Source organism: Pseudopodoces humilis, chromosome 10, assembly GCF_049639895.1.
Source record: "Pseudopodoces humilis isolate 2021_Gansu_Grassland_sample_001 chromosome 10, ASM4963989v1, whole genome shotgun sequence".
NCBI classification, from domain to species: domain Eukaryota; kingdom Metazoa; phylum Chordata; class Aves; order Passeriformes; family Paridae; genus Pseudopodoces; species Pseudopodoces humilis.
In genome coordinates this window covers 16,395,484-16,467,572 of record NC_142209.1, presented here as the reverse complement: position 1 = coordinate 16,467,572, position 72,089 = coordinate 16,395,484, and the positions used below count along the sequence as shown (strand labels likewise).

Here is a 72,089-nt window from a genome sequence, read left to right as displayed (position 1 = left end):
CCACTGAATGCTTTCCACTCTCTCAAAATAGTTTTGGAAAGCAGGTTCCATCAATTTTTCTGCTTTACTGATTAAGGAAGCTTGTTCTATTTACAGAAATAACATCAAATCAACGTAAGCAAGACTGAGGGGCCCAACTTCCTGTTAAGAACAGAAAGGTATGAAAAATACACAGCAGATGATATTTTGGACATGTGTCTTCACAATAATGGTTAAAAAAAACAGACCTGGATAAGGTGAACTGCCCAATAAAGAAGGGAAGATTGTTCCCTCGTTGGAGAGCTATCAACATGGTCTAGACAAAGTTTCTAATTAATCCCAAAAAAGTTTGGCATTTTTGAATTTAAATTAGTGGACTTCGGTGAACTCACTACAAGGACAAAAGTATTATCTTTTTAATCTCTCTCCATAAAGTGAAACAAAAAACCACCACTCCTGTTATTGCAATTGTCTTCTACAAATGAACTTTCTTGAAATACAAACCCAATTTTGCTTTTACTTATGTGATGCTAATGAGCTGCTCCTGAACTTTCTCAAGTAGGTAAACAGGTTATTTCCTATTGACTTTCTGTGGAATAACAATTCATTGATGCTGAACAGCAATATATTATGACTGAAGTCCTTTTTTTATATAGGATTCCATGCTCTGGCTTACAATATTCTACAGCCTTTAGGCATCTGGGAATCTCAGAACAAACAGAAAAGTTTTCTGCAACTCTACTTTCAAAGATAACTTATTGGATAAAATAAGTAATTGGCAGACCACACAAGAATGCCATAAGATAGTCCCATCTTTTAAGCATATGCACATGGGGACAGACCTCAAAAAACAACATTAGCATTACTATACTTAAATTAGTCAGATAATCTGTGTATACTCAGTCCAATAAATTGGATTTACTCAACTCAAACAGGATTTTGCAGTTGTGAGACCACAGTCACTATTTGCATTCTGCAGTGCAGTCATACAGTGCTGTATGCTGTTGTTAAATCTTTCTGAAAAGCAGAGTCCCTACTGCACTCTCTGAATTAAATGGAACAGAAATTATAAAGGTATACAGCCCTTTAATACTAAATTAGTTATCCAGTCAAGGAGTGAAACCAAGCAAGAAGATATGCTGATGATATGACTGATCTATTTGGATTGTTATTTGTCACATTATTCTTCTCCAAGTGACCACAGAGACTTAACACAATTAATGAGGAGAGCTATTCTTTGGTTGCTTAGAATCAAAGTTTAACACATTTGCTGGTGATTTTTCTAGCTTCTCCTGCCAGCCCTGCCAAATTTCTTCTCAGCAGACTAATACTCAGTTATTTTTGCCAAGTTTTCAAGCTTTTACTAAGTTAGAAAAGCATGATATATCTGTTTTCAGAGGCTGAGTATCCACAATTTTGCATATCCTCACATGAGTGGCAGACCCTGCTATTTGAGCACCACAACCCAAGTGTTCTTCCATAACTGCCACACACAGTAAAACAATTGTTTTAGGTCATTTCAAAGTCACCTCTTCTGTGGAAGAAAATAGACATAAGATCAGATATGCAATCTGCATCCTTGTGAGGAGGGCAGGTTAAATGGTGACAAGGAGGGTGAGCTGTACAATTAGGTCTGTAACTGCAAAGCATTTCCAATAGCCCTAGAAGCAGCAGTAAATAATAAATGTGATGGTGCACAGGAAATTCATGACGCAGACCTGTTTGCAGGAGAACATGCAGAGAAGTATGTGATTACTGTCTTACAGCAAACAAACATGACATAACATTATGTTTAAAGGAGGCAAATTTAAAACTAAGTTCAACATAATCTATCCTTCTTAGCAAAACATCCTATCAGCCTCAGGAAACTATCTCATCACTAGAAAGCCACAGGTGGCGTTTCTGTTTCTCAGTAAGTCAAGTGCATTTCCTATAGCCTGGTGGGACACTGCATCCTCCTACAGTTTTGTAATCTAACACAGACCTATTACCTCTTAACAGACATGAAATCCTATGATCCAGATGCAACAGCCTTCCACACTCTTCAATTGCTCAAATACAATAGCTACCAACTTTTAACTTTGGTTTGCACAAGACATTCCGATACATATAGCAGCTGCATCTGCACATAATATCTCAGTTCAATTACCACAAAGACTTTTTTGGGGCCTTTAATTTGAGGTTGAATTCCTTGTCTTGCTTTTGTGGGCACAATATATAGATTTTTTTCCAGAAAAGCCTTATAATAAGACCTAAATAAAGCCTTAAATAAGACCTATGTGCTTCAGAAGGACACCTGTCTTTCTGTTGGAGCTTTCTGCAATGTCCAGTTCTACACTCCAACACAAATCTAATGCTAAACCCAGAAAGTAGACTGAAAAATGCTACTTCTAAGGAATGTTTGCCGCCATTGTGATCCCTTGTTCTTTTCCAAATCACCTTGTGTACCATAACCCAGTTTTTACTCACAGGAGAGGAGGGAAAACTTAAACCCCACAATTCTACTCTATAACAAGATAAAATTCAGTTTAGAAAAACAGACAGAAAGGAAAAAAAAAAACCCACAAAAAAAAACAGTGGGAAGTTCACATTAGCAATAAACACAGGAAGTGTCAGAAGTCCTGGCAAAAGCCAAATACAGTATCACTTCTCTGCTCTGTACTTAAGTGGTCTTTTTTACTGGTTCTCTTTACAACAGAGCAGAGACATTCAGGACTTCTACATAAGGATTCTTAGGCATGCTGATGAAATATCACATGATTCCACCTGTCCAGAATAAGACTGCCTAATGCTGCTTCAGACGTTCTGCTTCTAAAGCTGTGATTCACAATTTCACGGAAGCACGAATGCAGATATGGAGAGCTTGACAGACTGAAAAAATGCCTCTCAACTTGGACTTCTGCTTTGGTAGCAGTAAATCTAGAAAGCAGCACCAAAATAGTCCATTATCTATTCTGCAGTCATGGAAGAGAAATAATTAAAATAATTTCAGATGAGCTACAATATTAGGACTGAAATTATGCCTGAAGACCACATGGTAGCAAAAGATAAAAGCCCAAAACAAACCTGAGTAGAACAACTGAGTAGAATGCTTTTTTTATCTGTCAGCATGGAAATATGTAAAGACAAGAAGTCACATGCTGGTTTACTTTTTCACAGTACACACCACTAAAATGGACACTTTTTGGTTAGAGGTGGATGTGAAAATCAGGTTTTTTTCAATTAGCTAAGAGAAGAAGAGAATTAGCTACTATGGAAACACCACAGAAGTTAGAATATGATAATCAATAAGAATCATATGAAAGAAAGTGTAAGAAGGAGTTAAACCTGACTGAACTTGAAAAAATAATCAATGGCAAGAATGTACTGAAAACAAACAAAAAATGAAAACAAAAATGAAAAAAAACATGGCATTTATTTCTTTCAGGGAGGTAACATATATAACCAAAAAGGTTAATAATCAGTAAGATTAGATTTTATTACAATCCAAAATGAAAGAGGTTAGCAATGCTTGGAGATCTAGAATCACTTTTTGATGAAAGAGAATAATTGTTATTTGCCCAATTAAGTCACACAATCCAGCATTAAGCTTATGAAATAAGCAACCTGATACAGTAAACAATGTAAAATTCAAAATGCCACAGGACAAATTGACAGAATTAAAACTTCATGGCACTGGTTGAAGAAGGTGCATGAGACCAAAATTTTCAGAAATTTGGAAGAAAAGCAAGCTCTTCAAGTCCAGAATAATGCCAAAAAAACCCAACAACTCTGCAGGTCCTGAACTGTCCTATGGAAGTTGTTCAGAGAAAAGGTTCAGATCAGATGGATCAGCATTGGTACTCTCAGCAGCCTGCAAAAAGATAAACATGCTCACCATTTTTGTATCCACCCGTAACATTTTTAAAAGACATACTCTGCTAGAACCCAAGGAAGTATTACAGAAGCAAAGATGAAACCTAAAGAAAAAAAGTGGTCAATGCCAAATATTAATTTACGCTGCATGTGGGTAACAGCCAGGTTCTCAAGAGCATGTCTTGAAAAATATGCATCAAATATTGTCTCCCCCAGTGCACATGCTGTTTCCTGGGACTGCTGCTGTTTGGCTCAGGCTTGAAACAATTATATTTCATTGCAAAAATAAGGCATTTTTGATGGCATGAGAAGTAAAATAGTAAAGATATTTTCCAATATCAAAATCACTATGAAGACACAACAAAGCAACCCCAGAGAGAAGCAGAACTGAACCAGTACAAATCACCATAAGACATCCCCTGACAACAGATCTGCCTCAGCAAACAAGGAAAATTTCATATATGTATGTTTAATTAACTCAAAGGAAATTTCTACTGTTTTAAGATAAAGCACCATTCCATTTCACAGCAATTAATTATTTCTTCATGCACTAGTATCAGGATGTGCTACCTTGTATTTCAGACTTTGCAAGTTAAGCCAAAAGTACAACAGCTGAGGTTAAAATGCACACTGCAAGGAAACTTCCCTTAGCATGTAGGGAAGTTACACAATTGTGATATTTGGTGGCCTGGGAAAGGAAGATAGGAATAGCAATCTGCAGATTTAAGTGACCAAACTAATTGGGAAGAGGAAGTCTGGAAAAGTGCACTGCAATGACTGTGTTCCATTATTCAAGTGAATAATAAAAACAACAGTCTTGGAATACAATGCAGCTCTTCTAGCTTATAGAGCATATTCTTAATATTAAAGGAGTATTTAGACATGAAATGAGGAGAGAATTAGTCTACCAGGAAATTAAAGGTAGCGGATTAACCAAAACTGAAAAATTAATGACAAAAATAAAGGACAGGGGAGTAAGCAAGTCCAATCCACCTGTTATATTTTTCAAGAACAGTCATCTTTCTTTTTTAAAAATCTAATACTTAGAATTTGGATTTAGACTATTTCAGTTAGTCCTTTTTCTTGCTTTTCATTTTTAAATGTTTTTTGTGTTCTGCAGGACTTCAGCTGCTGGTTGCACAATTTTGGGCTCTATTCAGAAACTAAAAAACAATACCAAACAATCACCCTGAAAGTGATCTATTGTTCTATGATTTTGTATTCTTAAGCACCTCAGTTCCCTTTAAAGCCAGCTGCACAAGGAATCACAGCAATCTCCTCAAGTCAAGAAGTCTCTCTGCAAGTCTCCTCAAGAGCTCCTTCTTTTTTTTGTCTTTTCAAGGTGTTCAAAGGAAGAAAGCATCAGAGATGTCTGGATTGAATTTCTTGAACATTTTTCTTTTTTATTTTCTTACTATTTTCATACAGCTAGGAAAAACAGATGTTTTCTCCTTGATTGGAATAAGAATTCCAATTACTTACAAAGTACACTGACATTACCGAATCGTTCAATGATTCATTATTATTATGAAAAGTACAGCATCAGTGCCAGTTAAGGCATTTGGATGAAACAATTTGCAAACTGGTATTTCTCTCATGTTAGGACACAAGATGCATCTCACTATGCTGGACTCAGTACTGATTCACTGTGTATTTTAACTCTCTGACAAAGAATCAGAGACTTCATCCTTACTGTACTATTTATGCAATCCAGCTTCTCTACTTTCCCTCCCAGGCCTAAGAAGAACCCAAAGCAGACAGTAAGGCACTAAAACTAAGATCTCAAAAGTAGTTGAAACAGTTGGACACGTAAGGCTTGCTTCCATTGAAGTAAATTGTAAAAATCCTTGAAGGATCTTTTTCCTGGAAAGAAAATCGAAGTTTGTACTTTGTCACATGTGCAATTCCCTTGGTAGAGAGCTTCCTATGTAAAAGAAGAATTCAATCTCAAATTGTTAAAAGGAATTATCATTACTACAGGAAAAGAATCACTAAAGAAAAATGTCAGTTTTAGAAGATAGCCACTAGATGGAGCAATTTAATATTAAGATTCCATTTATAAAGATTCTTTCACCTATCCCATTACCAATTTATTTTTTCCTTTTTATGCTAAGGATACTTAGAAAGACTGTGTCCTTGTATATTATGCAAGTAAAAGGAAAATTCCATATGAACAAGCACTAATGTTTCTGTATTTTGTCTGTAATGAAGCAAAGACTGGAAACAATGTAAGGTAAACTGCAATTCTAAACCACTTTGGTTAAACTGTTAATTTAATTAATCCATGAATATACACTCCCTAATCTTCAGAAACATTAAGCATTAAGAAATATTAAGCAGTTTATCAGAATACTATGCTCTCTATTCACCAGACACAAGAATTTTTTGCCAGTAGAGATTATTCTATCCTACGCTGAACCTTAGCCTACTATATAGTTAGAATTCTCTATATTTTACTATCAAACTGAGAATTAAGAATATTTTGTACTGACACAAAAGGAAAAGAGACTTGACCTCATTAGTTTGAGTCCCAATTTACATCAATTGTATCTAAGATGGCTGTAGAACTACAGTGCCTTCTGTCAGTGTAAGACCAAAAGTTGAACCTACATCTACTTATATTTCTAATGTTAATTTCAAGCAACAATTTATAGTTGTTATTATCCAAACTACCGCCTGATAACATCCATCTGTACCTTGTGTAGGTGATACAAAACAATGGTGCTGTTGCTGAATACAGCTCTTAAGGCACCAAGAAAGTAAATCCTCAATGATTACATGGGTCTTAAAATCCTTCTTAAATACTGGATTTGCTGGGAAAAGGGGAAGCAATAAACAGAGTTAAGGACAGCCTGTGAACAGCAATCCCCAAATGGCCTCTGCTTCACCTTTTTCTTTTAAAATACTTCTGTTGTACCATACTTATGAAATACTCATATTTCTGATTGTATGTATGATAATATAAGCATCATGAAAACAAGTTATACTTTCTACTATATCTAAAGTCCGCAAACATCCTAATACAGTATACATTTTATTATCCTTCCTACTATTGCGCTTTTCTAAAGTTAAATCAACTTCTACCTGCATAGCAGGTATAAATAGCAACTGGATTTCCTGTTGTGTTTAGGTCCATGGTGAAAATCCATGCTTTTAATGTCTAGATGTGGTGCTTTCTTCTAACAACTGTTACTATTATCTGTCATGATTAATGATAAACAAAACCCAAACATTAGGCTGTTTATACAACTATTAAGTACTTGTGCATTTCTCTCTTACAGAACTCAGCCATGGTTCTAAAGATTTTGAAGACGTATCATTGATATATCCCCACCACGTCCATCACTATCATGACCACATTTAGCCCAGGTTCAATTAATCTAAACTCTCTTATCTCAATCAAATAGTCATTACGGGCATTGCAGTTCAATGGCTTATTAGATGGACCTCAGAATGAAGAGAAAGCATATAGGACAGGAGGAGGGTAAACCTTATCATTTTGAGATTATTACACTTCATTTTTATGCCTTGCTCCATCACTGCACTACTTCTGGGGGGAAGAGGGGTGTATGCAAGTAAAAGAAGAAAGCAAAGAACAAGCCAAGAATGAGAGCATGCTGCATTAGCTGGAGACATTTCTGGCACTTGTGTAAAAGCTGCCTTCATTAACATGGTAACACTGCAGCAAGCAAAGACAAATGAATGTAAAGAACATCCACATTATCACACTTCAAATATCAAACCAGTATACTTCAGACCTTTCCTCCATTAACTCCACCTCAGCAATTGCCTCTGGCTGACTGCTCCTTGACATGGTAGCTACAGAAAACAGATCAAGGCTCCAAAGCATTTTCCCCCACATTTTTCAGTGGCTTCTAGCCTCATTTTTCTTATAAAGAACAAACAAGCTCACTAACTGCAAACTACCTGCTAGACAAATCAACTTGAAAGTGTTTTAGGTTTCATTACATGATGATAAAAAGCAATTCAAAGCCAAGGCCAGACTGACAGTGTGAGATTTCAGTGAATCCATTTCAAGAAACTTAACCCAAACTGATTCAGCTTAGTCCTTGAGACCTCCAGTGTTTGCCCTAGAACATAAAACCCATGACATTAAGTCCTTACAAGAAAGCACCTTACTTTTTTTTTATTTAAAACAATCACTGGCATCTATGTATCTAAGCAAATTAAGAGAAGCACAAGAAGTTAATTAATCTCTCAGATGCCAAATGCAGTCAGAAGAGTCAGTCCACAAGTAATTTTGCAACTAGGCTTCATTATAGAAATCTCACCTAAGCCTTTTTATGTTGTGGTCTTTTTCAAAAAACATGAAAACAACAGCAGATTCATTCACACAAGACAAAATGCCTTTGAAGAACCTGAGATGTGTGGAAGTTACAGCTAGTAAAAAGGTATATCCCAAATGTGATGGGTGTGATTAACTTCCCTGCTTGCTCATGTTACGACCACCCCTCTTCAGGAATGAGGGAGAAAGAAAAGAAGGAAAAAAAAAGAAAGGAAAAAGAAGGGAAGAAGGGAGAGAGATACTAGTCTTACTTCCCCTTGTGCTTAACACTTAATTAAGGGGAATACACTGTAATAAGCCATCTCAGAACCACAGGGTTCATAAGCAGCAGAACATAAATAAAAGCAACATAAAGTTGCGCTAAATTACATGACAGCAAGTTTGCCACAGCCTAAAAATAAAAAAATTGAAGGTGAGGGAGTTAAGACAAGGAAGAGTGAGGGGGAAATACTAACATATTTGGTATCAGAACTTTTTTGAATGTTTTTCTCTTTATATTGTTTGATGCAATTGTCATTTTCTCAGAAAGTTTTTAAGCTTTCTTCCTCCTGGGGATGTCAGTCTCAGCAGAGCAAGAAGAATGCAATTAGAGCTAGCTACAAACCTGCCAGGTAACTCTTGTTCTAAGTGTTCATTAGATGAAGATGGAGCTGCCCTTTTAATTCAGACATTGCCTACTAAGTACAAGTTAATAACTACTTAGGACTTCAATCCCTGACAGAGCTACATATGCGGGCTACTGTCTCTGAGAAGAGATAAAGGCATGGACAGAAAAAACAGCCATCAAGTTAATCATGACCAGAAATCATTACCATCTAAGACTGAGTGTCTGATGAAGTCTGTTTCAGGACTATTCGACATAGTTATTTGTGTGTCCACAAACAGAGCTAAGAAAACACTGATGTATAGATGCTGTATCACCAGACACATCATACAAAGGACTTACTTCCTGGTTTTGTCAGTCTTAGCTGCAGATTTCAAAACAAAAAGTTAAAATTGGTTGAGGACGACCAGAAGTTCACAAGTTACACATACCAACTTCCACAACACAAGGTGAGACAAATCTGTCCATAGCATGATGCAGAGGAGAATGGACACAATCTTCTGACTTCTGTGCACCCTGCTGTGAGCTGCTAGCAAATCCATAGTCCAGTATTTCTGGAAGCAACAGACTGCCCATAGGCAGCTCAAACCCCACATTACAAGCATGCAAGAGACATCCCTGCTGCAGCCTCTCAAGCACAGATCTCTTTTGCAAAGATTTCTCTGGGTAAGCCATGTCTGACTCATCCTTTGCAATACATTTCCCTTTCCTTCAAATGCAGACTGGCATTTTAGCTGAAGTTGTAAAACTGTTTTATATTTGAAAAGCCTTTTGGAGGAACTTGATTTTCCTAGAATCATAGGAAGTTGCACACCTTACTGCTGCACAAGCAAGTCCTTCAATTATCTCCCGAGCCTGAATTTTCTGATGTTTATTCATAGCAACTTTAGGTCACAGCCAACCACCTACATTCCTTCAGGAAATCGGCCTTCTTTATAACAGGATGACATATTTGTCATCTTGCCTTGTTTTTGTAACAAACTAAGATATTTTCCCCTAGTCACCATTTGAAGTAATGTGCTTGCAATTTACAGAAATAAAGCAATGAGACCAGGAATGATCCAGAGGTATCTACCTTGCTTGGACTGATCTCTTACCTACATTGCTGGAAAACAAGGTCTTGATGTTACTAGTGCTGCACCAGGCCCTATTCACTTCAGTGGATTCAATGAAAGCACAAGAGTCCATCTGGGCAGTTCATCTGCAGAAACAACATCAAGTATAATAAGCTGGATCCTACAATCAAGATTAATTAGAATCACTGGGACTTAGCATAGGTGTAAAGATCGATAGTGTTGATCCACTTGTGGGCTCATATCCTTAATGTAAAGACATAATACATTTTGTTATTACTTCAAATAATCCAAGTTGATCTCCTCTAGGGAAATGAGGTCTGATCTTAACAGCTGGTTCTGCACAGGTAGGGCTTTCCTCTCCTCAAGGTATCACTGACATTAACTGGCATAAGGCAGACTTTTCCTCAGAAGAGAAGGATGGAAAAGAAAAACAGGAGGCCATAATGAACAGGAATGAACCTCCTTCCCCTGGAGCAGTCTTTTGTCACTGACTGCAAGTCTTACCAGGGTCCAGAATTAATAAAACAGATAGTAAGATAAAGTTTGTTGCACTCCATGCCTCATAACATCTGCCTACACTTAGCCCTGGGTAATAGTATATAAACATAGAAAACAAATTTTAAGAAGAAAGTGTGCAGCAATTGCTAGGAGGGTTATGATTACATCACAGTAATCCACATAGAAGTTTTAAAATTAGTTGTGTAATTGAAAGAGTTATAAAGAAATAGTTTAAGTATACATGAAATTTGCAAGCACCACAAGAGCTAAATAAACTTCCGTACTCATTTTAGTTTTCTGTTTATGACATGCCATAAACTCGTCCCCTTCACTGCCACTGGTACATCAGTAAGAGCCTCAGAGCTCTCATGCTCTCAGGAGCCTTTTCTTAAATGGAACGCCCTTTGAGTAATCTGAATGAAAGGCAGGTAACTAACTCCTTAGAAGTGCTATAAAAGAAGTGAGTTTTCAAAAAAAGGAAAAATTATCCACACTTTTGATTTTTAAAATTTTTTTATTTTCTCCTTTTTGGCATTTTCTTTAATAAACACCAGCAAGCTGTTGGTCTAAGAATGATTATTATATAAATTTATTTTTTGTCTCAAGTTTTAACCTGACCTAGACATATTTATTCCTAAATCTACTGGAAGATGTAGTATTGGAAGCTTTATAAAGCAAAGATTTCTCCTATTCCCACAATTATTTCCAAAGCAAAACAGGAATATGGAAATTATTATTAATACACTATTTTTTCAAAACCATCGTGCTGAAGTAAACGAAGAAAGAAGGCAAAGATACATACATTCTCCATCTCATTTCTCTGCGCCTCATAGTTCCAGAATTTTCTAAGGTTTTTAAAGGATCCAACTTAGAGGGTCAACTATGCAAGAGTAACATTGCTTTGTCTAGAAGTCAGGGACAATTAATGGTTACATTACTGAAAATCTGTTATGGTGGTAGTAGTGGTTTGGGGTTTTGTTTTTTTTTTAACTAATGTTGGGGCTACATTTTCTTTTATATAGTTAGTTGTCTTTATCCCTAAGTGAAAGAACTTAAATTCTATCCCAAAGTAGACTTGAAGTGTGAATTTAAGCATTCCTGCTTTATGAGACAAGGATTTCCTTTAACAGGTAACAATATTATTTTCAAAATCAAATACCCACCCCATTAACAAGGTCACTAATTCTTAGAGCTTGTTTTGTGCTTAAAAAGGTGGTAAGTTGGCCTATTATTGCTCTGCTCCACTCATCTATTAGGAACATATGTAGAAGTCAAATTTCTTCTTTCCAAGAGGTTCATTTGTCCCATACCCAGACACATTTCGATATTGTTGTCCCTCTAGATCAACATCACTAATTTATACAAGATTAACCAGCAGCCTAAACTAGAAATTACATTTTTTCCTGGTAGAGTTTTGCCAGTAGTTAAGTATAATAATACAATTAATATCTATCTGGTGCTCTTCACATGTGAATCCTCATTTCTATATGCATCACTAAGTGAAAGTAAGCTCATTTTTAGGTGATATATTGGACTAGTTAAAACTATTCTAAAAAATACCTTTGGATTTTGCTTACAGTATCCTGAACACTTGTGTAGAGTTCTGTATTGTGCTTAAGGGTTCACAAGGTGTGTTTGGTACCAGGAACATTGAAAGTCTCAGCCATTCACTTTTCCAGGACTTTGTGACAAAAGACTTCAATAACACAACCTGAAGAAACAATTAAAGGCCTTAGCCAGTAGTAGTGACACCCTTTTCATTCAGTTTGCTTTTCTAGCTTGCTAATTGACTACAGAGATGAGCTAACAGAATAATGGCTGAAGAAATTGCATCCAGATATTTTAAGGCACAAGCTAGCTCAGGATTCCATAGAACACTAAATTCTCGGACTTACATACTTAACTGGCTTCTATTTTGGGACTCATTCGGTATGTTCCCTCTTGCTCAGAAATTCACTGTCACAGTACTTAAACGCAGAGCTACAGTTGTCCAGCACTGCCTTGTGCTTTCCAGACAGGAAGAATTATTAAGTATCAGAGCTTTAGCTAAGTTAATATTGTTTTACCAAACCAGTTTCCCTTTATATTCCTGTGCCACCACACTTCCATCAAAGAATCTAGGACTGTGTCTGTCCAAGCTGTGTAAATAACATTTGGAATACAAAAAATTATTATAGGCCTAGACTTGACAGGGGTGATAATATGCTCTAGTCTACACTCAATAAGCAGGCTAGATTGAGCATGAACCAAAGCCTGAAAAGCATGAACCTGTTTTAGAAAGAATCTCAAAGCTTCACTAACTTTGTTGACACCCACTCATACATCTATGAATTTTCTCTGAGGCACAATCTGTGTTTCCCTCTGACTGTATCTTGTAAACTAGACATGCAAGCACATTGATTCTTCCCCTTTGCAATGGGACTAGGCAAGGAGATGAGCTGCAGTAATGGACCACATACATGCAAACAAGTATATGAAGTCACTAAGTCACAGTAATCCAGTCATTTCTGATTACTTCTTTATATCCTTCAATATCTGTTCTCAAAACCAGTTCAAATGAAGTTTAAACATTTGGAATCATTCTATCACAGTCAAAATGAGAAATTACTGTATAAAAGTCTTTTTTCCCCCCATCCCCCCATCCTGTTTGTACACACCATGCCCAAAACCGCACTGTGAGTCACAAGCCATTTCACGGCTGTTGACATGGGACCGCTAAAATAACACCAATTGATACCACTGACACTGAAGCTGTGCTAGCACAGATTTCATTGGACATGAGTCTTTCTAAAATAGTGATTTTTAGACAATCAGCAAGTAAAGTTTTCCTCTGAGCCTTTAATTGCCTGGCCAGATAGCACAGAAATTAAGCCACTGGATTCACATGGACCAAGTCTAGACATAAATTTTTATATGTGAAATATTATGAACTGTATCAAACGGCTATTTATAAGTAAGTCAGTGAAACTGTAATTTCAGTAAAAATATTCATTTATACTGTAGAATTATCTTAGTATTTCTTTTATGGGAAACTAACTGTGTGCATATGTTCATAAACTTCTGCTGCATGATAGTACCTCAGATTGTTTGGTGCTCAACAGTGGGAGTATAGGCACACTAAAAATGCTTCAAATTTGCTAGGAATGGTAGTGATAATTTAATGTTGACTTCTGCCATTCCTATTTCCTAAAAAAAACAAAACCACCCAATTCTCCAAAGTTTAACTTACATTCCTAGAGCAAACAGACTACTGTTCGTATGTAGGTATACAGAGATGCAGTAGCATATACAGAACAAATGCTGACGATGTTCACATGAAGTTGAATCTGTCAAAAGTGCCCCAGCTTATGAATTTGACATGAACTGCATAGAGTAAAAAATAAAACAAAACAAAAAATCCCAAACGAACACCTATAATTCCTTCCACAGAGCATCTTGCATTGGTCCAATTAGCCGAACGTAACATCCAGTAATAGGGTGGAATGAGAATGCACGTGGGTATAGAGTCGACAACAGAAAGCACACGTTTATGGATAGGTGAAGAAACACACCAAGTCTTGACACAGGCAGGAAGCTGAAAAGAAACGGTCTTGTCACATGGAGCCACGAGGAAAGAGAAACCATTTCCTCCCAGACACTCAAATCGATATTGAAGCTCTGAGTTGCTTATTACTCTGCAGATTAAGTGAACAGTGCCAACCCCAAAAAAAACTCACCAAGCATCCCAAGTACAAATGTTTAGCCCTTTAAACTGTTAAAAACGACATTTACAGCCCCCACTCACCACAACCTCCTGGGCCACTGCTCCAGGTCCCCAGGGCGGCATGAGACAAGCGTGAACTCTCCTTCCTGAGCTACCTGCCTTCGCTACCCAACAAACTGAGGGCTTAACCTGTCTCCTGGGCCCGGGAGAGCCGAGCCCCTGCAGCCCCCAACACCAGGAATGTGCCACACCCCCCGCAAGCCCCACCAGCACAGAAGGAAACGACAGGATTCCCAGCGCCGGAGCCTAACGGGTGGGGAAGCGCCACCAGCGGAGTGTGTAGGTAGGGAGGGAGGGTGGTGGCGAGGGGGCCGCGGGGCTGTGGGGATGAGGGGGCTCGCGCCCGCCATCCCGCGCTCGGCGCCTCGCGCCGCTCCGCCCGCGCGGGGCAGCTGGGGCCGGGGGCACGCGCCGCTCTCCGCCTCCGAGGCAGCCCGCTCTTACTCCCGCACGGTCACGTGCTCCGGGAGCCGCAAAGCAGCGACGCCTTTGCGACAGGGTGACAGCCAAATGGTGCGACATCGGCGGCGGCCGCAGGCGCAGCAGCCGCGGCGGCCCGCGCGCTGCCAGGGCCGCGCGCCGCGCCCGGGCGGGGAGCGCACCGCGGGCACCGCACGGCGGAGAACTCAGCGCGCCGCTCCTCGCCGCTCCGAACGCGCCGCTCCGCACCGCGGGGAGAGCGCCGCTCCGCAGCGCACCGCGGGGAACGCGCCGCACCGCGCATCACAGCCCACCGCGACCCCCATGATAGTAGAGGGGCCGGCGGCGGCCCCCCCGCGCACCCCCGCCCGCCTGCCTCAGCACGGAGCGCTCCCCCCGCCCCCGATGCGCCCTTAGTCCCGGCCCCGGACCCGCCTCCCTCGCTCCCCTCCCCGCCGGCGGCGGCGGCAGCGGCAGCGGCAGCAGCAGCGCCCAGGTGCGGACTTCAAACCCCGGCGAAATGGCGTCCAACGCAGCCGAGAGAGAGATCCTCTTCACCGAGCTACAGGTAAGCGGCGAGGGGCGCCGCCCCAGCCCCGCTCCCCTCCCTTCCTGGCCGGGAGGACGGAGGAACCGCCGCGCCCCGCCGCCCCCTGCCCGCCGTTCGGCGCGGGACGCCCACCCCACCCCAGCCCGGGCCGGGGGCCGGCGGAAGCCCGTGCCCACCCCAGGCCTCTTCCCGCTGCTCTCCCCCGGGAGCGGAGGCGCCGCCGCCCGGTCACGGCCCCACCCCGCCGCCGGCCGCGGCCCGCTTTTGTCTGCGCTCGGCTCCCTCCTTCCCCTGCCGAGCGGCCGCGTCCCTCCGGCGGGGCCTGCCCGGGCCGCGCCCCCGGCCCCGCCGCCCCGGGATCTCCCTCCGCCCGCCTCAAGGCTGCCCGCGCCCAGAGCCGCTACGGGGGCCGGAGCTGTCGCCCTCCCCCCAGCTCGGGGCACGGCTCTCGTCCGGGCCGGGCCCGGAGGGTTCCCGGTGGCCACTCCACGCCCGCGTCAGGGGTCAGGCAAAGAGCTTCTCTCTCCTTTCTCTCTCCTCTGGACACGGCACCGCGCAGCAGCCGGAGTAGCTTCCTTCTTGTAGGCCTTGAACGCCGAGCTTGGGAAGAGGAGAAAATGGTGTGATCAACGTTATTTGTCTCACGGCAAGGGTTCTTGTCACTACAAAAGAACAATCCTAAAAGACCCCTCAACACTGTTAAAGGTTGAAAGCTCAAGGCTTAGAGGTTTCCACACGTGTAATTTGACCGGTTTTGGTTGCCTGTGCGACTGTTACTTTTCTGCTTGTCAGCTGCAACGTTAGATGCAATTCTGGAGCTTCACTTTTGTGCTCTTATCTTTAGATGTCAGCACAACCTGCTACCTCTTCAGCTTCCTTGTTCCGAAGAAAGCTTGCTTTTCTTTTTCTTTTTTTTTTCTTTTTTTTATTATCATCACTAAATCCATGCAAGTTGTTACGTTTACTCAGGCAAAGAATGGGTCTCTGAATTTATTAGTTGGACAAGGAACCCAAAGTAAGAAGTCCATAAATGGAAAGTGTTGAATTTAATGGTCAAAAATTAGAAGGGAAGGTTTAACAAAAATTAATTTTATTTCCTTAATGCTGTTAAGTTCTCCTGTAATTCTCAATGGTGGAGGTGTGCTCACTTGAATAGCAAAGGAAAAGAAGGCACAACAGATATAGGAGTCTACTTAATATTGTAGCACATGAGGTGGCTGAAGGCTAAGAATCCATCTAAAATGTTGAACTTTAATCAGTGGTTCGTAAGTGCCTAGGAAGAATCAGTATGTTAATACAAACTTGATACGATGATACATAAGCTGGTAAACCTGTTTGAAGTGGAGAGCTGTGTGAATAACTAACTGTAGTAGTGTTTCAAGTAAGTTCAATGGAAGCAGCATTTCTGTAGAAGCACCCAAAGCCAGGGTTCTGATTACTTTAAACAGAAATGAGTGGAGATTTTTATTTGGGGGGATTGGAAAGGTTGGTTTCAGTTTGGTTTTGTTACTTTTTTTCTTGAAAGATGAGACTGACAGTGATACTAATTAAAATAACTAACAAAAAAAAACCCAAAACAAAAAACCCACCAACCAACCAAAACTAGGATGGATTAGATTCTTTGGTTGCACTGTCTCTTCTATTATATATGGTAACTTCTGTATCAGTAAATACAGTTACTTGCACAAGACAGAGAGGTTAAGTTAACATGGGAAGGCCAGTGGAGTTTAAGCTTTGTGAACTGCTGACTTTTAGATATTTTTAAGAGGAACTTTAATATGAGAAAGAACTGCTGTAAAGGTGGTGTCTCATTTGCCATGCCATATATTAGCAGTGAAATACAAAGGCATCAATATAGTTCTGCTTGGGAATACAAGTTGCTCAAAACAAATTGCTCTTCATATAGTTGTACATAAAAGTTGCTTTAGTGGTGTGGTCTGGAAGTAAAGGGAACTACGGTGAAGTGTGAGATACGCCATTTGACTCATGTTTCTTCAGGAGGGAACTTCCTCAATTGTAAGGACTCTAACTTAAAAAGTGCTTATATGTGAAACGGATTTTTGCTTGCATATTGCAATCCTGCACAGAAAGATGAGGAAGTTGTAGAATTCATGGCTACAGTAAAGGTTTAAAGCGTCAAGTATATGGGCTGATCTAGATCGTGGGTGATGTGTGGTTGAGATGTTTTGCTAATAGATGTGAAAACCTACTGAAAACAAGCTAAACCCAGTGTAAATGCCAAGCTTGTTCCTGACATGGACTCTAAAGTATCAGTTAGTGATCAGTGTAGCACATTGCTTTGTGCTGTGGTATGTGCTGTGTGCACCTGATTAAGACAGCCCTGTGTACTCCAGTGTGTTGTAAGAAAACTGTTAGGTTGGGGTAAAGTTGATAGAAGTGGATCAGTAGTTATGAATCAATTGAACTCTCCTGACAGAAAGATTGGCAGACTGTCACAACTACTGACTAACAGGATGTGAAGTGGATTCTGAGAAAATATGAAAAACAAAAGAGCAAAGATGTCATACGTGTACTTGTTTCAAAGGCTTAATTAAACAGGCCTTAAATAGACCGTAGATCTCATTTCTCACAATGAAAGTTTTGTATTTTAAATAAGTGATGCCGTATTGGGTAGAGCAATTTCTAACAAACCCTGTTAGCAAACATCCACCTGATATATCTGTCCTGCTTTTTCTACAAAATATTGTATACATTCTTCTAGGGTTCATTTTACTTTAAACATTTTTACAGACTGATAGTGGGATGTGGAAAGTATATCTTGCTACTTAGCAAATTTTAAACTAAGTTTGTTCAAGGTGCAAAATGCAACATTTATTTCTCAGTAGTTAGCAAATGCAAAGTACAAGGTAAACTTGGCAATAAGCAAATCCTCTTTTTAGTTTGTTCTGGTAGCTTCACCAGCGAAATTGCCTGATTACTAAAGATTGAAAGATTACATAAAGCCAGATTACCCTTTTTTACCTCCTTTTATCTCCAGTACAGGTTCTTTAGTAGAAGGAGGAATGAGCTTGGGTAAGAACCAGTATTGCTGATGTTGCCTTCCCTTCCAAAATTCTGCTGTCCTTCTCTGGGCTTGCATCCCTTAGAACTTTGTACACCAGGTAAACTAGCCTCTCCAGTGCTTGCTCTCAGGTTAATTGCAAAGTCTTTAACTCTTTGCTTCCTGGTGGAAGTGGCAACTGTGTTTCTTCAAATAAATTAAACTCTAACATACTGTGCTGTAGTTTCTTAAATAAGGCATTGGTGAAATAAAATATTTTAAAGTTTTATATGGAAAAAAAGGTTGGATTTTTTTCAAAACATTTTTAAAAAGAAGGGTTTTTTGTGAAGTGTTTATGCTTTCTTGGCAGAGATGGTAGATGTCAGCATAGTAAATTGGTATGGCTGGGTTAACAGAAATTATTGCTAGGAGTATTTAAATGAAACCATTGTGTATGCACAGTGATTACACTTGTGTACTTCTAAGTGTTCACTACCACTTCTTTTCTAGACAGTACTGTAAATCTTCTAAACTTGGGGCTTTTATGGTTAATGTTACAGGATTTATTTTACAAAAATTTTCACTTCACTTGAAGTTGTGTTTTGCAAAGCAATACTTGTTTAATATCAGGCAAAAAGAGTATCTTACTTGGGTGTATTTGCTTAAATTAAACTTGGACTATACCCTGAAATGAATAAGCATGTAACAAACCCTCCATTACTTCAAATGGAAATATTGAAGGCTCTACCTGGAATTAATTCTTCAAACTCAACTATCATACATATTTTTAATATTGCAGAACATTGTGAAAAATTTCTTTATACTGCTCAGCATAAAGGGATTTTTTTAATGGATTTTTTTTTTAATACCCTGATTACCTAATTTCCTAAGGTGCTGTATTTAGGGATCGTAAAGCATAAATTTCCTGACAGAATCATATTTTAAAGGCCATGGTAATTTTTTTTTTGAAATAGTGATGAACAGTACCACAACTGAAATACATGTAAATTATGATTATATGATGGCACATCCGGTATAGTTTTTGGTTTTATTTTTCCATTTCATATCTAGGGCAAGAATATTTGTCAAATTAATGTGACTGAACAATGCTTGGCATTTTGTTGGTCTGCATGATACAAATTGGACAGTTGAGTCTGAGGTTATACACCTATATTTTCTATATAAGTGTATATAAAATTGGGCACTTGTACTTGTTAAACTACTAGCTGGGACTCTGAAAACCTGTATTTCATTCCTGGCTTCTCTGCTCTCAGCTAGGTGACATTAGGCAGATGACTTTGCTTACTCATGTCTCAGTTTCCTCATCTTTAGAATAGAGGTAACGATGCCTGCATTTTTGGAGTTAGAAAGTACTGTGTATTTATTATTAGCTGTGGTCAAGTGCCTAAGGACACCATAAAAAGGTACAAGTAACCTAATTAATCTGTTTTTAAGAGACATTTTAATTGGGCTGAACACTCAGCAATAGGGCTGCCTTCAAATAATATACAGCTAGGACAGATTAGCTTTAAATAATATTGAATGACTCTTGTTTCTCCAGGAGGAAATAATTTCATATTCAGGTGAAAATACCCTGAACTAGTCAATTGCAGTTTAGAAATTAAACTGTGTGTACAGCTGCTTGGGTCCCTGCAGGTCCCTACAATTGCAGTTTAGAAATGAAAATGTATGTACAGCTGCTTAGGTCCCTACAAATGCTTTCACAATTGGTGGATTTAGAGAAGCACTTCAGGGTTTTTTTTCCATTTGGGGATGTATATTACTCTTCAAACAGTGCTCTGTTCAAATCTTGTATTAACAAAATATTCATCCTGTTCTCAGTGGAACATAAACAGTCCTTAAAATACCTTTTGGTAGGTGCATGGGTGGAGTTTTTGGTTTTGTTTTGGGGAGATTTTTTTCCATTTTTTGAATTCTGTTAGTCTTCCTGTTAACACAGGAACTTGTATATGATGTAGACTTCTATACATTTGACTGAATTTTCTTTATCAGAACAGATGTCTTTTTAGGACCCAGATCTGTTACTTTAACTCAAGATAAATTATTAGTGATGGCTAGTAGCAAAGTATTTAGTTACAATATATGTAATAGCTCTTCTGGAACAGTTTCATACATTGTGAAGGTCATTTGTTACAATGTAACCTAAAATCTGCAGTAGAATAAGTAGATTAATGTGTCCTTTGCATTGAGAAACAGTAGTTTGAGGATTTCATGCTGGGATTAAGAATATTTTCATCAGTGCCTCAGTGCTGAATTAGAGACTAAGACTTCTACATAGATTCAGAGTAACAAAGTCTTACATGTCTTATGTGCAGTGGAGGGCTCAGTCTGCTTGCTTTTTCTTTTTTTTTTTTTTTTTGTGCAACAGGTACAAATCGGTTGATGCTAGGCTTTTTGTTTGTTTTATTTTTTCACTACATGGGTCCAGTAAGTGAATGGGTTCAGGAACAGACTGAGCTGAAGCATATCTTACGAGACTGCACTGTAGCATGGGCAAAGCATTTATATGGTACTTTGAAGCTTTAATTATTAATGCTTGGTCTGCAGTTCCTGGCACGAGCAAAAGAGCATGTTTGCTAGTGTTTGATCGGGGGGGGGAGGTTCTTTTTAAGGAAATGAGATTCATATTGTAGAACCAAATCCATGGCTTCTATTACTTTGAGATATGACTGAGAAGTACTACATCGACCCAGAAACTGATATTGCCATTAGCTAACAACATGCTTTAGGCCTGTCCTTACAAGTAAGGGTAGATCTGATATGTTTGTTTATTTGAACTGCAGCAATGCAATTATGTCACAGTGACACAAACCAACACCATTTTTGTTACTGCCATTTTACAGCTACTGGTTACTTACTCTTTGACACCTCACCAGTGAATTGAACTACTTGCATAGCAGTCTGGGGATACATCCTTTGGAACAAAGTACTTCTCTCTAGGTTTTTTCACGATTTTGTGGGATGATTTTCCAAACTTTCAGGAATTCTGTGACTGCATGTCAAACTAAGGAAGTTTTGTGGCATCCATCAGGTTTGCTGGTGCAAATTCTGGTAGCTGGTGAGGATAAGATGGCTGAGATGTGGTGAGGAGACACATGAGCAGGAGTGTAGTGCACATTTGCAGGCTTATGTTCAGCTAAATAGGCCAGCTTTGCTGGGAATTCTGCTGTTCTACTCTGGTTAATAGAAGAGGCTGAAATGAAGCTATGCGAGGTAGTGCGTTGAACTTCCTGAGCAGGGTGAGCTGGGAGGGTTCATGTGATCTGTTACTATGGCTCAGTTGTGGGACCACCAGCTGGGTAGTGGTGAGCTGATTGTTTTTTAAGAGCAGGCCACGCCTTAAGTTTCTCTTGATGATAGGTATAGATACAGTTTCCTATACTTCATATCAACATTATGCCCGCTCTGGCTGTACTTCCTGTTTACTGCAGCTGCGGTGTGTAGAGCACTTCTGGAGTGGATGCACGGAGATGACAGGACTGTGCTCTCAGTAGTGGAGTTTGTTGCTTCCACTGGGCAGCCAGGGGAAAAATAGGAATATTAGTAGAAGTGTATTTTCTTAGGCCAAGTATATCTGTACTAAAAGCTTTTGTTATTTTACTGTAGATATATAGCTGGCTATCAGATACGTACCCAATAAGAAATGGTGACTGGAAAGGGCTGGGCTATGAACGTTTAATGTGGCATTTCCCTGTTCTTTTTTTATGCCATGAAGAAAGGTTGATATGAGGCAAGACCCAGGGACTGTGTGCTCTGGCCCAACATACAAATCCGGGTTAGTAAAAACCTTAATGTGGACGTGACTAAATTAGCTTGCTTTTTCAACCTCCAATTCGTATGGATTCCTTTAAGTCTTGTTTTCTTTGCTCGAAATGTATTGGTTTTTCAATGATAGAGAGTTTCTGACTTCTCTAAATAAGTGCAGATCAGAGAGCTTGAATCAGAAGCCTCTAATATCTGGTTCCTGTCTGTGGTGTTCTGTATGGAAGTCTGGTGTTGAAGCAAAATGTTTTTCTTTTGAGGTTTTTCTGACATTTGTTACCTTGCAATGTGATAGCAGGGTTCATAGATTTTATGTTTCCTTTAAACACAAGAATAAGTTAGCCTGAAAGTGAAAGTAACAGAATCAGTTATAGTTCTCTTGAGAAGAACCAGGAGGACATTAACTTTCCGCACTTATTACTTGGATGTAAACAAAATGCAATAGGCAGCAGATCTGTGGCCAGGAGAAGGCATAGTTAAGTCTGAAATACCAAGGTACTAATAAATTGTACTAAAGCTCTAAGATAAATCTCAGGAATATTGTGGGGCTCTGTTTGTTACTCTGATAAAACACTTCCAAGCAAATCAAGTCAGAAAGGGGAACTTTTCTTGTGGGTAAATACAATAGTAGTTTTCTGGGCCTCCATTCTTGGAGTGTGGGGGCTGATACACCTTGTGGTTGTTTGGGTTTTTTTAGCTTTTAGTACTCAAAGTACTTGAACATCACTACCACATACATTTTCTCTAATGAAATTTAAAAAGTAAATACATGTTCGTGAACTTCATAAATACATCTGCAATATCCTATATAGTCATATTTGTTAGACTATTGAAATAAACAGGTTATTAAAATTAATAAGAAGTAATAGCAAGTTTAATTGTTATTTACCTGAAATAATACTTGTAAATAATTGCAGTACCTAGGTGTTCTGAAATGATTCTTCTATTCAGCTGAGGAGAAGTTGAGAGCTGATATATAAAACATCAGAAAAAAAGTATCTTTTTTTTTTTTTCCCATTTCAAAGTCCCAAACACAAACTGTCTAATTAACCTGGTAATAGTGATATGTTTAGTGTATCACTGATGCCACAGTTGGCATGTGAACTTGGGAACTTTAACATATGTATTTTTTGAAAACTGTCAAAAGGATATTCAGTTTGGTTTTCTTTGTTGCAGTAAGATGTAAGGCAGGTCTGTGACATAAATTTAGGATGGAAAAGTTCTGGTTGGTTCATCAATGATGTCATGTGCTGGAATTGGAATTTGCCCATACAGACTTGAGTGTGTTGCTCAAAGGAAGTGTCAGACTTTGTCAGCTGGTAGTACTGCTGAAAGTGTTTATATGCCATATTGTGTTGCTTTACATTTGCTCAGGCAGCTATATGGTGAACAGATTTTGTTGTTTTGTTTTGGTGGGTTTTCTTCACCCTTAGATTAGTTTTCAGCCGGATCAGGTTCATAATTACAGTTCACTCTGTAGCCATATAAAGGTTTGTACTGGCATGTATCAGTAGATGGTCTGGGCAGGAACAAACTGTTAGGGAAGGTCAGGACTGCTGGTTCTTTATGATTTTTTTTTTTGACTGCAGAGGTAGTTCATGCAGTAAAATGTTTATCAGATTACAGATTCACAGCTAAGGACTGTGAAGCGTCCAATTCTGCTGCAGGTGGATATGCAGATAATGAACAGTCCAAGCGCTGTCTGTGAAAATTCTTTTCTAGCTTTATATTCTTCAAGCAGAAAGTCTCACAATGTGCATGTGACAGTGAAAACCTGTTTGTCTGAAAAAGCATTAAAAATAGAATATTTTTATTAGTTGTTTGGACATCATGCATGGATGGAAGATGTAGTTACATTTAGTTTGATGTTGAAGTCTGAGAACAGTGGTAAGGTTTTGTAGCAGTACCTGAGATTAGTGTAGGGATATAACCCCAAGTTTATTAGCTAACTTTCAGAAGTGGTAAGCCTTTGCTGTTAAACCTTTTATGCACTCAATACAGGCAGTCATTTTGAAAAATCTTGAGTCTTTTTGTTATTTCTCTAACTGAAATGGGAGAGAAAATGAGTGTACAATTGAAATGGATGGGATTGAATTTTGGAGTGAAGGCCAAGTACTGTGGAAGTAATACTATAGATGTACTGCCCATGAAGATAATGAAGAGGCTGAGGTATTACATACAGCTTGGTATGAATACATTTGTCAGTTAATGAGTAGTTTGATAACTGTGGGACATTTGAATATTCAGTAGGGGAAAAAACCCCATACAATGATGAGTTGAATGTTTGTGATGAGAAAATATCTCTGAATGGTCACGTGAGCATCAATTAAAGCACTACTTAGAGGACTTTGAACTACTGTGTACAAGATTGATGCTGTGTTTCAGAGGTCTAGCCAAATTTTGGGGAGAAAATCTGGTGTAGAAGTAAGAAGTTTGAGGTAACAAAGTGATTAAATATTTTCAATGTTCTTGTGTTGAATTAATTTCAGAATTATCAATTCTTTCTCATTCTTCATGTACTTACAAACCCTGAATGAATTCTTTTATATTTGTGTTGTTGAGGTGAAAGATTATGTTTAAAATAAACAAGAAGATTGTTTTTGGTGATTCCAGGTATTCCAAAGCTCCCTGGCAACAACAGGCTCATTTCTGTAATGTGGACTAGAAACTTTGTGCCAGTCCTTAGAACAATGGAAAATACTTGCTTGGTTCTGTTTTTCTACCTTTCTTATTTCTCTTCTGCAGGAAGAGGAACATAACCTCTTCCTTTTATGATAGATTTGAGGACTTCCCTATTTACATCACTGAGCTTACTAGATACGAGATTGAAGTTTCTTTTTTATCATTGTGATACATGTTATCACTTGGATTTTTGAGTAACATAGGCCCAAAAGCATTCAAAGCTATTGCTGATAATTTAGAAGGAATGGTAATTGACTGTGTGGCCTGTTGCTTTTTACAAGCACAATATGTAACACCATCCATTGCTTTTCAACTTTATATGTTTATTTATATGGAAAGACACTGCAAAACAATCAAGTTGAATGTATTTTAAGAGGATGTTTCCTTTATAGATAAATCTGCATATGACATGACAAGATTCTTTCTTTCTTAATACTCAGGTTGGGGAAGCTAAAATTATAAGATAGATGATGACAAAGTATCAGCTTTTCTGACAAGTGTTATTAACCTTGGAGTTGTAAGGGTGTGTGCTGCCTGCAGCCTGTCCAGAGCATGTAGGGAATTCCATGGGCAAAATCAGATGGGGAGACCCAACACGGTAAACCAGATTCTAGCAGAAGCTTACAGAAGACAAAGTTTCAAAGACTTGTATTGAAAAATACAAAAACAAGCATACAGATCTACAGAACATTTTAAAATCAGCAAGGCCTTTTTGTAGACATGTTCTAAACTTAGTGACAGCAGTAGAAAAGTAAAAGTACTGTAAATCTTACATGCCTGACTACTCATGTAGCATTCTTGAACTGCTGCCCATTTGGGACTCAGCTATCTCCTTTAATGGAAGCATGTTTTCTGCAATATTTGAGTTTGTTTGTTGCTTATTTATAAGCTCATATGAAGCCGTTGTTTTAGGCTGAGAATGCCTGGATGTCAAAAGTTACGATTTGCAAATTATAATATCCATAACTAGGGGTCCTCAGAAAGATTATTTAAATTTTGTTATTGAAACTTAATTCATTATTGGGGAGTTTTCTTCAAGTTGCTATGGTTTGTATCTTTGGTTTCTCCTCTGCTGAAGAGATGGGAACATAACATTTTGAAAATTAAAACAGACAGTGCTTCAACATTAGAACAACATCATTTCTTTCAGAGGATTTTTTAATTGTACTCTACTTCTTTATTCATGCAAGTTAGTGTGAGTCAAACTAAAAATTTTTCTGTTGGGTGAAAAATTTAGTGTTAACTGTTCATTTTTATTAAGCTGGTTCAAACATGATTCCTCAACATATAAGCAAGCTATTTCACAAAGGAACATCTCGATCCAACTTTTTTCCTTTTCATTTTGTATGTGCATTTTTCAAATAAAATATTAATCTATGGCAAAGCACATGGCATTTGTCAGCAGTTAATTTTTGTTTGGGGGAAAACTCCTTTTTTGAATTCTGCCTTTACCTGTAACATTCTACATAATGCAGAAACAATTTACAGTTTAAAATTTACCTACTTTAGTAATTGGTCTTTATCTCTATTAGGATTCTGTACAAGAGAGCAAGTGAATATATTCTCGAGTTTTAATTAAACTAATTCTAACAGATTTTTTTTAAATCCTTAGAAGTTTCTTAAGTGCAGGAGGAAAAGGAATGATGGCCTGCTGTAGGGGACTATCCAGTATCATCATGTATTTTTCAGGTTAGCAGCCAGCACTAATTTGAAGTGTTTCTTTTTGATGGGAGTAACTCCCTGATGGGGGTGACACAGTCAGGGCAGCAGTTTCTGTGCACGTGGTAATTGATTTCTTGAACTCTAGTGGTATTCCTGAACTAGATGACCTTGGGTATGAAAGAAAAGGGAGATCCAAGTTCTGCTAATGGTCTCCCATTTTTGCAATTTTTTTCCTTTCTACAATAGACTATACTGTTTTATGAGCTCAAAAGTAGCATTTCCTTTCTTTAGCATTTGCCTCCCCTCCTCTCTGTTGCATGTACTTTAATTAATTCACTGTCAATTTAAGGTGTATACTTCAAGTAAACAGATTTTTAAAACTTAACTACAGCCATCCATATTCTGAATTGATTCACATACACTTTCTGAACTATGGAGCTGAATTATTTTCTTCTTCATTTCTATCTGCAGTTTTTTCTGCAAATTCTTCCACAAATTTCAGTCTTGCACTTTACCGACAATGTACATTGAAAATGTCAGGTGTTTCTAATTACTTCTCTTAATTTCTCCACTGTTATAAAAGAATCTTTTTACTGTCCTGAAATATATATTTCTTTATTGCAATGAATATACTTAGTACATAATGAAGTAGAACTGCTGGGAATTCCTGTAAACCTGAGATACAAAGGCAGTGAGCATTTTGGTGGCATACAGTGGGAATGAACAGAGCTGCCTCTTCCTCACTCAGGGTTAGCTGGCTGGGGTTCTGGCATCTTCAGAAAATGGGGAGGACCTGTGCCTAGGCAAAAGCATTGGCTGTACCCCAGAATGCTCATAATAATGTTAGTTCATTGTGTCCTGGCTGGGTAAAACAGTGCAAAGGGCATGAAAAAGAAACCAGTAATGCTCAGAGAGGTCAGAGATGTTTGGAGTTGAGAGGATGGTAGCCTGAGCTAAATATAGTATCTCAGCTTAATTTGGAAAACAGTGTAGACAGATTGGGACTGTACTTTATTTTTGTCATTTAATTTATTTTTTTATTATAGAAGCTGATTTTTATTTTTCTCCTTTGACTCCTGACATTTTTAATACAATACTTGAGAGACCATCAAAAAAATACACCCCATCATAATCAGCCTCTTCCGAGTGCAGTTAGGAAATAGCCACAACCCTCTAACACTTAAATTTCAGAATATGCAAGTCTCTTTCAAGTAGGAGTCATCTTCCTGCTGGTATTTTTCAGTCAGAAGTTAATTTGTGTATTTTTGTCTCCTTAAGATTACATGCTTTAGATTAGACAGGTCATTATAGAGGAATACATTGTAGATACTCTGGGGAATGCAGCAGGTTAAACTTCAACCATAAATAGCTTCTGATTGAAGTACTTTCCTTCTTTAGCTTAAGGCACTTCTTCATGAAGGTTTTGCTCAATGTCATATCTAGAGTATTTTTGGTCATTCTTAGTTATTAATAAAGCAGAATATTCTACTTTTGCTTAATATATTTTTCATAATTCAGTTTCTAGTATTACCTGAAGCATTTTCCAGTAGTACCAAAGCATTTTTCTCAGGCTGCTAGCTGAAATGCTCCTGAACTGGAATGAAGTGGAAAACTTTTAGTCTTGAAGAAAAATGCCTCAAAAGTTATGAGCATACCAAAATCAGATTCACATTGGCAGCAAGTATTTCTAGGATGCTTTTTGAAATTCTGTATATGAAAACTGCTCTTTATATGTGCCCTGTAAAATAGGGTGAGGCTTTTAGTATTAAAAAATGGATCAATTTAGGATAAGCAGGTTACATACTACATTTACCACATTCAAGGTTCCATTCACATATGATTGCCACTGGAAAACACATAGAATGCATATGTAACCTTGCCCTCTCTGAAAAAGGAAGAGTATTGAGATCACTAACAAGTATGTCTTGCTGTGGGTTTTCTGAATGCTCAGCAGTATAAAAAACAACATAATTCCCCTAATTTCATACAGTTGTGAGAACTTTTTGCTATTGTTATTTATACATAGGTGTGTATATATATATATATATATATATTCATATATATATATGAAATCCTTTAAGGTTTAGTTTTATGTCTCTGTCTATACATGATGCACTGAAAAACTGTTGGTTTTTTCTGCTTTATTTCTATTATGTTACAGGTTACCAGGTGTGGTGCATTGCTGATTTTGAAACTGATGCTTCCAGTTTCTATTTAACTGGTACTGAACTGTGCTGGTAACAAGAGCTAGATGGAGGATAGTCCTATGGAAGTATGTGTGCAAGACAGGAAGCAGCTTACTTGGGAGATGGTGCTGAGACTGAACATAAAGAGTAAAATTTGTTCAATATGCATTAGGAAATTCTTTGCTAAAATCCTAGTCTTTTATTCTACACTTTTCACTGCAAACTTCATATGTAAGTCATATGTTCATTTTAGGTCATAAAAAAGTAGATTTACTTAGAGTACTGTATTGCAGTCAGTGGGGAATCAGAGCTCCTAAAAACTAAGAAAATGTAGGAAGGTTTTAAAACAAAAGCTTTAGGCAGATTTGTATTTAGAAATGTAATAAGAATTTTTTGTAATCCATGTAGTAAGTGAAATAACTTGCCTCTTTTTCATTGCTGTTGAATATAAAGCAGTTAAGTCAGGCAATTTTCTTTTGGCTTCTGTTGTAGGTTAAGACAGGATTCTATTTCTTCATTATTCTATAATGCCTAGGGAATTCTTAAATAGAAAATGGACATTAAGAGCCAGTGAGAATCTTTCTATCATATTTTAAGGGTCAGAGAAAGAAGGATTGCAAAAACACTATTCAAATGTATCACAATGTGCATCAGTGATGCTCTGTAGAAGTCCCAGACAAATGGGATGTGAAGTAATGCTTCTATAAATAGCCCTGTGTTCATACCTAAACTTTTACTGGAAGAGCATGGAATGAGATGCCTGCATCTCTACAAGTGGAATTTTGGGTGTGGCAGTCCCAATAGGGAAAAGTGATCTTTTCTACTGACCACCTGTAAAAGATGAGGAAAGGATTTAAGGAGACTTTCCCATCATTCTTTTACTGCAGGAGGTGAAAGCAGGAGCAGGATTTCCAGCTGGTTGGGGTGTAGGCTGTGAACTTCAGTAACTTCAGATATAACAACCCAAGCTACTGTGAAAGAGTTCTTAATCCTAGAGTGTGAAGACACAGATCCTTAGTATAAATGCATACCTTAGTATAAATACATCCCTTTCCTGTAATAATAGATTCAGCTAACAAGCTGGGAAACCCATAAGCTCTGGTGAAGCCACTGTTGCAGAGAGTCCTAGAAAGCAAAAAATCTGGTTCCTTCACCAGGATCTAGTATTTAGCCACTTGGCCTCTTGCCTTATAAAACAGATGTTAGTATTATCTCTGATATGTATTGCTGCATTTATAATGTACAAAATAGTTGGCTGCTAAAGATGATGGCTTAATTAGAGTGGAATGTAGACTCTCAATTCTTCCATTCGTTTTGAAATGGCTAAAAATAGCTCCTGTAAAGCATAGTAAAGTAAAATGGACTAACATGTCAATTGTCTGTACTGAAAGTTGGAATTGCCAGAAAGAAAGAAATTGGAGGGTTTTTCTTTTCAACTGCTATTTATCCATCTCAGAAATGGAGATTTACATCCAGGGACCCCTTTATTTTACTTTTCAGATTAAAGAAATTCAGTGTATTGGTCTTTCAATGTCCTGATACTTGTATGTGTTATTGAGATTCCTATTTATTCTGAGGATTTCTTTTGCGTCATTTCAATGTTTAAGATTTTTAACCTGCACTGGAAGAGCAGAGAAGTTCCAGTTGTAATGAATGTTTGTACTAAGGCATTTTAACATTCTTCTCTTGCATTTTAGTTAGTGTGTTACACGGAAGTACCACCACATAACAAATGTGGTAAACAGCTGATATTGTGATTTGTGGATGAGCAGAATGGTCAATCTGTTGCATTACCCAAGATAGATCATAATACATTTTTAGTGATAGCTATTATCTAATTCATTTTTATCATAAAACAAGAAAAATACCTTTCCACTGGTATTGGCCCTGATTGTAATTGTCTATTAATACATTGGGTTCCTTGAGATTTTATTTTTTTATTTTTGCATAGTAACTAAAACTCCTTCAGAAGCAGAAATTTACCCACATATGTTTATCTTAATGTTGACATTACAGCTGTTGAAAATGTATGTCTGCAATGGTAACTTCCCTTTAATGTAAGTATATTTTTGGATGCATGCCCACCAAATTATCACCTTTGTACAGTGTGCGTTGAGTTTGAGGAGGAGTTACCAAAGTCATAAGACATGATTGTGACTCATGTTTGTTGACTTGACCTTTTTACCTTTGAAAATCTCTCCTACCAAATTAAATACCGCATCCTGTAGTTTGGATAACATACTGACATTGTTTTTTCAAACATCTTGAGCTACATGTATAATATTACTCTGCTCTGAACGTTAGACAAAAACAGATAAATGTTTTATATGAAAAAAAACCCAGTAAATATCACATAAACATATTGGGGTGACATAGAACAAAATTAACATACTAACTTTCAGTAGCAGGAGAAATTCTTGATTTTAGGTGTTTGCTTTAACATGCACTTAAGCAGGTATCTTAGTGGTTATGGTGGAAGCAATATGGGGAAGGGGGAGAGAGTTTCTCCCTGGTGGACAGGTTAGTTTCTGTATTACTTGTACTTAGAGGCAAATGCGCCACACAACATTTGCATGACCTTACCTTTATCTGAAATAGTTCTGTTTCCTGAGTAACTTATACTTCAATCACTTCAAAGCATTATAACAACTGCTTGCACCAAACTTGAACTTAATGTAACTACAGAGAAATCAGTCAAGTCAAACTGAGACATGTCTTGTGATAAGAATTTCTCTCAAGTCCCCCTTCCTTGTTTCAGTCTCTGGCATTAATTCGAAATGAGTGTATGAACTTCTAAAAGAAATGGATACCATGGATACCCGTATGTAGGATTTGACAAGTGTATAAAAATACACTGTATTTTAAAAGTACATGCTGTATATATTTAAGAGATAATTATAAGCCATTAGGATGATGCTGTTTATATATTTATATGGTACAGAAAATTGCAGGTGTTCTCATTAAAAAAAAAACAGTAATTCCTATGGGGTTTTTTAAGTGTTTAAAGTAACAGGCAAAAAATCCAAAGAAGTCCCTCACAATACATAGTTTTGCTATCAGTTTTAAAATTTAAGATTTTTTTTATTTTAAAGAAGTTTCAAACTGTCAAACACACACAAAAATGCTCATATCTATGCTATTTACCAGTCTTCATATTTTTATAGGGTCTTAAATTTTTTTCACCACAACATTTCTCAAAAGAAGACTATATTTTTTGGTTCAAATTTAGAAAATGCAGAACAAGTTTGTGCTTGAAATTCCTGTGTTGGCAGTAGGAGGTAGGACACAGGTACGTGTCTGTTTCCACTGCCCAGTACAGTAAGTGTACAACTCCAGGTTCTGTGGCTGAGGGTCTTGAAATATTTTGTGTTTCTTTGAACTTGCTTCTCGTTCATTTGTTGAACTGCCACTTAATCCAGTTGTTTTCCTCATCTTTTAAAGGGGAGTGTGTGTATTTATCACATTATTAATATATGTAATGATAATGTTACAGGCATTAGATGAGCAATTTTCATTTCAGTGCTTTGATTGCAAAGCACTGGTGAGGCTGCATCTTGGTGAGGCTGCGTTTTAGAGGAATTACTTCAGTCTTCTTGGCACAGTTCTATGATACATCATTATTGGCAATATCTTCAGCATGCACTGTGGTATTAATATTTCATAAAATCTTTTTCCCTGTATCTTGAAAGGGATTGTTTATATTTTGGCTTCACCTACCATGTGTGGTCTGCTTGAAACCATACTATTTACATAAAATGCAGTTTTCTTCTGAGTATGTTATTATACGTGATGAGAAGCTAAATGAAAACTAAGCAAAGTCTCACAGAGAATGGAGAAGTGGCATTATTATAGGCATAATTTCATATACTGTTTTTCTTGGGCTAATTAATAAAGGTTGTGACAGCAGTCCCTATTAATGGGAACTAGGATTTTGCTATTTCTTTAGCATGTGTGGAACTAGAGAGCGGAAGTTTTGTTTCCGCTGTACTGGGCTCTATTGGAAGTTTTTGGCTTGGATTCAGAACTTCAAGTTATTGATAAAAGTTTGGAAACTGCTGAAGTGTTTGTACCACACCTGTTGCCAGAACATGTAGTCATGCTTCTGGGATACTGTAGCCATTTGCTGATCTCGCATTTGAGTGCTCATCACCTGTGTTGCGCCACAGCCTCCATCAAGTTTTTGTGATAGTGAGAAAGGTCAGTGTGAAGATTTTCTTTCAATGTCATGTTTCTTTGCAAGCCTCCTTGCAGGTTCTTCTCCTAGTGTAAAACCATCAAGAGCTGCTACAACGAGAAGCAGCTGAAAGCAACATTTCTTAAAATATTTTCTTTCTCTTCTGTAGCAAAGAAATCTCTCTCTTATGCCCCTTTCTCTCATTAGTGTTGGCACAGCACTGCATGGGCACAACTTCTAGTTCTGTAAGCAAGTCTTCACTGCAGTTGGAGCACCTTTTGGAGGCCATGCTCTTTGTGTTAGAAAATTCTGGCTGAATCAGGGATTCTCAGAGCCTGGAAGCTAGATGGAAGCAAGGACTCCCCAGGGAATTTTGTTACCTGTTTAGATGAGGTATTTTGGCTGTCAGGTCACACAGGTTTTCATACCGAAGCTGTAGGACCGACTGCTGAAGCCCAGCAGCTATTGTGTGAGTAAAAGCAAACATTCCTCCTAAAGTATTCATCAGGACAACAGCTCAAACTGGAGAGAATAGCAGAGGTGACCAGCTGATGGAGGACCTCCCTATTTAAAGAATACGTTTTTCCTTTTTTTGAAATCTATTTCATCTCACACAGATGCACTTGGGCGCTTGCTGTTTGTACACAGGAATTGAGCCCCATTTAATCAGTGTCCTACTTGAATTCATCCATGGATAATGTAGTGGACTATGGATATTTCTGCCTTAAACAGCCACTTGTAACAAAGCAGAAAGCTGTGACTTAGATTAAATTTAAATCCTGATTTGTGACATGTTAGCACAGCAAACTAATGCCAAAATCTATTAAGCCTCCAAGCTTTTTTTTTTTTTTTAGTTCTTGACATTGGGTGAATGCTGAGATCTTGACCACAATCACATTTGCTTCTGAGCAGGAGGAAATAGTCCATGTAGTTCCAGTAATCCAGACAAGCCGTCACATCTGGTTTTATGAATGACTTCAGGGGGGAAGGGAAGTTTGCAATTGATTAACATTATTCGTAAAATCAAAGACTGCTCTAGTTTTAGGAATTACTGTAGAGAACTTTGGGGACTTTGGCAGTTAGCTCAGAAAAGCAGCTTTTTTTTCTTTTCCTTATTTTTTTTTCCCCCTCTAAAAAATTATTCAGAATATTATTATACTAAGATACCTAGTAGTTCCAAATCTGTACTTTTAGCTCTTTGAAATTAAATTAGAAATTAATAAACATTTAGTCTTTCTGGGTTATGATAACTTTTTTAATCGTGCATAAGATAAAAAATCCTAGTATTATATAGCATTTTTACTATATTTGTCAAACAGGTTTTTTATTGTCTCATTGTTGAAATAATTACTAAAATTCAAGAGCGTGTAAAAGGAAACACTAATACTTCTAGGAAAGAATGTAAGCAGTTTTACTGTGAGTTTTGATAAGGTCTGGTTTGGGATTTTTTCTCAAGGCAGGTTTAGTGTGTGCTGGTAGCACATCAGTGTGAAATGTAAATAATATTGTACATGAGCACTCATCAGCTGTTAATCATGGTGTAGTTTAAGGCTCTACTTACCTGTCTATAACAACTTCTAACATAAATGAGCAATCTGAATTCTTGCTCTAATCAATATTCTCTATAATGAAGATATGGTATAGCTTAGTGAAGTTGTACTGTGATTTTAGGACCAAGTCTTCAGGAGTTCCTAATGCCCAGAGTTTTAGCGTTATTTTCTAAGAGGGGGCAGTTTGAGAATCTCATTTAGAATTCAAAGCCATTCTGTTTACACAACTGAAGCAGATTCTCTGTTATGTTCAGCTTCATGGTACTCACTTCAGCAGTACCATTGCCACTGCCATGCAGTTTATATGTTTTATTCTTAAATGGGATTTTGGTGGTAAATGCAGTATGTCAAAGCACCTGCTTCACCAGTTATTTGGTTCAGAATTGATCTGAAGCAAAAGTGCAAGCCCTGCATGGTTTTCATAAACAATACTACTACTTTCTTTCACCACACCAGCCAGACTGTATTATGAGAAGACATGCTCAGACCACTACTCATTATTTTCAGCAACTATACTTAAAACATTTCCCAGAAGTCCAGAAGCTGAAGGCTGGCATCTTGAATTAATCTATGTAAATAGATAGTCTTTGGCCAGCAATCCAAGTGATGTTGAGTCTATTGCAATGGGATGGCTGCATAAATTGACTCCTTTCTTCTTTCATTCTTTTTTTCTTTTTTTTTTTTTTTATTATTAAGCAGTAGTATCTAATTTGTGGTCCTTGACAGTTAATCGTAGTAAGCATATGTTCAGTTTCATTACACACTGAAATGTTTCAGAAACCTGCAGTGGCTCAGAAATGTGTATTTTGCCACTGCAAAGAGGTGTGCAGTGCTGCCTCTCATTGCTGTCTGTGTCTCCCACAGTGGGTGGGTGATGCTGCCCTTTACACTGCTTGGGCCAAGAAGCAGGTCCCCAGCAGTTTGCTGTGGCACAGTGGGGGAAGGATGCTGTGCTGAGCTGTCCAGTACTGGGACCACCCAGCAAAGATTGGCCCCTCTCTTTTAACCAGCAGTCAAAACACTACCAGAATTTAAAAAGAAATCAGTAACTGGCTGCCCATTCTTTTGCCTTGGATTGTAAAGTAATGAGGCCTGTTCTCTGTTTTGCCAGCAGGAGTGGTTTAGTCATTATCTGTTTCAGAGCATTTCCACTCTAAGATACTTTATTTTAAGTGATTTTGAGAGAGAGAGTAAAGGGAAGAGTTGTGCAAAATTCATTGATAGCTTCTTGGCATAGAGAATGCGAATGGTTCTGTCTTTGCACACTGCCTGCCTGAGCATAGCAAAGGAAAGAACTTGGGCCCTGCCCCTAACTGTTGTTTCTTTTTGCACTTAATTTTCAGGTTGAGTGGGCAGAACACCTGAAACCTGAAGGATGTGAGTTTCATCCTGGGAGGGGGTTTATCCAAATCAGAAAAATAGTTTATTGAAAGAATATTCAGGTCTAAACACAGACTTGTAATAGGATGTCATCTAATAAAGCTGGAATATGCTGTATTTTAAGTAATTCCGGTTTAAAAGCATAGTTTTTAGTTTGGCATTTAGGAGGTGCTTTTCTTAAAGAAAAAATCCCACCTCATTTCACTGATTTAACCGTTAGACATTCTGTCCTGTTGCGCCATCGTGGACATTGTCTTCATCATAAACTGGAACACTTGAGGCTGCTCATCTTTGCAGCATGAGGCTCTGTCTCAAGCCTTTGCTGCATCTCAGCAGCAAAACACCAGTGCAGGACTAGAGCAGCTTCACTTGCAGAACTCACTCCTGCTCTGCATTCACAGTGACCTTCAAGGGTCACTGGGTGCACACTTGCCTCCTTGGAAGAATTTGTTTCACAGTGACCTTTGACACATCTGGATAACTAGGTGAGAGAATACTTTTTGCTCAAAAGTATAATTAACTTTGGATGACAGGAGAGACAGAAGGAGTATCATCTGTGGCTTTGGGGGGGGGGGCGGGGGGGGTAAAAAAGACTGGTTAAATGTACAGGCAGTGTGACCAGCTTCCATTTTTAACATCCACACTGTTGAACTCTACTGTCTCAAAAGCAGATTGAAGAAAACTTGATCCTGAGACCCTTAAATCCAGGGACAAAGATTCTGCTGAGACTTCTCAGGCTGAGAAGAACTTTGCCTCAATTACTGCAAATTTGGAAGGCAAATTACTAATGACCATGGAGATTTAGTTTCACTGAAGACTTACTAGGGACTCTACCTGGAACAAGGGCTCCAAAAACCTTTTTATGGAAGAACATAACATCACTTTAACAGATGGGATATATGGCTTCTGGAGGAATAAAAACCTCCCCTGTAACAAAATACATTATTGTTCAATGGATGAACAATTAATTGAAGTCTCTTTGATAAACCCCAGTGAATAATATTTCTGAATTATTTATATCTTAATTACATTGTTCTGTTTCAGAAGTGTACATTCTTGGCATAATTTTAGCAAACTTAAGGTGCTATTACAGCATTGAATAAAGGTTTTGTTGTGGGTTTAGGGTGGATTTTGGTGGTTTTGTTATTTGATTTGGGTTTTTTTTACATTTCTCATTTGTCCTTTTCCTCTGAACTTTAAAAAGTATAATATCCTGCTTTAAGGAAGCAGGTGATAGATAAGTTTATTTCTAGAAAGCGTGCAAAAAAGGCATGAATAACTGTGCTGTAAAAATACATGCTTTTTATTTACAATAAATTTTTTAAATCTTTTTTTTTAAAGGCTGAGTAGTAGCATACTAATCTTGATGCTCTTCTTTGACATCCTTAATTTTTATGTGTTAGACAAACAGGAAAATCAAAGATCTTAATCTGATTTGGATATACTTACTACTTAAATAGTTTGCCATACAGTTCTCATAAATTTATTTTCAGTTTCAGTTTTCTCAAAACTAAGCACTCAACTTGTGGTGGTTGGCTTCCTTCAATATGGATATGAACCTTTGTACTAGTTGCTCATTGCTATTGATTATTCTATTTCTTTTTTTAAATTGATTCTATTTTATGTGCCTGTATATGGAGACAATGTCATGTATTTCCCAGTACAGCTATTAATAGCCTCTCTACATATGCATAATTATTTATTTTAATCTGCACTGACAGAAAAACACTCACAAGTGCACTTAAAGTAAATCTGCATGGTTTTTTTTCCCTTTCATTTTTTACTCAGTTTGTAATTTCTAAATTGCTTACTTGTTCTCTTTTTTACTGATAGTCAAATTCTGTGGCAAGATGGTGCTTCTGACTACTTTGAGTATTTAAGGACCTTTGAGTTCTTAACTCATTGTACTAAAAGTAGAAGCTATGGGTAGAAAAAATTTAATGAGAGATTCAGGAAATTTGTGAGATTATAGTTGAGGAATAGTAGATTGGATCTTGCTTATGGAACATAGTATTGCTGGAATAAGCATGGATTGAAACAGTTTGACCAAGATTATCTGTTGACATGTAGGGCCCAGGCACAGCCTTCATGATCCAAATTCTTTTGGAAACCAAGTTACTGCAGAGTATCTCTAGTGGTTTTGTGTTCTGACAATCTTCAGTTTACTAGCCTGATGCTCTGCTCCTTGAGCTCCCTCCAGAACATTTTCTTCTACTGTTTACTGTGATAATAACTGATTTTATGACAAAAACTTTCAACATTTTAATTAAAACACCTTTTTGTCCTCCCTGTTTTTCAGGAGTCAAGGCAACTTCATCATAGTGTTTAAGAAAATTTGGTGGAATTTTTGTCTTTTGGGTAGTTACGTAAAAATCACGACAGACATTTATTAAATAAATTCTGAATTAGGATGGGATCAAGTTCGGGAGAACCCTTCTTTGATCTTCACTCATTTACCTCTACCTGAAATTTTTTGGGTAGGACCTAATGTCTATTCATTGTCCAGGGTGTGTGCATAAGGCACAGAAATCTTGTCACATATGTGATTAATTGTAGATTAGATTCTAGAGTAGATTCTATCATGTGCCCTTTGTGCTCTTTACTTCTCAGTGATATGTGAATGTATAGTAGGCACAGTTATGACCCCCTGTGTGCTGGGGGTCTGCAGACTTCATCCCCTACTCCCTTACTACACCAACTCCTGTCCCATCACTGCAACTTTTCTTTTTTTCCGTTGCAGCCTAGCTTGCCTGCACAGGAAAGTAAGATTTGGGTTTTTTAATCATTATTATTTTTTAAACTGAAAGGCTTTACTTGAAGGATTAAAAAAATAAAAAAAAATGGTAAATGTATTTCTAGTAACAACTTGACAAATCTTTATAGATATGCCAGTATTTCTTTAAACAGCTACAAACATCACTACATTATTTTTTTAACAATCTTTAAAAGGCACCTATTATAAAGAATGTATAAAATTTCATCATAGATTATAATTATTAGAAATTAGTTTTCTTTCCTCTATCCATCTTGTCTATTAAAACATAAATTAAATCTATAATATTACAAACATGACTCATTAGCTCTGAGGCATATAACTGCCAGGCAAGCAGCCATGACAAATCCAAAAGTATTTAAATCTCTTGGTGTTAAAAATAGGCATAGTAAAGATGTCACTAAATTTAAAATAAATCTGTTGTAAAATGTAGCTCCAGTTAACATGTCATATCTTGTGGTATTGTTGCTTTAGGTCAATGTGAGTGTAAGCTGAGGTTAGTGAATGGCCTTACAGAGTTAATGTGCAGGGACCTGAGTGCTGGGCACTGTAAGTGTGTGTTGTCAGAAACAGTGTTGCCTGGTGATAATATTACTGTTTTTCTTCCTAGGGGGATGCCAAAGGTCTTGTAACCTCTGAGAATGTGAGTACTGGCCAGAAGTTGGACTTCTCAGATACAATGGTACAGCAGAAGCTGGATGAAGTAAAGGACCAAATCAAGCGAGAAATAAGAAAGGAACTTAAAATCAAGGAGGGAGCAGAGAACCTCAGGAAGGTCACAACGGACAAAAAGAACTTGGCTTATGTGGACAACATTTTGAAAAAATCAAATAAGAAGTTAGAAGACTTACATCATAAGTTACAGGAGCTAAATGCACACATTGTTGTAACAGATCTCGAAGATGTTGCAGGTACCGTACATTACTGTGAAACCAGTTTTTCTTTGTAGCTGAGATAAGTTTTCCCCATTTCACTTGAAAAAATTGCTTTGTGAACGAGCAGATCTGTAGCTGGTGAGCTTATTACTTATGTATGTCTCTTTGTTTTGATTCAAAAATCAGTATCCAGTACCTTTGAGTTTTAAATTATTTTCTAGAGAACAGTGTATTTTATGGACTATGAGCTCTTCACTTTCAGTTCTTAGCATACTAAAATACTTTCTCAGTCACTGTAATGTTTCCTAGTAGCTTTTCACTGTGTGAAAGCTAATTTCATGAACTCTTCCAGTGTCTTTCTCTGAATTGCAGTATAGATATCGGCACTGATGCACTTTTGCACTCTTTTATTCAATGCAGGAAAAATTACAACATTTTTGAAAATTTAAAAAAAAATTATAATTTTGTTGGGTTTTGGTATTTTTAAACTTAAGACTTAACTTAGAAAATATTTTTCTGTTGTGCCGTTATTTAACTTATCAAACATTTCTTACAGCGACATTTCTTACAATTTGTTAAGTCTTCAGCCTTTTCCACAGCAAAGCTACCATTTTAAAGACACTTTGAAATTGTTTTCACAGAATGGTTATAGCTAATGGTTTTAATTAGTATTTTCTGTCGTATGGCAGTGAGTCAAAACTAATTTTGAATGTATTTTTTAAAAATACCAGAGCTGGTATTTTAAGATGAAATGTTGTGAAAGTAAACAGTCCTCTTTCAGCTTTGTGGAATGGCCTGGGAGATACTGCCAGCCTGATGATTTCACATTGCACAGACTCTTCTTGGCAAAAAGTTAATCATGTGCATGAGCCATTGAAGATTCATGTGAAGTAATGCCAAGCCTAAGGAAGCTTGGGCAGTAGAATAAAAGTCTGCAGCATCCTTGTGAAAGGTTGGTTACAGTGAGAATTTAAGAAATACTGGCAGGTGATGTCAGCAATTCATAGTCTGGCCCAGTAACATACTGCAAAGGTCTTCAAGTGTTCATGGTGGCCTGCGCAGTATTTTTTTTTGCATTTGATTTGTGTGAGGATACAAGAGGTGGAGCAGGGACACAGCTGGAACTAGCGAGGCAAAGTGGTTGTTGGAATATTAAATGGAAATGAATACAATAATGTATGTTTCTAGATGGCCATTGGCTTTTGGTAGGCATGAAGCATTCTGTTCCATGTCAGCTAAGGTTTATGAAAAGCTGCTCCAGTGTTTACAGGAGTGTGGCTTTTAAAAGAACAGGAAGAGTGGAATAGAAAAAGAATTGTATGCAAACTGTGTATTGACCAAATATTAGAAATCTGTGCAGATACAATCTGCAAAATTCATCTAGCAGTTGAACTTGAAAAGTGGATGAGCACAGAAATACTCTTGTTGGAATGCTCCCTTCTAGTGCAGCATTTTTATCTTAAGGAGTTAATGAGCAATATTGTCATTGTGCATGTTTTGGGAAATGCAGGAGAGATTCAAAGGATAAAAGATCATGGTTGATCTTACGTGCTTCTTAATGCTTTTGATGCATGATAAACTTCTTAGGACTGTTATTAAATTCCATTGCAGTGCAGTCTTAATCATGGAAATATACAAGAAAAAACTTGCATATTAAAGATCTCTGTTGGGATCTTTATATTCTCTGTAAAATATCACATCAGATATTCCCATTCAAGGCCCATTTTAACAGAATATTTTACATAATCTTCTTGAGAAAAAAAAATCTTTATTTCTGTTAATACCGCTCTTTCGACAAAAGATTTGGAAGCACCCACCCTCCAAAGTTTTGTGTTTTCACAAACACAAAACAAAAAACCACTTCAATAAGTGCTTCAGGTTTTTGTAATGTTTGCCTTGTAATTTAAGTGCTTGTCTCCTTTCTCATTCATGGTCAGTAGTTCATGGAGGGGGAACACTATCAGTAAATATTGTCTGGCTTGAGACTAATGGCTGCAAGTCATCTTGGTGGTGTTTTGATTTTTAATACTGAAGTCCTAAGCTTGACTTAAGGTATTGGTGAGCTTGATCTTTGCAAAATAAAGCTAGTAATGTAAAAGCTATTACTTGCCAACTGTGTGTGTGTGCATGTGGATACACACACTCATTCTCACACACTGACACACACACACAAACACACGCTCATTCTCACACTCACACATGATACCAAGGAAGTACATTGACTCTAAAGGTCAGTGCCATCTGACATAAGATACCTCAGTCACAGATACCTCACTTTGGGAATTCTTGCTTTTGCTGAAATAAGCAGTGAATTTAATAGCTATTTACGGGTGAATATGGGAGCTCCCCAAAAAAGTGCATTGTTTCCAGAGGTTATCTTTATCTGTTGTTACTGCTTTTCACTTTAGCTTGTGTTTGACCTTCTTCTGGTCACTTAGTAACAAGTTATTTTAAAGTGAGAAGGAAATATATGGGAAATTTTTAGATTGTGCGGATCATGATGCTGAAAATAAGGTAAAGAAGATTCAAGAGCTGTGGGAGTCACGGTCTGTGTTTATTTTGTGTACTTTAATACTTTTCAGTTTTAAAGCCCTGTGGTTTTCCCTGTCTAACAGAATATACTGTGTAGGTTTTTTTCAGATTCTAAGTAGCAAAATCAGGATTGAGATTCATTGACCTGATCCCTTTGACTTGTCAGGCCAAACTCTAAAGATTTTTTGACTGTTCTGTTGACTGGTTGAAAGACCATTTTGGTAACTTAGAACAGTCATTTAATCTTCCCTTGTTCCTGTATCTGAAAAGAGGGTGTGAACTTATGTTTGTAAAGTGCTTCCAGTCTAGAACTGAGAAATGCTACACAGGCTATTGTGACTCTTTCTGTTGCTTATGGTATGGGCCAGTAACTTCTATTACTTTTTAACAAGCCACTAATTTTTAGTGTAACTACTTTGTAATCAGCACAGTGTAATCAATACATGTTGAAATTATTAAATGTAGCATTAATGAATCTACTGTAGAAAAATATGTTTTAATAACATTCCATTCCAAGGAAGTGTAGATGGTTTTATGGTAGTTTGCCTAAAGCTGAAAGCTCACAATTATTTAAAGAATTGGTACTAAACTTTAATCAGAAAGTGCAGTTTGTCAAACAACTTTATTACAGCATGTGAGGGTAGATTTGACAGTGGGTATGTGATTCAGAAACAACTTTTAGCATAACACAGGTGTATTTTACCTTATAGGGGTTGCTGATGAATCTAAGCTTGTTTTAGAAGTGGGACTTCATACTCAAGTCTGCCCTTGTGCAGTGTGTTAGTCATACAAGGATGCGGAATTTAAAAATTTGTAGGTCAACACTTAAAAGTGAAGCAGAATCCAGCAACATAAAATGAGTAGGACAAGCATAGCAACCATTATTGCTGAAAGTCTGAGATGTAATGTGTCACATGAAGATGATTACTTCTGTTTTAGAGATGAAGAAATTTTGTGTCTAGAAAACATACTTCTACACAGTAGCAGAGATTAAATTGGTGTTCTTGTGTTTGTGTAAAAAGTAGCAGTATAGACTGTGGTTTCTAATATGACTCAGGGAGGTCTAAGACTGAAATAGCTTACCTACAGCAAGTTATTGATTTAATTAGATATATAGCTAATACATAGAAAATCTGTAAATTTAGAAATTGGTCTGTTTCAAAGAGCTGAAGTTAAGGGGGATAGAGAGGTGCAAATGATAGGAAAACCTTTGAGTGAATTGATAAAACTGGATAAAACATGGAGAAAATGAACTCAAAGAGAAGTTCATGCCTTCTCTTCCATCCTCCTAACTGACATGGAAGCTATCCACTTTACATCAAACTTGGCTGCAGACATTGCAAAGAAAATGAATTATTTGTTCAAGAATATGATTAGCTGACTGCTTGGAGGATTTCCTTGTTCTTAAAAATGACTAGGTTAATCTGTTGGACACCAAAGTGTTCACATAAGGCCAACTTCTGGAAACCAGTAGAGGTAGCAACCAATAGGTAGTGACTTTTTAGACAGCAGATTCCACCTACAAGCTCATACCCATAGAAATTTCATGGCAACTTTTGGGAACCTCAGTGTAGAATAATACTATTGATGCAATTTGAAACAGTCTCCTGTCACGTTTTTAGTAGTTAAAATTAGCTGTTACCTAATGGAAATTGAACTTCAGAAGTTTCCAGGAGGTTAGCAGTGGATGTTTTCTGAGTGCCAAATGCTGACTGATGCCTTGGACGTACTGATGACTTAGTACAAGTGCTGATCCAAGCTTCTGACTCCCTGAGAAAATCCTGGCAATGCATCTATCTTCGTCCCTTCAGCAATGCCTAAATGCATTGCAGGTATTTCTGTTGGGTATGACACTGATGAGGCTAACTGCAAATAAATATCCTCAAATAAGATTAAAATTAACTATTTACCAAAGGGTACTTGCTGCTAATTGAGTACTTAAACAGCACGCTGCAGTACCATCTGGGAGTCCAAATTCAGAAAGTTATGTGGGATCCTAGATTTCACACTGAGCTTACTGAAGAAATAGCATATGTAGCATCTGGGGAGGAGATCCCAAAAGAATGAGCAGCAGTCTCAGAAGAGTAGAGTTACATAACTACTCTTTATAAATACAATTTAGATGGCAGTGATGGTAAAAGGCAATTTAGAAGCAAGAAGTCCTTGCTGGTGTGCACTGTGCAAACTCAAACAGAAAAGGTTTCCAGAAGAGAAGAGATCAAAGTTCAGATAAGCATTTCAGACTGAAAATTGCCATTGTCCTCATGTAATCCAAATATTAAAAAAAAAAAATCATCCCTATTATTCTAAGTCTGGTGAGTATATTTTTATGAAAACAGGATATTTCAGGTGCTGGGGAAGCAGCACTGCAGCTCTTCCAGCAGCCTGGATGTGTGCTAACAAGCTGCACAAAACTCTCTAGTGTAAATCAACAACATTCATAGTTGTTCAGATGATGTCTATTTGCTTGGAGTCAAGTTCTCTTGAAACGCATCTGTTACTTCACTTGATACTCACTGACAAGATGAATATTTGTACCTAGGAGCCCCAACCTGTATCCCAGCAAAGCCCTTGCTGTCCAATGCAAAGCTGTACTTGAATGTATCCAAAATGGCAAGTCTTGTACTGCCCTTATTAACCAACAAATGGGGCAAACTGGAGAATCTCTTCTAGCACCCAGCCCCTACCTTGAGTGAAGTGTCAATTTGGTATTAGTACTTAACTCTTATTTAATTTTAGGCATATACATAAATCCCATTGATTGCAATTACCTGGATGGATTTATTACTTATTTGTACTATGAAGATAATTAAATGCCTTCAGAGGAGATTTGATCCTGTCTGTAAAGTGCTTTACATGAATAAATCTGAGATGACTAGCCTTGCAAAGTCATTACAACCTTTCAGAGCAAAGAGAAAAGGAAGCAGCTAATGCAGATGTAGTGTTGGTGCTAAGACTGTCAATGCTTTCTGTAATAGAACCGGTTAGTCTGGCTGATGTAAAAATTAATCTGAATTCTATAAGAAGCTGCCTCGAGCTGCTTACTGAGTAGTAATGGGGAGGCTGGTTGGGATGGTAGAAAGAGTCCCTTGGAAAGCATCTCTGAAAAGCTATTGGTAACATTTTTTTTTTTCCTCAAAAACATAGTATGTTAAGAAACATGTTCCATATTTGGGAGTTTAGTGAGGAGCTGTGCCTGAAGGCAAAAAATTACTTCTTCCTGGCAATTAGTCCCTATTGCAAAGAAGTTTCCTTTGCTATTAGTTACTAACAAAGCCTATAGTAGAGCAATTTTAACTAAGTAGTAGAGGATAGGTTACACCCACAAATACAGACCAACTTCTGAGATGACCCAGGTAAGTGGTGTGGTTACACCTTCACAGAAGAGACATGCAAAGGGAGATAATAACAGCTGCCTGGGCAGCCTGAAACATGGTATCTCTAATTAGTCCTTAACTTGCAACTGGAGTGTTGTTTTAATGCAAAGAAAGGCTGCTTGTGTACATCTTTAAAAGCTGTGGAAACAGACTTCAGGAGCCCCACAGCCTACACAGGGATCATCAGAGGGCCAGGATCTTTAAGCAGTAGAGGCTTGCATCATATATCTAAAGTTAGTACATATTCATTTATATGATGGATCTACTTTACAAGGAGACTTGACACTATGACTTTCAAGTTCATGTGTGCTCTCATTTTGAATAGATTATTAGATGAGGATTAGTTGACAATGAAGACATAAGTTATAGGAAAGCATTAGTAGAGCATAATCTTTGCTCTACTAAGAACAGATTTAAGGTAAAGCTGTTCAAGTGCAGTTCCACAGAGGAACCAAGCCAAAATATTGAGCAGAGAATCAATGACAAACAGCTAAGGAGTAAAGCAGATGATTAATTTATTTTTTTTTTTAACATCTGGTATTTTCTGTCCTACCTTTAAGTAGCGAAGATGCAGTAAAAGCCTTGAAGTGGCTTGAAGAGTGAATTGGCAGGAGAAGAAATTAAAATTCCTTAAATGGAATCTGTATGTAGCCTCAGCAAAGATTACAATTTAGGAGGAAATTACCCAGCAAACTTGGAAGCAAAATGTATTAAATCTCCAAAAGTAATTATCAGAAGCTTTTACAGAAGAAATATGAAATGGCAGATAAGACATCACTCCTTGACACATCATAACTAAAAATTTGTAAGTTACTAGTGCACTGCCTATGTTTTCAGGAACTTAACTCCTCATACTAGTTTTAATACAAGGAAGATTATTACAATTGAAAAAAAGATTGTGCTGTTCGCATTCAGTAAATACCGTCTTCCAGGAGACCAGTGCCATTTGTTCGTAGAGAAGGTATTCTCTCAGTTGGTGTAGAAGAATTTTTTTTTTTTTTTTAAATTCTTATGGTGAAAATAATTTGTCCTCTTTTAGCAAAAGGTTGGAATAGAAGTCGCTGTGACTGTTAGGGAAGATAGTTAGCTCTAAGGACAGATGTGTTGGAAATAGTCCAATGGCCACTTTATTTTCATTTTACTGTTTGTGTTGCAGAAGCTGAAATATGAAGTCATATAATAGACTGGTTACAAAAAGTTAAGGAGTTTGAGTTTATAATTTAATTGATAAAACTAACTTGCATTCCATGAAATGAATCCAACAAGAGGGAGACCCAAACACAGTAATCTTGGGAAATGAAAAAGCTTTCTCCTTCCAGTCAGTTGTTCAGTAAACCTGTCTGCCTATATATCCAGTTACCCCAGATTTCTGTTATGACTGCAGAGCAGAAAACAATCTGCTTTGCAATAAGGAAAAGGCTTACTTTATCTGTTCTTAATTTTGACATAAACAGTGTCTGCAGTATTCACACTAAAATGGATGAAGATCTACTGAAGATCTGTATTCAGACAGTGCTCATTAGAATCTAATATTATTATCCAAATTTGTTGTTAAAACACTTTAAAATTGGGAGTATAAGAAAGCTTAATGGAAAACTGCATTTTGAAATTGACTCAAGATGTTCTAGAAGAATTAAATCTCCTTTGAAATAAAAATAGGCTTAACTGCAAACCTGCCTGTTTGCCTGCTCCCGGAAGTGATTCATGTGAATTAGGACATGTGTAGGAGTCACAGTTGGGAGGTTTTCATGTTAAGGCGTATTTGCAGTACTGTTGCAAAGTAGCTCTGGACAGGAGGGTCACTCTTAATTCTCAAGTATGATGTTCTAGTTCTGTTTAATCTTCATAGAACAGAGTGTCAGGTGGGTTGGGGGGAGTGGTTTGTGTGTTTTCTTCCTGTTTTTTTTCTGCATGCTTATATCTTACCTTTAATTCACAGATTGTCCTAGCACTCCTGATACTCCAAATAGCGATCCTCGGTTTTCTACAAACAACAGATTGATGGCCTTAAAGAAGCAGTTGGATATAGAACTGAAGGTAAAACAGGGAGCAGAAAATATGATACAGATGTACTCAAATGGCTCCTCAAAGGTAAGGCTTTAGAATGCTTAAAGATCATTAAATGAGTGTGGGTTTTCACATTGCTGTAATGTGACTGTATAAACAGTATGCAACTCTAATATTTTTAGTTTGGGCTATATTTTTATTAAACAGTGTCAAATCTGCTACTAATTACTGTAACATTTTTTGTTGTGGTTTGATATCCACTGAAGTGATTGTTTTATTGGTTTGTGCAGATGCAGTTCAACCTAAATAATAAATCCGGCTTACTAAATTTAGTACATCTAGTAATCTTTGACCATGTGGGATTCGCTTAGCAGCAAAGCTTGGTAGGACTGACTGGTGTCTGGTGTTTTTCCTAGCTCCACTCAAAAAAAAAAGATCCATTAGTTTAACATTGTAAATTATCATTGTACATAATAATGACAACAAAGGCAGTATTGCCTGTATTGAACTTGTCACCTAGTTGTAGTTAGCAGTAAAAAGGTCTGTGCCAAATGCTTCAGTAGGATGTGTAGTATTCTGATAGAGATGTCATAATCTGCATTGATGCACGTACACATAAAATACACATTGAAATAATTTCTTTTTGTGGAAGTGTGGTAATCTAGAGGTAGCAACTGATAGAATAAAGTGAAATTAAGAATTAAGCCACACCTATTATTATATCTGAATTTTAAATACTTGCACTCACTCTCTCCTGATAGCGCCAGAATTTTTCCAAGGAGGTGGAGGGAAAGTGTTTGCTAACCTCTAAATGGCTTTGACTTATTACATATTCTATAATAAAATTCATCATACTCTAAGGATCCCTTAAGTGAAAGACAATCCAAACTTCTGAAATTAAAGAAAACAAAAAAAAAAATCAAAAAGTCAACAAAACCAAATCCAGAAAATAACAAAAAAAAAAAACCCAACAACACATTTTGTTGTGTATAAGGCAGTCATAGTTCTCGAGTGAGAAAAAAGAGAGGGAAAGATCCTCTACTTACCTGCCTCTTCACCTTTCATTCATTACTCATAAGTTGTTCTTTTCAATTGCTTTTACTAAGTCATTAAGGAGATTAATTTTCAGACTAAGGGGAAACACAAGAGTAGATCTAACAAATAGTGTGTAGTAGCTTGGTTAGATATATTTGTGTCCAGACAGCAGTAAGCAAAGTCAAAATGTTTTAAGGTCTTAGCTGAGCCAACACCCATCTGGGTCGGTGAACTTACTAAAAGGAAGTGTTTGGCTAGAAGAGTAGGAATCCAGGAATTACATTGCTACCCCTTATTTTACTTATTTTAATTACTGATTTTAACCATAAAGTGTTGGAAAGGAACTTCATGTTTTGGACTGAATTTGGGCTAGGTGTTGGTGGAGGGGCAGATCACTTTGTGCCTGCCTACTGTATGACTGCCTTATACCTTGAAAAATTAGTAGGGAGCACTGCATTCTCCCAGAAAATGGGTTTAAACTCAGTGGACCAGAGGTGCCATCAAGTTCCTTCTGTCCCAGGTAGCCTTATCTGCAAGTGACCTGTAACATACTAGCTGGGGGCAAATAGGAGAAATATCTGGAGTGCACATTATGACTAAGGTCCTGGGAATGCTGTCCATCCACCACAGTCCCTCAGCTCCTGGAAACCCTTGGAGTCTACATCCTCTGGGGCCATGTACTTAGCATCAGGTACACTTAAAACTAATAATTAGCTGACCCAAATGGATCAAAAGACATAGATTAATTAGGTTTCTAATAAACCCTTGGTAAGTAACCTTATAACAGGCTGAAAAACTTAACTAAACACTCAGGCTGTAATATTAGACATTGTTAGCAGGCTTTGATCAGACTAGGTAGAGAAGATAAATTCTGGTTTGCTTTAGATTGAGGCATGTAATTAAAATCTATGATTGAATCTTGTATCTGCGATTGGTAAATGCTTAAATGAGCCAACCAGATTGGGACTATATAGTAACTGGGCTGAGAGCAAGCTGGAAAGCACAAAAGCCTTACCAGCCACTTCAGAAAACAGGATGGAAATGGTGGGTATTCATTCTCTTTTTTTTTTTTTCTTTTTTTTTTCTTTTTTATTCTGCTCAGTACTGAGTTAGTTTGGCAACTTTGAACTGTACGCTTGGGCATGCTGATTATGTTTTAAAAAGCAGAACTTAAAAGAATCCAAGCATCTGGATGGTGTGGGCAAAATGGGCAGAAAATCTCAAGTTTGAATCCAATCCCATTAATCTGGTAGTTCTTTAAAAAGTAGTCATAGGACTGTCTTTAAACATATAAACTCATTTGTGACCTTTCTTCAAGTGTACTATATGATCTAATTTCAAATATGTTGTATTATTTTGAGACCTAAATCTAATGGAGGGAGGTTATAATCTGTTTTCTAAAAATGAAAAAGCAGTCTGTTAATAAAGCCATCATCTCAAGGGAAGCTTTTCCATTTGTATTTTACTTGCTTCAGTAACATTCAGCTCAACCTCTTTGGACTTTAACATTTCTGAGATAATGATCATCTTTCCTTGGATGTGTGTAGGTTCTCTGAAATCCCATGACAGCTTTGCAGATCAGTTTTACAGGCGCTGTCAGTTCTTCTGTACTCAGAAGATGCATTGAAATACTTTGTATTCAGCCTCCAACACTAAGAGAGCTGCTGAGCATTACACCTACATTTTGATTCTGAGGATGCGATGCTCTGTCTCTTTAAAACGTAAGGCTATCTCTGTAATGCTGGATTGCCTCCACTCTACACATTGAAGGGCTAATGTTGGTCCTAAGCGAGCAAATCCATTCCAGTAAGAGACTGTGAGGGATCATCAAGAGCAAAAAGATCAAAAATAAGATAAAAGGGAAGATACAGACAAAGAAACACTTCCAGCATATTTATACATCAGAATGGATGGATCAGATGCATGGATAAGGTTTAGTACAGGATTTTAGGGTGACTTGTAGTCTGTTACTTAAATCCTGTACTCTGCTAAAGTCAGTGATTATTCCAAAATTTCACATCTGTATTTTAGAAAGTATTGATTTAGGGAAGTCAGTGTGATCATTAATTGGATAGTTAATATTGAATCTTAAAATATGAAAACTATGCTGTTTCCCTGAAATGTTGATTAATACTAAAACTTAAAATCGAGAGTTGTGGAACTACAGAATGCAGAGGGGGGACAGTTTCTTTCCATGAAACCAAAGTCTTACTATGTGTAGATCTTGGTGTATCTACCCTGCAGAACATAGGGCAGCATTAAAATATCTGAATAAGTAATAGGTGAAGGTGCAAGGTCATAGAGGAGCTCTGTGAAGGTAAATTTCTCAGTATATGGATTTTTTCTACAGTATGCTTCATGGTGCTGGTATTTCCAGCTCTGGGATCTGAACTTCACTGCAGTTCTTTCTCTTGGTTATGGCAAGGGGAAGAATTTTATTTCTTTAACTTCTTAAATAGCTGATAACTTCATTATGAAATTAAAAATACAATTATTAACTATGTCCATGGGAAAGTAACTTATTAGTGAGGTTGTAGAGTGGCTACAAAAATGAGTTAACCAAAATCCCCTTTGGGCTGTAACAAGTGTGGTACATATCTGCCCTGACTGCTGTTAATTACTGTGATAGATTGGTACTGCATGGACAGGGAAAATACACTGCTTTAATTTTCTTATATCTTGGTTTTGTTGTTGCTCTTACTACAAGTCAGATCACCTTTAAGCTGTCTGGTAATTCCCTGAACATAGAGAGAGAGCCACGTGGCAGCCGTAGAAGTTTATGAAAGTTCATCTTTAGGAATGTTCTCTTCTAAACAGCTTCTTGTGATACTGCTTTTGAAAATGAAACTTGATTATCTTAGTTTATTTAGATTAAAATGTACTGCACTGTACTTAGGTTGCTGATGAAATAGCTAATGAAGTAGCCCTTGTATGTTCCATATTTATTAATGCAAAAAATCTTCAGCTTTCATTTGTTCAGAAAAATGTACTGCAGATTTAATGTGCTGTGTAAACAAAATTGTATTTCTAATTTCAATATTGCTAATCAGCTCAAGTTAAATAGTACAACTACTTTTATGTGAGCTTAGTCTAGCAGACTTGTCTATTACAAGAGTGTTTTATCATACTCAAAGTAAATTTGAGACATTCTACATAGTTTTGGAGGTATTTTGCTCTTAATATCTTCTCCTTTCTTTATTATCAGATTACAAAATATTAATCTACACATGTTTCTAGATCATACCTCCTTTACTCACCTTGAAGCACATACAGTTTCCCTGGGAGTGGCTTACAGTCTTTAATCAACCAATGCCTCTGTCCTAACTTAATTGCCACTAATATTCTAATGTGGTTAGTTTGCCTAATGCTGTACTAAATTAAATGCATAGATTTAGTTCTTGTTCCTAAGTATGTGTGTTTTGAAACTTCCAGTGTGTCTTGTTCCAAGAAGTTCATGATTTCAACTTGTCTGTTTGTTTTAATAGGATCGAAAACTTCTTGCCACAGCTCAGCAGATGCTTCAGGACAGCAAGACAAAAATTGAAGTTATAAGGATGCAGATTCTTCAGGCAGTCCAGACCAATGAATTGGCTTTTGATAATGGTGATGGTGTAGAAAGGAAATATGAATCATAAATGTCGGAATGCCATACAGATATATACCCATATGCACACAGATTTACCATAAATTTCTAATAGGAACGATTAATAATAGCTTGCATGGACCAAAACTAATCAGAGACTAGGCAAAACTTTGTGTCTTGGGGTGCCAAAAACATATGATGTGAAGGAAAATACCTTCATTGTAATGAAGAGAAGTACCATTTCTCTTTATCATCCTTTTTATACCTTATGCCGTCCATTTTTGCTTTCTGGTCTACCTTCTCCCTTCGTGCATGCTTTCTTTTATCTTAATAATTTGTGATTTTTTTTAAAGCATATAATCTTTATATTATGATGCTAAAAAAAAATCTGATGCCAGTACAAGGGCTGCTTGTCATACTTTAATAGACTGACCTTATTATTTGTAGTGGTAGGACAGATGGAGGAGAATTTTTCCTGGTTTTATAGGTATTTAGGCTAGATTGAGGGCTAAACAACTACATTTAAAGCAACAAAAAAAGTGTTATTAAAATGACCTGGCTTGAAATACTCATGCTGCATTTCAGAGGTATTTTTAAACTTGCATTTCATTGAAAATCTTCATATAATTAAAAAAAATTACTCCTGAGCTCTAATAGCATGAGTGTGCTAGAAACTTACAGGCATATGGGTATATCTCTAGATCTTGAACTTTGTGTGCATTTCTGAATATTGACATTGTATGACAATGCTTGTAGTCAGGGCCTGGATATATCCTAGATAATGAAAAATGTGTGTGTGTGTTTTGTTTTGTGGTGTGTGAGGTGTTTGGTTTCTGTGTTTGTTTTTCCACACCACTTTTTAACACCCCATTTTAGGACATGGATTATGTTTATTGGTTGCTTAAAAGAAAAAGAAATTCAAGCTAGAAAGGGCTTTCAAATGCTTTTTTGTGTTCCTACTACTCTTAGTGCTTTAAACAGAGAGGAATATATTCAGGAAATGTTCTGTTTAGGACATCTAAGCACTGTAAAATGTGGACATTAGAATGGCAAAGGCAGTGTATGGAATCTCTCATACTTATTTCTCTGTGCTGGCAGGAGCCAGATTCCATGGGATTTCAAGTGAAGCAGGAGAATTACCAGAAACTGATCAGGGATCTACTTTGCTACAGAGCAGTTTAAAAGATAAATGCTCTCAGTGTAGTTCAGAAGTGTTGAAGTCCCAAAACTTCCTTGCCAGTTGAATATTTGAGATATTTCAGTTTTGTCCCTTAACTGCCCTGAAGACATATTATTTTTTTCACATCTTCCAGCAATTCTAGCTTTTCAGGAAGTAGGAGCTGTTTATTGAATTAAGGCCCTGATCAGTTATTTCTTCATTCAAATGCAGATGCTTAAAATATCACTTTTTATTTTTATGATGTACATCAAGCTTCTCTTTGGGCTGCCAAATATGCATCTCTCCTGCTTTTTTTCCTTTTTCTTCTCCCCTCTGTTTATATGGAGAAGGGGTTGATATTAAAGAAATTAAACCTGGTTGTTATCTTCAATGAAGGTTGTTTGTTTATATCTCTTTGCAGCAAAACCTGTGATAAGCCCTCTTGAACTCCGAATGGAAGAATTACGGCATCATTTTAGGATAGAGTATGCTGTAGCAGAAGGTGCAAAAAATGTGATGAAATTACTTGGATCTGGGAAAGTTACCGACAGAAAGGCACTTTCAGAAGTAATTTGTCATTACAATTTCTGATACTTTATTTTAAAGGATCTTTAAGGAAAATAATTGAACTATTTCAAATTTCTTTTTATTTTAAAAAGGCGCAAGCAAGATTTAATGAATCAAGCCAGAAGCTGGACCTCTTGAAGTATTCACTGGAACAGAGATTGAACGAACTTCCTAAAAACCATCCCAAAAGCAGTATTATTATAGAAGAGCTTTCATTAGTCTCTTCACCCACATTAAGTCCTCGTCAGAGTGTAATATCTACTCAAAACCAGTATAGTACACTGTCCAAACCAGCAGCTTTAACAGGTATGATTTAAAGAGCTATTTTGTTTTTAATTTTTTGATCTTAATTAATGGTTGAAAACAAGCCTTTAATGCCAGCTATATTCTTACTGGACATATTTAATTGTTGTTCTTTTACTAGACAAAGGCATTTAGAGTTTCCAATTGTCTATACACTGCAAAAAATGCAGATAAGTTTCTTTGATTTATTTGTTGACCTTATTATAATGTTATTGAAAATGTGACACTCTGGCCTTAAATAGCTGCCTATGGAGTGATATTGCTAGCATTTACCAAATGCCTTTCATCTTGAGATTATCAAGTATTTATCATCAAGGTGGATAAGTATTGTTATCCCCATTTTAGAGATAGGGAAGCTAAGTTTCAGAAGGGTTCAGTGAGTTGCCCTGATCATACAACAAGTAGATGACAGAGCTGGAGATAGGCACCCAGCTTTTCTCCCAGTTCCTGTTTTACCCACTGGACCTCACTGGATTTCTGGGAGGTGAGATTTATATTACCAAATCATCCGTTTTATTTGTAATCCAAAGAAGGACGTAGCAAACATACATGAAGCCATGGGAGACTTGTTTGTTGGTGTCAACTGTTTTCCTTGCAAATAAGATTTTTTTTTTAAAAGACTTAGCCTACTGTGAGGAACCTGTACATTTATTTATAAATGTGACTTAGGAATGTCTCATAGTTTGGATTCACCTGGAATTGTCCTTCATTGAAAGTTTCAACAGATGAACAATACTTTAACAAAGGTCTTGAACATTTGTCTCACAGTGTTCTTAAAGAAAAACATGATTTTGACTGCTTGGGGGTATGTTGCTGTTTTAAATTTATTTAGTCAGTGGTCTAGAATTCTTAGAACAGATAGGTTTGATTTTATGTTTTGTTTCCTGACATATTTTGTAACTATTAAGCCTATTACTAAAAGAGTGAGTTTATTACAGAAAAACCTTACTATCTATTACTCAGTATATATATGTAGAACTGAAACAGAATTTAATTTTGAAGTACTGTGGGGTTATATTTTCAAACAAAAAGAGGAACACTTCAGCTAAGCAACAATAACAATAGTAACAATAGTAGTAATAATAATAATAATAATAATAATAATAATAATAATAATAATAATATGGAGCAAGTCTATTTGTCTTGCACTGTGGTTTATCAGGACCTCAACTGAGAGTCCTTGTAAAGTTGTGTGGTGAGAAGAACTTTTTTCATCAAATGAAATCTCAAATGATCAGTGACTGTAGGCAGGAAGTATCATTCATGCATTGGGTTTAAAACAGCTTCCTTTTTCTCTCTGTTTCCTGTAACACATAATCAAGGGTCAATACCTTATAGTGACAGTTTCTCTTTAAACATGATTTATTGATACATATGAAAATTTTTAACTAGAAATTGACAAAGCTACATGCTTGTGAAGTTCTTAATAGTTTCACTTTCATATTGCCTACACAAGGAGCTTTTATATTGAGCTGGATTTAAATGAACAGTGTCTCTGTGTTTTGCCTCTAATGCTTTGTGAGAAATAGAGCAGTGCTTCTGTCATACATCTTAAAGTGCATCAGCATAACTTTCTGATTTGCATCCATTCCTTATACAAGAGTATAGCTTTTCTGCTTAATAATATCTTTTTTTTTTCTAAACAGAGTTTGGGAATGAAGTATTCTTTTACCTTTTAACCTGTTTCGGAAGCCAATAGCATCTCTTTGTCTTCATAGCCTAATGCTTAGCTGTCACTTACGGCTGTTAGCTTCCTACAGGTTGGGATTTCTTCTTAGACTGGTTTCTTGCTGTCTGTTCTGTGGGCTATGATGTTGCCAGATCATTTTTAGGTTAAATCTGACTTAAGTTTCTGTTACAAAAGAGTACTTTTAAGTTTCATGGTTAAGTACCTTTGCAATCAAAAGGATACTGCATTTCAGAGCTGCATTTCTAGCTGACGCTGATTATGAACTGGCTAATTTCACCACTTCTAGTAGCTGATTTAATCAAGTCAGTGGTGTCACAGTTTTATTGATGTTATCTTGTACAGAATGAAGCCAGCCTACCATTCTTGTAACTATCTGTGGTGTTTAGATGTTTTTGTGCTGCTGGAAGAAACTCTTCAATTTGAACACCACTCTCTATACCTCATTTGGTTAAAGATGTAGAAGATTTGGAAGAATAGCTTATTGAAGAGCAGCTTCTTGTCTCAGCTTCTATAAATCCAAAATCAGTCAAATTGAAACAATTGAATTATTTTTAATTGCTCTTAACAAAAATTTGACTTTAGCATGCAACAGACAAATGTGATTTCTAGTGTGTGATTTCTTACACAAATGTATAGTCTCAATAGTTTGTTAATTTTATCCAGTATTAACTAGTTATATAAAACTTGTTAAAAGTTGTTATTACTCCATTTGCAAAATTCATTGTTTTAATAAGAAACTTGACATTTGTCAGTATTAAAAATGATACTGCTAACAACTTGAACCCAAGTCAGTTAGGTTCCCAGGTGAAAAAAACGGAGTCTTTTGAGACACAGAACAAAATCTTATTTTGTATTATATTGGTGAACTGTTGCTCTTTTCTAGAGGGTTGTGTCCCACATAGTTGACTTTTAGTACTTTTATTTTCAATATATATGTGTGTCCTGGATTTGTCTCTTGATTTCATCTGATCTTTCTGTTATACCCTGTGGAAGTCAGAATGTGAGCTATTGCCATCAATCAGTCATTAGTCATTCACTTGGTCTACTTAAGAGCAGAAATCTTTCATAAATCATTGTCCGTCTTCTTCTAGGTACCCTGGAAGTGAGGCTCATGGGCTGCCAAGATATTTTGGAAAATGTCCCAGGTCGATCAAAAGCCACATCGATTACATTACCTGGTTGGAGTCCAAATGAAGCCAGATCATCTTTCATAAGCAGACCCAGTAAAAGTAAAAGTGGGAGTGGTAGAAACCTTCTGAAAACTGATGACTTGTCCAGTTCAGTATACCATTACTTCTCTTATTTTTATGTATTAGCTTTTATTTAAATTTTCATGGGTACAATGTGTTCTGTAATTTAAAATATTAAATTGATTCAAAGCTTTAAACTTGAAATATTTCTTCACCTGTTAAGCTGTTAACAAAAGCAAAAGCACAACCACACTATTATGCCCATAAGAACCAATTAAATATGAGATTACATTTCTAAGGGAAATTTACTGGAGATTTTTTTGTTTGTGGAAAATCCTCTTAAAGATTTAAGCTGAGTTTCTGTACTTTACTTACAGATGAAGTCTGTGCTGTACTGAAGCTGGATAACACCGTGGTTGGTCAAACTAGCTGGAAACCGATTTCCAATCAGTCATGGGATCAGAAATTTACACTGGAACTAGACAGGGTAAAAATGTGGCCTGATTTCATTGGCAGCTCTAGTTAATTCTTGTATTAGTTTAATGTTGCTTTTCCCCCCACCACGTTGCTGTCATTTTGTTCAAATTCCACAAGTGCAGTATTCCCACTTTTACTAGAATGAGCTCCCTGGGCTTAGGCTGTCATGCTGCACCAGCATTCTAGAAATCTTACCTTTTCTGACTTAAAAACTGATGTAATATTTTTGCCAAGATCTAACCCTTAGTGGGTTTTCAGAAGTGGGAGATGGGAGGGATGGTGCTTACCTTTTTATTTGGAGCATCAACTTTCAATTATTTATCAGTAAAGTGTGATAGCTGATCAGTTTGGATGTTTTGGTAAAACCACGTAATAGAATTTTTACAGTGTTTTTATAGAAGTGTTCTCATGCAAAGCTGGTCAGTTTTTCAGGAATAATAAATTCATTAATAGTTCTTTCTTGTAACTTTAAATGTTACTTGGAGGGCACAAGTATTGAATTGATACTTTTGAAGTAGAGTTTATGTTAAACAGATTTAATCAAGTATTTTTTTAGATATCTGATGGTCCTAGTATTTTAAGGTACAAGGTTTATTTTTTTTCTGTCTGTGTTAAATATAGGCTGAAAATTAAACTATATTTTAGGAGCTTAAATGTTATCGCTAGTACATGCTTACTCCAGTACATGCTTCCCACATGAGAAAAAAATAAAAGCCACTTCCCTGTTTTTGCTTTTTCCCCGCCGAGCCCCAATCCACATTCCCTCCATCTAGGAAGGAAGCAATTTTAGACTTTCAGGTAGAGAAATTCAGGTTACAGTTAGGAGTTAGTGCAGAAAAAAACCAAGAGCTCCAAGCAGCTGTGGAGCTCTGAAGCCTCAATTATTCTCAGATTAAGACTAGAACTACTCGGTGTAGTAGCTGCTCCTGCCAGCCTCATGTGTCATGGGCTCTATCTAAGAATTCAGGTTTTGGTACCAGAAAAGGACTTTGCTTCTGCTGTTCCTGGCCACATACCCCGAGACTGGCTCAGTGGGTCAGAGCGTGGTGCCAGTAACACCAAGGTGTGGGTTCAATCCCCCTATGGGTCATTCACTCAAGAGTTAGACTTGATGGTCCATGCAGTTCCCTTCCAACTCAGAATATTTTGTGAATCCTTACGTGCTTGAAATGCACAATCCAAGCCCCGTTATTTTTTAATCTGGTGCTTCTTCTTGACTTTTACTTCTTTTAAAACCTATCATAGCTATGGTAGACAGTAAATTGATGTATCATGATGGAATTGAAGTAGTTATATACAGTGGTGCTGTTACATTGCAGGATTCACATGTATTGCAGGATTCTTCACTTCTGGGAAAGGTTTTTGTAACACACATGTAAGACACTCTAAGAATACCTAAAGCACATCTGCAAGATACAGGAGCAGTTTCTGGTCGTTTAGAGTTTTTGATCCCTCTTTACGACCATGTTACAAAAGGTATATGCATTTCTAGAGATTCTGTAGGGGTTTGCATCATCGTGTGTCTGCAGGCATGAAATGAAGTTGGTACTTGTGAAAAATACGGAAACTACCAAAACTGAGGTTTCTAAGCACAAGTTAAACTTTGTTGTCAGAGCTTAAGCTAAAACATCTTGAACAAGCAGTGTGGTTAGACTGACCCAAAAAGTCTGGTGGCTCTGGCTCTCTGTTTCTACTCTCAGGGGAAATTTTACACCTGTGCTTTTATTTGTACACTGGAGATCTCATCTGAACTGAAGTGAAATGCTGTGATCATCCTAATGAGAGCTTCAGTCTGACTGGTTAGCCCTGACAACCTTTTAAAATAACAGCTCTGCATCTTGATTCTTGAGTTCCTTGATTTTACAATTGTTCTGTGGTAACTCTTGCAGAACAATTACTAATAAGTGATTTCCTGTGTCTGTGTTTCCTGTCATAGTCACGTGAATTAGAAATCTCAGTTTATTGGCGTGACTGGAGATCTTTGTGTGCAGTAAAGTTTCTGAGGTTGGAAGATTTCCTGGATAACCAACGGCACGGCATGTGTCTCTATCTCGAACCCCAGGGCACTCTGTTTGCAGAGGTAAGAATGTTTCTTTGAAGCACTTGAACATACTTGTAAGTATTACATAGCAGGATAGTTTAACAAGTATTCCTAGAACTTTTAAGAATGCATTTTGTTCTGAAACTCGAATTACAATACACGTTATTTAAACTGCAGGTTACGTTTTTTAATCCAGTTATTGAAAGAAGACCAAAACTCCAGAGGCAGAAGAAAATTTTTTCGAAACAGCAAGGTGATTCTTTAATATAAATATGTAAAGCTTAAAAATTGTATAGATCTGTTAAATTCTTTATACAGAGGTCTAATGTTTGCCTGCAAATAATGCTATTGATAATGAAGGATTTGGCATTGCATTTAGAAATATTTTGTATTAGAATTCCTTATTATGCATTAGCATTTAATTGTGAATAATTAGAAATTGCTATGGAAAGTGACAAATTTAGTTTGTTTTTCATAAACTATGAATTAATTAATGTGGGCTTTTTTAATTATTGGGTTTGGTAATGAGTAAGGAAATTACTTGCACTGTTTTCTTTTTTCATAATATCTATAGGCAAAACATTTCTCAGAGCTCCTCAGATGAATATTAATATTGCCACTTGGGGAAGGCTGGTAAGAAGAGCTATTCCTACAGTGAATCACTCTGGCACCTTCAGCCCCCAAGCATCAGTGCCTGCCACGGGGCCAGTGGTGGATGCCCAGCTCGCTGAACTGACCCTGCCAGCCAGGTAGGTCTCCCCTGCAGCTTCACAGTACCCCTGAGTGCAGGAGGGAGTGCTGAGAGAGGCTTCTGTCCTAAAGTACAGAACGTGTGCAGAGTCTGGTCATGCTGCAAGGCTGCAGACCTTTCCATGGTTTAGTTAGGGAAAACTGTTCTGTAGTGAGATGCACACACAAGGTTTGGTTTAGGAGAAATCTACAGGCACTAAAATAGGCTTTGCTATACACTGAGGAGTTATTTACTTTCTTGTCAGTGACTCTCCTGTAGCCAAATTGGACTTTGAACTTGAGCCTGAGCCTCCACCTGCTCCACCCCGTGCATCTTCCCTTGTGGAAATATGTGAATCTTCCTCTGAAATAAAGGCTCCTGATGTGCCTTCTCAGGCAAGTAACTTTTAAGAATCTTGGGTTGTAATATTGGCATCTTTATGGTGGATTTCTTCCTTTATATATCAGCACATGCTCCCTTAACTTTCACACACAGAATTGTCAATAGAATGCTCTGATTGCTCTTGGTGGCAAACTGTTTCTGTGGTTGGTGTGTTTAACACTCCATGTCATTGGTTCCACCACAGAAAAAAGCTAGAGCTCCAAAACTATTAGAGTCTTCAGGATAAAATTGTTTTATTAAGAGCAGAATGACTGGAGCAGTGGTTTTCATCAGTCTGTTAAAATATTGCTTACCTGTATCGTCTGGAAATTTGCCATTTTAGCCTACATTATGGGGGTATTAAGAATTCCACATGCTTATGGTAAAATTTCTGCATTCATTTGCCTTCACAATCAGTTTTAAATTTTCAGGTTTCTTGTTCTTCACAGGATGAAGTAGCAACTTTTGATTTTGAAAATGGCAGAAATAGTATTGTTCCAAAACTCCAGCCTGAAATAATCTGTGAGTCTGATGTTCCCCATTCAGACTTGAAATACACCAACACCAGAGAGCCTGAAGATAGAAGGTAAAAAAGCAGTGGTTTTCCTGTTTCAATCTGAATAATATTTCTTAAAGCTAACAAACTAGAAACTTTGTGACTTTTTCTTACATAGATCACAACAAAGATTTCAGTTCAGTCTGAAGGATTTCAGATGCTGCGCTGTACTAGGCAGAGGACATTTTGGAAAGGTAAATGTCAAAGGCTGTTTCAAGTGTCAAGCTTTTATCAAAAACTAGATACAGCTCTTAAATTTGTCTCCTCTGTTTTAGGTGCTGTTGGCAGAATACAAAAACACAAACGAGATGTTTGCTATTAAAGCCTTAAAGAAAGGAGATATTGTGGCTCGCGATGAAGTAGACAGGTCAGTTTGTACAATAGAACACATGGATTCCATAAATCAGTTGTGTGCTCTACCAAGGAGTTGCTGAATTGAGTGGAAGAGCAAAGGCAGTTTGTAGCTGCCTGCTGTAGATATGTATTCTTGTTCTGGGGCAAGGAGGGAGCAGAGTAACCCCTGGTTTGTTTTAGTGCTCTTCTTACGCCTGAACTACAGCTCTGATTTAAAGCTGATCCTTTCTTTGATTTTCAGGTTCTCTTGCAATTATTTATTCTAATTACTTCCATCACATCAGGGGATAACAGTGACTGTTTGCTTTATTGACAGACCCCGTGTTGCTGTTCCTGAACCTGTAACATACTGTCACGCTCTGTGCATTGTATTTCCCTTTGTATACTCCACTGTTGAGTGTTTTTCAAACTTTTTGACCCAAAACTCAGGTTCTGGTTTTTGGGTTTTTTTGATTTGCTTGGATGTGAAGGGACCTTTACAAAACTGTTTGGTTTTAGTGCAAGAAGGTGTTTTTACAGCTGCTTAAGAGTGACTGTATTCATTTGCAGGAAGAAGGATAGCTGTATTAACAATAACCTACAACTTAACAATTGGTTTAAGGAGAAATAACCAGGAATTACTATAGATAGATATCTGTAATACTGTCACAAGGTTTCCACTTTACGTCTTGTAAACAAATTAAAATTGATTGAAATGAATGTCACACAATATCAATGCATAGTTAATGCAATACAAGTATTTGGAAGGAAAATTGTTAGCGCACAATTTTCATGGACTGCTAGGTTTCCTCTTTTCATTTGGGAAAGCTAAATATAAATTCATGAAATCCCGATACTAAAATCTCTCTCTTGAACCAAAAGAAAAATGTTCCTATCTTTTCCTGAAGAATAGAGAAAAAAACACAAAGTATAAAATACCAGTAATTTCTGAGAATTGAAAAACTGGTTCAGCACTGAGCTTTATATTGTTCCTGATTTTGTTTGCAGCTTGATGTGTGAAAAGCGAATATTTGAAACTGTGAATAGTGTAAGACATCCCTTCTTGGTGAACCTTTTTGCTTGTTTCCAAACCAAAGATCACGTATGCTTTGTAATGGAATATGCTGCTGGTGGGGACCTGATGATGCACATTCACACTGATGTCTTCTCTGAACCCAGAGCAGTGTGAGTATCCCTCCCTTGCTGTGGCATTAAGTGAAGGGCACTTTGCTCAGTGCATAAGAACTAAGGGCTTTATCACCACATGCCACCACATTATGCCACTTCAGTAAATGCTGCTTAAGTTTTTAAAAGGGTTGGAGATTCTAACTGATTTTGTTAGAAGAAGGCATGCAGGCTTAATGTGCCTGAATCTACAATGAATTCAAAATCTATATACAAGTATTTAATTTTTCTAATACTTTTTTTAAGATTACATTAAAAAGCTGAATGAAGAGTTAAAATAGTAGACAAGGCTAAAAAAGGAAAGAATAAGATTTTGAAAACATTCAATGATATAGCATTGAACACTACAGAAAATGTATCCTCCAACCCAAGCAAGCATGCTGGAGTTTGAAAACTGCAAGTTTAAGTGTTTTTACCGTCTGGCTTTAAAATTCTGGCCTTGTATAAAACTAATGTGTACCCAAAAAAACAACTGGTAATGTTCAAAGGATGGCTCATTAAAAAATCAATAGTAATGGACTTCACATTCTGAAAAGCAAGACGAAATTCCATTGATATTTTAACTTTTTCAACAGATTTTATGCTGCGTGTGTGGTTCTTGGACTTCAGTATTTACATGAGCACAAAATAGTGTACAGGTAAGTAGTCATTTCCAGCAGATGAATTTCAGCTGGTCTGAATAATACTGAAGAAACATAAGTGATGCAATTGATGCAATTTTGTTCTCAAATGTTCATTTAGAGATTTGAAGTTGGATAACTTATTGCTGGACACAGAAGGCTTTGTGAAAATTGCTGACTTTGGTCTTTGCAAAGAAGGTAATGGCCCTTAAATTTTCTTTCTAGGGGAATTCCATAGTCTGTCCTACTCTTGACTGTTCCTTGAGAGTTTTGGACTGCCAGATGTGTATAGGGTCTACTTACCCTGTGTCATTTGAAGGAAAAAAAAATACCTCTCTGATTGTACAGATGTGGAGATAGGCAGAAGTTCCTTAATAGGAAAGTATCAGGAGCACGTGAGCATTTCCGTGTTCTTTTTATTTTTTGTCAGTTTTGAGCATCACCTATTCTGACTCTTACTTCATCACATCTCTGCTTGTTAACAAGGCACACTGCACATTTTACAAGTGAGCAGAAAAAGCATTAGGTGGTTTCCTCATTCGAAACATCTTGACACTGCACAGAAAAATAAAGTGCCAGTATAATCCATCCTGAGCTCTTGCTTTTTTACCAATTCATCATCTATTTTTTTTAAACTCAGAAACAGTTGCAACTCTGAGTATATGGAAATGATGTACAAGGTATACTACAGCTAAAATTGATAGATTGTCCCAAAAAGGAGGCTACTTTAAAGCATCTCACTACTGGCAAATACCCAGTAGAGGTAGCTATTACAGTGTTTTTCTCAAAACCCGTTGTCTGACAAAGTACTTTTTCAGTTTATACAGCCTGTCTTCTATACCTTTTCCTTTAAGGTAGCCTATGAGAGAATTCCTTTAAGGTAGCCTAGAGAATCATTTAGCCTATGAGGGTAAATTCAGTAGGTCTTCAAACATGAGTGCCAGGGCAAGTTCTGTGACTGTAGCTACAAAAAGTTCTGTATATGACAAAACAAAATGAGAAGGAAAGCTCTTTCCTTTACTGACCGCTACAATAAATGGTTTTTGCAAGTTTTCTGCAGCAGCTCCCCTTGCCATGTCACATCAGGCTTGGTGGTGCTGATGTCCCCAAACTGTGCCTCTCTGGCAAATCCACAGAGCTTATTTTGCTCCACGTTCTTTCACTACACTCCATGTTTTGCTTGACTACATGTAATTTGCACTACAGAAGCATTCAGAGGGGTATGTTTGGCTAAACTAGTGTCTACTGCATTTTCTTTTGCTAACTGGTAGAAATGGAGCATAAGATTGTATCTTTCCAAATAAAGGTAACTGGGTAACAGAGGTGTAACTGGAACCTCAATCTGGCTCACTGCATATAGCGAGGAATAGAAAAATTTGAACAGAAGCATGTGTGAAACAAAGGCATGGGGAGGAAGGAGGAGGGAATGTTTTACCTCATTGGCCTGAGCCTTCAGGACACAGGCCTTGGATCTACAGTATCAGTTGAATTTGCTCTGGAAGAGAGGTTCTGCTTAGAGGAACAGGTTGTGGAATGGCAGAAAACAGTGCTTGCTTTTCATTATCTGTAACTTTCAGGAATGGGATTTGGAGACAGAACAAGCACATTCTGTGGCACACCGGAATTTCTGGCTCCAGAGGTGCTGACAGAAACCTCCTACACAAGAGCTGTAGACTGGTGGGGCCTTGGTGTTCTTATCTATGAGATGCTGGTGGGTGAGGTAAGTTCTAGTAAGATACAGTGGAGTCATAAACACCAATGTTTAAAGGTTACAAACCTCAACATACCAGCCTGCTAACATTTCATATGCCCTACCTGCCACAGTATCAGTATTCGTTATACAGCATGCAGAGGCATACCCAGCTTTACAGTGAGCATCTTAATGTGTGTCATCAAGAAAAAGTGTGAAATACTGAGCAGCTGCTCACCTGGTATTGGCTGTTGTAACACTGGAGAAGTTGGCAAGTCATGTCTGGAGCTTGAGTTATCAGCAATTGTAGAAGCCAACAAGTTTTAACAGATCTTTGCTTTACTCTATTTTTAATTACATCATTGTGTCTTATATCGAATTCCAGTAATGGTGTATTAATATCAGTGTGTCTAAGAGCACAGTACATGTATACATACAGTTTGGGAGAGCTAGGTTTCCAGGACACATCTGTTACCCAATCTGGATGTGCACAGCAATACCGGTCTTCTGCTTTTGGGGAAAAAAATAAACTTCTTTACTTCTGTAACTTGAACGGAAGTGAACTTTAACACATAAAACTGGAGAGCAGTGAAAGATTATGTCAAATGCACTAAAATAGAAAGCCTCAGTTCCACGTAAATGAGCTGGTACAATTAAATCACTGTTGAGAAGTTTATTTGCCATTGCATATACTGCTCTACCTTCTGGGCCATTTTGTAACAGTATCTCCCAGGTGGCACAGTGATAGTGCACATGCTAAAAACTCATAATTTTTGTTCTTTTTCAAAAAAAGATGGTCATTCAACTTACTTTCACTTCCTTTCAAGTAAAAATGGACAAAAAACTTGTATGGTGTTACCTACATCTGTCAGGCACTTCAAAACAGTTTGAAAACCCTTGAGCTGCAAAATGCTAAAGATTGTACAAAAACAAATTAGTCTTGACCATGCTATTTGTGAATGCCAGCTACCATAAAAGAGTTGATAGATAATTTCCATGTACACCCTAAGTTCAAAGAAGATCCCAGTTTTAGATGTTCCTACATCTAAAAGCACAATTTTAAAATGCAATCCTTCAGTAGGAATTATGGGATAATACCAACCTGCCTTTTCTCTCTTCCTTATGGAAAGCCATGTATGTTTCTGGGAAGGAAGACTTAATTTCAGGGTGTCTAATTCCAAATACTTAGCTGAGTTTATGTTGTTTTCAATTGTGATTTTAAGCCTATTTATAGTATTTTTTTAAATGCTTTCATTATAGTCTCCCTTCCCTGGAGATGATGAAGAAGAGGTGTTTGACAGCATTGTAAATGATGAAGTAAGATATCCACGATTTCTGTCTACAGAAGCCATCTCAATAATGAGACGGGTAAGAACATTTTAATAATTATTACAGTATCTCCCTCTTGTCCTGTTTCCAACAATTACTTTTGTGAGGAACAAAATAGTTTAGGAACCTGCACTTCATATTTCTTTTGACAATTAAACTTCAGAGACTTGCTTCACTTATGCTGTGCCATGCTGCCTGCCACCTTAAATGAAAATTATCTGTGCCATTCCACTTTATTAAAGTGTAAAGCACTTAAGACTCTATTTTGTCTCTGAACTAAGTTTCCTAGTTTTACCTAACTGGAGTAGTTCAGCTCTCTTTTCCTAGCTGAACACTGTTGCATTGACCTATTGGGTAGATTAGCATTGTCACATGAATATTTTAATTCAAAGACTTCTAAATCTTATTGGTTTCATTCCAGCTGGGGCAGGGAACACTGTACACATGGCATCTGCAGTCCCATTCTTGGCAAGGAACAGCTGATTTTGGCTATGGTTGTTGTCAGTGCTACTCCTTAGTGAGATGTGTCTACTTATCAAAGGAAGGCAGCTGAACCTAAGTTAGCACCTTATCACAGCTGTTAGGCAGTACTGGAGGTGGTTCCAAAGCCTTTGGAATCAGACTCTCCACATAAATGTCTGATGCTGAGTTTAGCACCCAATTCAGCAATGCGCTGTAGCACTGTGACATAACTAAGCAATAGCATAAATATCCAATAACTTATAACAATTGCTTAGTCCCAGGGAGAGAGTTTTTGCCTAGAGAAAGAAAGCAGAATAAACAGTTTTAAGGCAGCTCCTGGGGAAGGTGTGAAAATTCATCCCAATATCCACAGGGGACAGGGTGCTGCTACACTGCACCCACAATACATGTACTAGCAACTTTGTACTGGCAGTTTACTAGTTGGAGTTCTGTGCATGCTCTTCCAGCACTGAATTTCATTCACAATATAGTAGACATTTTTTGATGGCTGCATCATAAGTATCAACCCACCTGCTGCTGGGCCCTGCCTGGAGTAGGGGGCTGCTCACAGCAGTACAATTCACAAGGGGGAACCATCAAACTACTGGAGTTAACAAGGAGACCCTTTTCTTTGGCTGAACGTATGAAGCAGCTTGAACCCTCTCCTGGTGAATCAACTGCTGTGAAGGAGCTGAGCACTGAGGTAGTCTCTGAGCTGAGCAAGAACCACTGGTTTGTGTAAATCTTTACCCTCATCAGCAAAGAGGAACTTCACACTCTGTGCTGAGCACTCACCCCAGGTCACCTTCAGTACCAAGACATGGTAGCACAGCTCTGCAGGGAGACAGACAGGTCTGCTCTGGCCCTGCTCCTGGTTTAGCTGCTCCTGGAACTGTGCTGACAGGCTGAAAGAGCACTGGTGAAAGCTAAGCTTCATCCATTTCTTCAAGGGGCAAGGACTGCCCATAGGTCAGGCAGTATGAATTTCACTGTCCACCTCATCTTGGTGTTGGCTCTTATACGGTAACCCTCACCCTTCCTCCTTCCTTTCCCTCCCCCTGAATTTCTCCACTGAACTCTGCATGTTTTGTCAGCTGCTACGAAGAAATCCAGAGCGGCGTCTCGGAGCTGGAGAGAAAGATGCTGAGGATGTGAAAAAGCACCACTTTTTCAGGGTGAGTACAAACTGGTATTATTTCTAAGGATAAAGTAAAGATACTTCTACAAAGAAGTAGAGATGGAAAACTAAACATCAGTTCATTTATTTTACAGCAAATAGATTGGCATGCTTTACTGGCCAAGAAAGTCAAGCCTCCTTTCGTACCCACCATTAGAGGACGAGAAGATGTTAGTAATTTTGATGATGAATTTACCTCTGAAGCACCTATCCTCACTCCACCTCGGGAACCAAGGATACTTTCAGAAGAAGAGCAGGAAATGTTCAGAGATTTTGATTACATTGCTGATTGGTGTTAACTTCCACGCGCTGTGAAGCCCCAGCTGACTGGCTCACAAGAATGCCTCTCTCTGAAGAATACCAACCCTTCAATTGCTTTCTGTGCCACCTGTAGCTTCTGGGTTTTTTTAAATCACATGAAGATCCTTTTAAAGTACTGTTTTAACACTCTTGTGAAGAGTGGCCTCTTTGTATATTGTTTTTTATCTGAGCACTGGAAAGCAGGTCTATGGTGTTCCTAAGCTGAGTTGGTGAACCCAGGCTGTGTTGAACTTCCTGCACACGGGCGCACGTGGATCTGTACAGTTTCTCTCACTCTTCCACAGCAGATAATACTGCTTTTTAAAGTATCTGCCTTAAGTGGGAAAAGCAGACTTTGAGCTAGGTAATCTCCACTCAGCCACACTGAAGCAAGTTGAGATACTGGTGACACTCACACAGAACCTGGTTCTAGTCAGAGAAGGCAAATGATTTCAGCTAAATATTGTGCAGTCTTTAAAACTACACATTTTTACGTACACCTTCATCTTGTGTTCTTAAAATAATGGTATTGAGAACAGATATGCCTTGTTTTGTAAATTTTCTATGGTATTTATTAGGAAAAACGTTAAACACCTTGCCTTTGAGATAACAACTGTGTAAGTGCTTCCATTACAAAAAAAAACCCAGAAAAATCCGGAGAGTTTACCAAAGTCATTTGCCAAACAGTTTTGCCTTCAAGCTCCTTGAGCACGGCTTAAGGCCCTGGTTGGGATGAGGAATGTAAGGAGGACGCTGCTCAGTGTAACCCCAGAGCAGAGCAGCCGCAAGGCCCAGACCCAGCCCCTTCTGTACTCACCTCGAGCCTTTCCCACGCCCCGAGGGGGCAGAGAAGTTCCCAGTCTATATCTAACCCCCTCCATCCTCCTCTGTCTGCTGTACAGTATCGTATCACTTGGAAAACATAAAGATTTTCAATGTATACATGCTGTGAACATGTATATTTGGAAGTTGTAATGTATTCTTACCTCCAGGCAAGTAATTTAATTGTACCACTTCACCGACGTTGCATAGTGGCCAAGTGAACAAAAAAATGTATCCATGTAGGCCACTGACCTCCAGCCCCTGGATTGGCAGTTACTGAGAGTAAAAAGCAATATGTTGTAATAGAATGTATAAATATTTTTGATAAAAACAGTGTATATTTTATAAACCCCTTAACACTAAAAGCTGTACCTCAAAAGTTGAAAAGTAATTTAGACCAGACACTGTGTGTATTTGTAAACCAAGACCTATTTTCGGCATCTGCTGTTCTGTGGGCAAACATTTACTCTTGGAAAATAAATTTCCCACGTGGTCCTTACCTCTAGCACTGTTCAGCACTGTAACCTCACAGGTTCATCCTGGCCAGGAGTTTGCTATTCGTGGGCTAAGGCAGTGAGCATCGCACTCAAATGAATTAAAAACTGGTAATCTTATTAATTCAAAGAAGAAACACAAACCACTGGAGTATGCAATGCTAAGGTGGTGGTTTAAAATCATGATGCTGGACAGACCTGCACCGTTAGGCAGGGGAGAGACTTGAGGGAGAAAAAAGTAAAATAATGGTTACTAGGTCTAAATCAGGCCAGTCCCCCCCAGGAATGGGGCAGGCGCCTTCCCCACTGCTACAAATCATGTTGGGAAGAGTAAATCAACTCCTCAGCATTCCTTGTTTCCAGGTTCTATACTGATTAGAAACAAATTATGTTCCTGTATCTAGCTGAAACCAATCCTTTTGAGGTACAGTCAGCTCACCCTTTTTGGTTCCCAAATATATATATATATACACAAGCATCTCACAGGGTGCTTAGTACTTATGAAAGTATCCTCAAACATACCTTTTTGTAACTACATCTTGTACAGAAATCTTTTTTTAATCTAAGCAAATCACTAAAAATAAAAAAAAAATAGAAAAAAATTAGAGGCCAGGGTATGTTCACCCAGTTAAGCTGAAAAAAGCACTAATTTTATCTCTGTAGTTTTTTAAATATTTTTAGGCAGATTAAGATTAAAACCCTAGATTGTAAATATATTTTGCTATACTTTATCTGTATGTGGCTGCTGAAGCACTTTGTAAGGAAATTAGGATATTTTAGAATGGTACACTATGCATTAAATGAAATGTGCCTTTAACAAATGTCATTCTAAGTGTTTTGCAGTCATTACTATCACAAATTAAAGTTCTAAATAGAGTAATTTGTAAATTGTGTTGCAAACATGATTTTGCTGTTTCTTGAAGTGGCTGGTCATGTTTTCTCCACAGGTAACTTCAAAAAAGATCTTATCAGGAGGGGACCCAGTCTCTTGGTGGGAGCTCTGTAGTCTTCCAAATTTTTTTATTTTTTTTTTTAAATAAAAGAACATTACAAACTGCCTCTGAGCAGTCTCTGGCTCAGAGCAGTCCTGAGAGGAGCAGACCCTGTCAGCTGGAGTCTGGCCTGCTTGACTCTGCATTCTCCATCCCAAGCTTCCTGAGGGCAGTGGGGAGACAATTCAGCCCCAGGCCATTACAGTCACTTTCCTACCCACCATTCCTTCACAAGCTCTGTTAGCAAACCACAGTCTGTACCTACCTACCCCACAATGAGCTCGTTCTTTAGACAGTCTAGAGGATGAAGCTTTCTTATGAGTGCATTTAAAACAGCATTCTTTACTCTAAAGAGCCACATGGAACTTTACATGGCCAGTTTGCCCAGTGACAGACACTTCATACCTGGCTAAACAATCGTTCCTGAAAGGGCTGGCTCCAGTGTCAAGGATCTGTCTAAACTGCCGTTGAATTAACACTTGAAGATGTTCTGCCCTTGCACTTGCAGGGGAAGGCAACCCTGCATGGCCCTGCCTTCTCCCAGCCTGCCTGCTGAGCCGCGCCTCAGGCCCATCCCCGGGTGAGCAGAGTACCCAAAGCCCACCCACAGCCTGGGGCAGCCAGTGCCTCCCCTGGGCCCTGCCCCACACAGGCAGGGCAGGAGCTACCAGAGGGGTCAGAGCTGCCTAAAAACTACTTCAGCGCTAAGCCATATTTTTTCTGCTATGCTTCACATTAACTATCATATTGCAGCCAGTAGGAAGTGGCCTTCAGACTAAACCTGCCCCTTCAAGCAAATTCCCAGTTCTGCCTCTTTGTGCTTCACAGTTACTGCCATCTCCACACCTCGGGAGACACAAGGAAATGCTTGTGGAATTGCATGTCCCTGCCTCCCTCTGCTTCACTTTGGAGCTTTGCACAGATGTATTTAAATTCCTGTCCAGGCAATCTTTGCTGTATGCAACAATTTCAACTGCAAACGCACACCTGTCACATGTCAAGTGCTCATACCTAATGCCTGAAAGGATTTAAGTATGAGCATTATGGGCAATGTGTATTTCAGTCACTTAACCTTCATGGAGTAGATTTAACTCACAGATCCAAGCTGGAAAGCAGTAAAAGCAGTTTCCACCTATGCATTCCCAAGCTGTAGCACTGCTCTAAAGGTCGGGCCTGGCCCATTCAAAGCATCCCACCTTTGCCCAGAGCATGCAGGCAGAGTAGCTCAGACCAAGACCAGGAAGACCCAGATAATAGAAAACGTAGCAACAATGTCTGATGTTCTGTCTTTGACTATCAGTTGTACATCTGACAATGACAACGTGCTCTCCCAACTACTGAGTGTACCCCCTTCTAAAATCTGCTCCAGAATCTTTCATGGCTGCAACCAACAGCTCCTGCACTGGAATAGGACTGTACAACCTTTGTTATTTGTTTACAGAAAAAAATGTTCAGATTCCACATTTCCAGTATCTACTGGCAGAAGAGGATTAAAGAGCAACTAGCAATTGGTGAGGGCTATTGGTAATTCATGCCATTAGCACTGGACACAGCCTTCCCTCTGGCTGGCCTAGGACCAGATGTACCCCGCAGCTGTTTATTTGTGTGGTTAAATGAATTTGCACCTGTGATACAAAATCTCAGGAACTACAAGATTCCCAGTTAAGCACATTTGTTGCTTTGTACACAAAGGGACACTGTCAGAAGGCAACCAGTGTTCAAAGCCCTTAGGCTGGGCAGGGCTGAACAACTTCAGGCCTTCACTCAGCACCTGGCATATCAGTTCAAACAGCAAGTGCTCACTTAGAACATATCCACAGGCCAGCCAGACTGCAGGGTCAGCTGACAGGTCAGAAATCTAACAGAAACTTATACTAGAAATACTTTTCACTTTTCTTGTACAGTACTAAGCATCATGAAGTTAACAGGAATTCAACTAA

The 72,089-nt window shown here is 37.8% G+C and overlaps 1 protein-coding gene across 3 annotated transcripts; it reads left to right on the top strand.

The window, feature by feature from the left end:
* Window positions 1–14,761: 14,761 nt before the first annotated feature.
* PKN2 (protein kinase N2) lies at window positions 14,762–70,045 on the top strand. Of its 3 annotated transcripts, none has more exons than XM_014250842.2 (22): window positions 14,762–15,069; window positions 38,853–39,153; window positions 46,966–47,117; window positions 51,554–51,671; window positions 53,232–53,377; window positions 53,470–53,683; window positions 56,462–56,647; window positions 56,938–57,047; window positions 58,974–59,117; window positions 59,256–59,331; window positions 59,653–59,827; window positions 60,074–60,203; window positions 60,621–60,775; window positions 60,864–60,939; window positions 61,021–61,112; window positions 62,087–62,263; window positions 62,839–62,901; window positions 63,005–63,081; window positions 64,461–64,603; window positions 65,834–65,941; window positions 67,459–67,539; window positions 67,637–70,045. In XM_014250842.2, exons 1-22 carry the CDS (start codon window positions 15,022–15,024, stop codon window positions 67,838–67,840), a joined length of 2,976 nt encoding a protein of 991 aa, XP_014106317.2. In that variant the 5' UTR covers window positions 14,762–15,021; the 3' UTR covers window positions 67,841–70,045. The 3 variants fall into 3 exon arrangements, with proteins under 3 accessions (XP_014106317.2, XP_005521057.2, XP_087916366.1); XM_005521000.3 differs by having other exon boundaries at window positions 14,765–15,069; window positions 60,639–60,775; XM_088060240.1 differs by lacking the exon at window positions 14,762–15,069 and adding an exon at window positions 37,843–37,946.
* The last annotated feature ends 2,044 nt before the right edge of the window (window positions 70,046–72,089 follow it).

Bases quoted from the DNA above. Each gene is read 5' to 3' on its own strand.
- PKN2 (XM_014250842.2), top strand. From the start codon at position 15,022: ATGGCGTCCAACGCAGCCGAGAGAGAGATCCTCTTCACCGAGCTACAG. The intron at 59,118-59,255 runs GTAAGAATGTTT...TTTAAACTGCAG, and splicing joins AGGGCACTCTGTTTGCAGAG to GTTACGTTTTTTAATCCAGT. The intron at 64,604-65,833 runs GTAAGTTCTAGT...CTTTCATTATAG, and splicing joins ATGAGATGCTGGTGGGTGAG to TCTCCCTTCCCTGGAGATGA.